Source organism: Styela clava, chromosome 12 (genome assembly GCF_964204865.1).
Source record: "Styela clava chromosome 12, kaStyClav1.hap1.2, whole genome shotgun sequence".
In the NCBI taxonomy this organism is placed as follows: Eukaryota; Metazoa; Chordata; class Ascidiacea; order Stolidobranchia; family Styelidae; genus Styela; species Styela clava.
This window is the reverse complement of record NC_135261.1, coordinates 18,434,070-18,494,790: the sequence shown is the minus strand read 5'-3', so window position 1 is coordinate 18,494,790 and position 60,721 is coordinate 18,434,070. Positions and strand designations below refer to the sequence as shown.

Below are 60,721 nucleotides of genomic sequence, written 5' to 3'. Positions count from 1 at the left end.
CAAAAGGTAGTCAGAGGTGTGGTGGCGAGCGTATCCCTAACGCTTAGCACGATGAGCCACACCGCCGCGCCAACAAATTCACTGTGTGTGTGTGTGTGGCCACGATATTTACGACGTGGCCATCACAGAACATATCCTGCATTACCGCAAAATAGAGTAGATAGAACAGAACACCGCTTCGAGAGTACATTTTAGATGCTGCCTTCTCAAAATTGTTATTTGAATAGAACCATCTATCATGAAAATGACGACACAGTTCCTTTGGTTTTCTCTTTTCTTCTGCCACTTCATCTCTGACATATAACATATTACAAAGAAAAAGAGGCGTTTATTATTCACAGACAATCTTCTCCAACCAAGAATATTTTTTAAATCTTGCTTATCCCAAAAGTTTATAGTAATTTCTCATAGACATGGTCAGTTTTTATAGCCTGGTAAAATATCTTTATCTTCCTTCAGATATCTTAAAAAGATTACAATGGGACCCAATCCGATCGGCCTTGATCTCGATGATTGATGGAATTATTGTTGAAGTACTCAAACTGAGTGGAAAAAAATTGAAGAAAGTTCCGCATTTTATTGAAATTAGGTAAATATGCGTACAATAAACGAATTAACTAGTAACTATGAAAATATTAAGACAAAAACTGAACATCCTGAAGTCTACCAAAATGAGTTTGTATTTACAGACCATACTCTGGAAGCTGGACTTAAGCGACAACAACATTGGAACCCTTACCTCGGAATCATTCATTGGACTGGATAGATTGCAATTCTTATGGCTCGACAACAGCGGACTATCCGATATTACTGGTGTTTTATGAGGTACGTTACTATAAATTTAATGATATTTTGATTCGGTCTCTAGCAGTGTAGTATTTTTGATCTATTGGTATTGCTCTTTATAATGGACGACAATGACTGTCATTGATAACGTCAACTGCGCAATGGGGCACTAATCACAATGAGCGGGGGAAAAATTTATCCTTAGTTATGTTTCACCCACCTGTGCCGTGAACGTACTGAGCCCTCTTGAATTTGTATTGTATTCAGAATTTGGATTTGTATTGTATTCAGGGCTCAGTACGTTCATGATCTCACTTGCTGTTTGACTTATTGCAGTAAATTTCCAGGAAAATGCCAAAACTTTCAGTAACTTTCAGTATTTGACGGAAAATAATTTGACTACTCTTAAGGAAATTGATGTTGGACGGAGCTAGCGATTATTTGACAACATTGAAATTATACGAAAATCTTCTCAGATGTGACTGCAATATGGCTTGGTTTAAGAAATACATAGTTCAGGTAAAAAAGGTTAAGTAGGGGACAAAACAGTATCTTACAAATAAAAAAAATTTACTTTTCATTTACTCGTCAGTTTATGGTATTTTAAATTGTTTATTTCCAGGTTAGCCCCATGTGGGTTGAAGGTTTAAGTTTGCAAAAAATAAAATACACTGAAGTACATCAAGCTGTGGATCAGCTCTATTCTTTTTAATGAGAAAATGGTCTATTTCTCTTCTGAGCTTATAAAAACGAGACAGGACTTTGCCACAGCTGAGCCATCTCACGACTGTGTAGTAAAGTAGGTCACTGAAATCAGAATCAATGTCTTCAAGGAATGCCTGGAACTGGCGATGGTTAAGACTTTGACTTCGAATAAAGTTGACCACCGCTGTGACAGGTTCCAGCACACAAGAAATATCGAGATCTTTTCCACAAAGTGCTTGTTGATGTATTATGCAGTGTATAAACAGAGCTTTAGGAAGCTGAAGATCTTCCAACTGTTTGTGAATCTGCCCTACCAAACCCTTTTTCACTCCTGCCACGTTTTCCTCCATCAACTGTAACACATCGAAGTTGGTTCCACTGAAAATCATAGTCTTGTAAAGTTTTCTGCACCTCCTTGAAAATGTCTTCTCCAGTCGTTGTGCCATGCATGCTACAAACGGATGCCACCTCTTCTGTGATATTGAGCTTGGTATCAATACCGCGGATGAATATTAACAGCTGCGATGTACTTGAGACATCTGTCGACTCGTCCAGTGCTAAGGAATACGACAAAAAGTTCTTTGCTTTGTCATGGATCTGTTGCTCTACATTTGCTCCGAGTTCTTCTACTTTCCTAACAACTGAAGACGGTGATAAGCTTATACTTGTGAATAGATTGACTTTCTCAGGACACAAATAATTTACTGCTTCCAATATGCAGTCTTTAATGAAGGCCCCATCAGTAAATGGTTTTCCCCGCTCTACCAACTTTGTTACTATTTTGTAACTTGCGTGATTTACCGTTTCATTTTCCGCAAACTTCTTTGTGAATAGTTTCCTCTGAGATTCTAAACTACGTCTCATGGACTCATATTTATCACTGCGCATCTTCCCAGTATATTTAGAATACATTGAAAGATGTTTAGTCTCATAGTGACGACGAACATTATATTCCCTTTTCACGGCAACAATGCCATTACATATTAGGCATATAGCATTTTGATCATTTGATTCTATAAAGAAATATTTCTCTCCCCATTCTTTATTGAAAATACAACATTCTACATCTATCTTTCTCTGCTTTAGTGGCCATGATGACTGGTGAGGAAAAAATATATGTTATTGAGCAGTACGTGATATATTACAGTAACCTACTATTTGCGCAACGTGCACGTTAGACGTTCATTTTAGCCCGAGAAACATACACAGCAACAGTTTCGCCGAAAGCACGCGCCACGCGTGTAAGAGTGCATCCTTCGCAGAGAACGTTGCGTACCGGTAGGGAATTTTAGACTATTTTACCACAGCTATTTCTGGACTAATTTTTGATTACTGCACTTAAACTAAAACTCCTATGCAGGCAAAATGATGATTGGCTTACAAAATAAACAATGAAGTGGAAGCTCGAGGAAACATCCTTTGGAAAAAAAGTCGCAAAAACGAGGTATTGTTAACAACCACGACTGAAAATCTGTCCGAGTGACAAAAGTGTTTGAACGGTTTCGAAATGGCCTATAAGTACGTCACTTTTTGCATCTTGCTGATTGGCAAATGTTACAAAATAAACAATGAAGTGGAAGCTCGAGGAAACATCCTTTGGAAAAAAAATTGTTTTGCCATTTTTTCGTGTCGTCGCGGGCCGGATGAAAGGTCGCCGCGGGCCGAATCCGGCCCGCGGGCCGTAGTTTGGTGACCCCTGATTTAATGAAACGTTCCATCGAAAATAATGTTACGAGAAAACATTTAAGAACGCATTCAGTCCCAGTGTTCACACTAAAGGGCGCTAGTTAGTCGTGTAACGAGTTAACACTAAGTGGCGACACAGACAACAAAAGATTCGTCTGACAACGTCAATCATTGTTATGAGGTGTAAATAATTGGTGAAGTTTAAGGCTGGTGATTCAAATAAGTCACCGTATAATGGTTGTGCAGCAATGTTTTTTCACTATACTCGGCAATATTCATATTAATTTTATATCACTTTTTTTTTTCTATGGGCATCTGAACGCTTTGCCAACACTTACGGAATAGGCAGATACCGTGTTTTCCCGAAAATAAGACCCACCCTGAAAATAAGACCTAGCCTCAATTTTAAAATGATTTCAATATAAGCCTTTTCCTTAAAATAAGACCAATGCAATAACGCGATTTTTTTTTTACTTAGTCGATAGCAAGAAATCTCTCCTAGATGTTTTTGATTAATAATCGGTTCTCTATGTTTTGCAGTTATTTTGAATAAAAGCAGGTTATTTATAAGTAAATGGATATCGGTTTTTTTATTTTGTATATTTGAAAATCTCGTAATTTTCTACTTTGTAATTTTGTTTTTGATAAAATGAAAATATAAGACATTCCCGAATTTTTCGAAAGAAAATTAAAATAAGGCCCTGTCTTATTTTCGGGGGTACACGGTAGAACACGATGATTAAAATTTGGCCAACAGCACCCTCGATTATCTCTTTTTCTTATCTCCATATGAGTGAATTCGTTTATACGTATCCAGATTGACACTGCTAGTATAAACATGAATCCAGTTACATTCTTTATATATTTCTGTATATGCTGTAAAGTAATTTGAATTGAATTAGGATGTGAGTATAGATTTGGATGCGTCAAAACGTAAATTCAAATCCAGAAAATTATGTTCACATTATTTGTGACGTAATGTGATTACTCAAATGATGAGTAGCGCGACAACTCTTAATTGTTTGCGGCGCAATGCATCTCGTCTATCTACTCGTCTGGCTCGCCAGTCGATATACAGTTGTGTTAACTTGTAGACGTTTGTTTATGATTGCTGTTTTGTTGCAATGTTTAAGTTGTGCCGCTGTTCTCAATAAACGGAGTTCAGTTGTATACGAGTTTCTATTCTGAGCAGATAGCAATTAAGAAACGAACCATGGTGTCAGAAGTGGTTCTATTCTAAATATCTACAATATGAATGTAAGAGAGAAAAAAATTATTTTGCAAAAAATAGCCGTATAAAGATAAATAATAGAATGCATTGTTATTTTTCGATATATCCTCCACTGCACGCCTCGATCTCATTGTTACTTGAAAGTAGTAAAACCTGTAGTAAACAAGTAGTGATACTGACGATTTGACTATTGCAGTGTGTTGAACCAAACCCCCCCTTTCAAACGAGCGAATGACAATTTAGATACAAACAAGTCTCTAGTTATGGGTCTGTGTTAGAGCTAAGATCTGAAGCCCGAGCCCGACCCGGAATTTGGGCCGAGTCGGGCCTGAAATGTCAATCATTACGTTCGGGTCGGGTCGGGTTTCTCTACCACGGCCCTTTTTTTTATGAAGCGTTTCGGCCGTGTTTTGGCCACGAGAGACCGTGGTCTGCAAAAAAACAGAAGTTGCCTCATCAACACGATACATACTGTACTAAACTCTTGCAATGAGAATTCAATGAACTCCTAAAGAAAATGTGAAATTTCGGGCTTGCTTTGGGCTAATCCCTGCATATCCAGTTAATTAGTCGGGCTCAGGTCGGGTCTGGTTTAATACCCACGGGCCTGGGTCAGGCCGGAATTTTCGGGCCCGATCTTACCACTAGTCCTAGTTCTCGAAGTTAAGAAAACATAGCTGGGTATTTACTAAGATATAGGACGTCATATAAAGTCTGCTGTTTACGCTAAAAACACTAGTTAGGTGCCATTTGGAAGGAATGTTGATGAAAATGGGGAAAAAATTTTTGATAACTTTTATTTTTCGTCGTTCAATGTGCATTGCGTGGTTATAGTTAACCATGGTTCAGTTAGAATGCTCTTCTTGCAACTTAAACGCCATTTTCTTGTGCAAAGATAAACCGTGACACTTGCGACTTCTATCCATCATGACAGTCTACTCTATTCAATACTGATAAACTTCATCTAAATCCCATTAAAGCCATCGAAATCCAAGACCCCGACAACCATCTTTCTTGTTATCACGTGGTCTCTCGTTCAAAAGAAGCAATGACCAATTATTACTAGATCAAACTTATAGTGAGCATAAATAATGATTGCCAAGACTGTGTGGTCAGCACTGGTTCAAACATGTAAACAAGCCTCGAAGTTTCAGCTTTAAAGATAAATATTGAATGCTGACGTATTTAGACTGTGTAATTAACATTTAGAAACATGCAATTACCAGTCTTGGACCCTCTTATGACCATACGTCAAGGTCGACGAATAATATTCACCAAAGGGTGTTGATGTTTATTGCTTAGCAATCATCTGGGTAGCAAATGAACCGACAAAAAATGTAGTATGGCCAAAACATACAGGAAAGAAAAGACGTGCGGCTCGCAGTACGTTTGGCAATCTTTCATAATGGTTTATTTCACGCATTATAACGGAACCACACAAACACCCACGTTCAACACGAAGTCGAATGTTATCACAACATTCTCTCTATATACGTATATATGACGCACGATGAAGTAACAAATAATAATTCATAATGTGACTAAATTGCATTACCTACAATGCTGACAAAGAAGAATGACAGAAGAGCGTTCAGATTACAGAAATAGTGTTGTGAAACTATGGACAGTGCTTTTGGGAATTCTGAATTTTTGTGTCCGAATAAAATTAACTTTAATATTTTAAGCAAAAGCCTATTTTTAGTAATTTCTGATAAACTTAAAATGAAATCGTTTAGCTGTAGCCAACCACAATCGCACAGTGTCTCATATTGCTATTTGCAACATTCTAAATTGGGAAACGTACCAGCTATTAAAATATGACACGCGTACAATGGAATTATATGCATTTACAGTTCAGTATTAAATTCAAATTGAAAAGTCTGCCTCTATAGCCTACTCTATATTCATGTTTGATTGACGTCATACTTGGGGATTATATCTTTAGAGTTACTAAATAATTGATTGGACATTCCACATCTTTCAACTGCCAAATGAAGTGCAGTTTGAGAATATTTTCTATTTTCATCTGGTTCTTGCCTGTTGCTCAGTCAACAACGCAACGTGAGTAGAATACGTACAATTGGATTTGTTACGCATATATATATTTATATTTGTATATCATTTTATTCATCTAACTATTGCCAACACGAAATATTAAGAACAATTCTTGCTGATGATCGAATGTTTCAAAAAAGTTTTCAACATATGCAATTTCAAGCAGAAGGCAGCCTTTGTGTTATGATTGAAAACTATATTTAGGCTATTATTTATTCTAATTTCTCCATTATAAATTGTTAACAATTTAGCGTGATATTTCTTAGATTTCGTATAGTAATTGACAGAATGACATGTTAAAACTGATGGTGCCCCAGAAGTATTCTTAATAGGACATTTTCCCTCTAGGATACTTTTCTTTACTTTGCCTTACTTAATTCCCACATTGGTACGAATACTTCTGGATCAACGTATTCGCACCAATGTGGGGATTAAGTAAGGCAACATGTCCTTATACGAATACTACGGAAACACCAAACTGCACTTTGGTGTGTTGATGGACAGATCTGAAGCCGAGATGCGTAACCTGTAATGGAAATGCCAGCGCTTTTTTAGTGTCGAACGGAGTTGACACTAGTGAATACGGATATGAAATTGAAGTTACATTTTCGTGCAGTATTATACTCTTAGTTTCTTTGAGGTAATTTTCAACTCTAATGAACACTATTCATGGGACAATAATTCCAGACCACAAGCAGTGTCCCTATCGTGAAAGAATGAATATGTTTTTGTATTTTTTTTTTCATTGGCCTTAACCTTATAATTCCATTTCGTATGAATAGGGTAATGCGCATTCCGAATCGAATCGAATAGTAAATTATTCGAATCTGTTCAGACAAAAATTCGAATCGTCGTCATCTTGTTTTTTCGAGGACGTGGTGAATCCATCAATTTTTATTGGACACATATTTTTAAATTGCGATTCTGACATTTGTCTCTTTTTCTTAGTGAGTTATTGATGAAATCTGTTTTTTATTGTGTGTGAACTGTAGGTGGTGAAGGATTCTAAGTTTTCACATACACATACAGTCACATACAATTAAATATTTTCCAAATATTCGATTCGATTCCAAAAAATTTTGATGCCTGTCCTTCATTTTATGATCCAATATCAAATTTATCACGAAGAAATTACATATTGCATATAACAATTTGGGATTTCGATTTTTACACAGAATAACTAACATAAATGAAGATAAAATCTTCTACAAAATTTCGACCTTTACAACTGGCATATGTAATAAAAATTTGTATTAAATATCATGTACATCAGGACTCAGACAAAATTTGAAAAAATAAAGTAAAAAAGTAGTTTTCGAGCAACTTCTTCCAACTTTGAGTTTGGAATCGATTGCTCCATTAGTTGTGAAGAAACCCATTTTTTACAACGAAACGATTAGGTTAAACTTTGTTTCGAATATTTCTTTAATTTTGGTAGGATTTTAAAAAAATTACAATGAGAAAAGAGAAGGGGAATTAAGAGAAAAACAACAAACTGGAAATCAAGATATTGATTTCTATTAAATTTCTACTCACCATACAGAATTATTTTATTTTTGGCATCGTTGAAATTTATTTTTTATTCCGGGTTTTTTATGTTTGCGTTAATAACACGGGTATTTCTATTCATTCAGATGGAGAATTATGTGTGACTAAATGGAAGAACGGTCATTTTGTAACCGAAGGTTCTTGTCAAAGTCCATCTACCAATGGTAAAATATAAAATAGAACGCTGTCGCAAAAATAGCTAATTTAATTCCAGTTTTACAAGAGCAAATACTGGAAAAATGAATTCAAGATGTTTACCTTCCAAGTATCTGCGATAATTACTAGCAGGACATTCTTGTTCAATGCTTAGCATAATAACAACTTCAAATATTTATAAAAATTCAAAATGGTGATGTTATTTTTTAGAAAAAACAGATTCACTTGCTGAACTCACATGTTCGTGTTTCTCTAACAGATATCGTCAAACAACTAAAACAAAGAGTATACAAAAATACTTGGTATGTGGCAACCAATAATTTTTCCTATAAACTGTTCCACGATAAGGTGTCGTATGAAACTGCCCAATACGAATGTCAGAAAAGGGGTGCCAACCTCGCTGCCGCTGGTATCCGTGATCCTGCAGTGCGCAGGTAATGGTTTAAAATATCTACCAAATTTATTTTTTTGTACAAATAGTACTATAGGTAGTCTATATGCTAGTGATTTGTTGTATAATATTGGCGTGCAAAACATTTAGTTTAGTAGATTAGGCAATTCCATAGGTAGGAGATTTCATATTTTAGTTTAACCTTCATTGAACGATTTCATGTTGGACGTAGTAGTCTATGTGTGAAAAGTAATAATAGCTTTGTATTTCAAAGTGTAATTGTTTACAACATCTTGAACAGTTTCACTTCTCTGTTTGGGTTTTGAGTAGGGGCGTGTCGAACATTTATGCTGGATAAATGAATTATAGATGCAATTATACATGGGAATGAATAACTTGAAGATTAAGTAAGAATGAAATGTTTGTACTATTTTTATTCAAACCATCAAACTAAGTAACAAACTCCATGGTGTGCTGCCCCGACGGATGTCTATGTCTATGCCCCGCTCTAGACACGCCTCTGGAGCTAAGTGAGGGCTCCAATGAAAATATCTGTGTCCCCTGGCTGGTAAAAAGTATTCTTGAATTTAAACGTTAATGATCTTAAATGCTTTCAAGTTAAATTACTAACCCCAACCTGAAAATATATATAGAGCACACCATACGCACGTTATAGTTGGTGAAATCACGGAATGAGACTGTACAATTTTCTCAAAACAAAATTTGTTTTAAACAGTGAATTAATGCCACTTATTAAAGAAGCGGCATTCGACACTTGGATTGGCTTGGATGACATTCAACAAGAAGGAAAGTTTGTTTGGAAAGACGGCGTCACTTCAACTAGGGAAAAAACTTATTGGTTTGTCAATCAACCGGATAATCAGGGCGGCATTGAAGATTGCGCGCATTTTCGACCACATTACGATTGGATGCTGAATGACGAACCTTGCTCAAAACACCTTAAATTTTTCTGCGAAAGAAGAAATTAATTGTTTAGTCTTCAACCAACCACAACTGTGTATGTCCACGTATTTACTTCCAATAAACTGAATATGGACATGGTGGTAATTTCCACAATCGACATATATTCGCAAGTTAGTTCGCAAGAATCTAGGAAGCTGTAATAACACATATAATTGAACAGATAAGTGAGACACCAATTCTTCAAAATTTCACGACCCCCAAATGTATTATTCTTTACATTCGATCTTCGTTTACTGTCGTATTAGAACCAGTAAGCGAATCTCAAAGTCAACTGTTCACACTTAATCGTTAAGTAATATAGGTGTATATGCATTTAATTTGTATATCGAATATTAAATTTGATTTATGGGTAAAATCAAAAAATGTTGTTAAACAATTTTGATCATTTTTTCTGTGCTTCCCATGGATAATTCTTACTCCCCAAATTTTGCTGAAAAATTAGAAGCTTTCGGTCAACGAACGTTGTAGGTTTACGTTAAGATATTTGTGGAATGATTTTCAAAATATGATGGTCGTGAATATTTTACCAAACACTAGGAATTTTGCGGCATGATGTCTTTCTGTAAAAAATCAGACCAAACCAGATTGATAGGTCTGTAGAGATTTCAAGCATACGCATGTGCTAACTAGAACGGGATCAATTTTTTATATGGTTATGTTCACAACCATTCTCAAACTACAAACATTACTACGTAAGATATAGAAATTATCCAACTGTGGTGCAAACGAGTCATTTATGACTTAAAATTAAATACCCAACAGGGTGGAACACCTGTCGTCATAGTTAAACGCGTCCAAAGATCATTGCAGTTTTAAAATTAGATAATGAATAAATATGGTGAATGTTCCCTCATGAATTCTTTCTCGTAATTCTTGTTTGTATTTTGCTTCACGTTGTTATGAAGAAATTGCTTTCCTCATTAACTACTGGACCCATTGCTTCCAAATTTTCGCCAGACGGCTATTACTTCATTTATTTTGAAATTTTCTGTGAGCTTTATGTGATTCGTTTTGCACTTCGAAATTGTGTGTGATGACATCTTCAAAATTAGGAAAAATTAATCTGTAGCGATTCTGCGACGTCTCTCGTGCCACTCCCATGCTACGGGAAAGTCGAAAATATTTTGACCGTACAGTAGAATAGGTACGGTAAGTTACTATATAGCAGGGGTGGCCAACACGTCGATCGCGATCGACCGGTCGATCGCCACGTCTCAAGTAGTCGATCGCGTCTGATGTTGAGTGAATTTTATTGAAATACCGCCGAAAATTTTCTCGAACCAGTTGTGTTGTTTACAACAAGAAGATCACAGTATTTTACATGCGCAAGATACAATATGCACATACAGTATTTAAGTCTGGGCAACCCGGTAAAGCATATATATTATTACATATCAAACGCTAGTTTTTTCCTCTGCCTATGTTCAAAAATGAAGTGCCGAATATCGCGTGTCTAGACTGACAAACGATCCAACAATAAGTTATTGTCTCACTCCAAGAGTAGTGTGATAAATTTCATTCGCAATGGTAGCAGTGGCACCAAAATGCCCAACTTGTTCTAATTCTAAGCAAGCGAAGAATCGCGTTCTGAGAAAATTGTAAATTAGATACTGAAGTTTGAGCAGTCATGTAACATCCATGATTTAAGAATATTTATTTTTCGGTATTCAGATAATACATGAATACTTGGCAAGGTCTCTTGAGGAATTTTTAATACTTACGACTAAAAATTAGGCAGGCCATATATCTGAATTGTATGATTTGAATAAATCTTAAATAAATGATGAAACATTCACTCCGGGTACAATTGAAAAATCAAATTAACAACTTTAATGGAATAAAAATTTTGTGTAGATTTCATTACAAAAAATGCGCCCACAAAGCCGAGTTTATTGGTAATGGTGAAATTTTTCGTATGTGTGTGTGCAGTTATCTGCGTATTCAATATCCATTCGTTTTCGTGCAAGCTATTTTTCGAAGATTTTAGTCGATCGCGATAGGCATGAGACGTTTTTAATAGTAATAAAGTTACGGTGAAATGCCATTCAAACGTTTCATGACTGACGCTTCATAACAGTATTACAAGTATAAATCGACAGTCGTGTGACATTTAAATGACATTTCATTTCACTATTCGCAGAATTTTTATAGCCGAGTTTTCATTAGTGCATGAATGGTCAATGAAATGATTAATCAGACGATTCAGACATCAATATGGTCCCGGTTGAAATAAATTTCGGCTTATTTTCTTCCTCAAGTATCATCTTACCTCTTATAACTGTTTGTAGGTATGAGAACTATTTTTATATGTTTAAATGCCATCGAAATTCATGACCCAGACAACAATAATTTTTTTATCACGTGGACTCTCGTTTAAATAAAGCAATAGCCAATGATCAATAGATCAAGCTTATGGAGGGCATAAGTAATGATGGCACAGACTGTGTGTTCAGCCCTGGTTCAAACATGTAAACAAGCCTCGAAGATTCACCTCTGAAGAGAAATATTGAAATGCTGACATATTTGGACTTTTTGACTCCTAAATGTGTATTTAACAATTTGGGAACGTGCAATTAGCAGTATTGGACCCTCTTATGACCATGTGTCAAGTTCGACGAATAATATTCACCTTCCGGGACTCAAAGGGTGTTGATGATATTTACTGCTTAGCGATCAGCAAATGAGAGTAGCAAATGAACCGACAAGAAACTTCTGTACACCCGAAGTATCTGAACTAATAGGGCCGACACCGGGGCGTAGTATGTTTTAACGTGTTAGGGTTAGGCTATAATTTTATTCCAATTTTCCTTATTTTAGTTCTATTACGAGGTCGGAGATTAGCCTAGTGATTCCCGTAGTATTAGAACCTAAAATTATGGCCTAACCCTAACCTGGTACACATACTACATCCCGGTGTCCGCCGTCTTGGTTCACATACTTCAGGAGTACCGAAAATTTAGCGTGGCCAAAACACACAGGGAAAGACGTGCGGTACGTTTGGCAAACGTTTATAAATGGTTTATTTTTCACGCATTATAACGGAACCGCACAAACACCCGCATTTAATACGAAGGCGAATTTTGTAACAACATTCTCTGTATATATTATACGTATATATGACGCACGATGAAGCAACAAATAATAATTCATAATGTAACTAAAAGGCATTACTTACGATCCTGACAAAGAAGAATGACAGAAAAAATTTCAGATTACAGAAATAGTGTTGTAACACTATGGGCAGTGCTTTTGGGAATACTAAATTCTTGTGTCCGAATAAAATTAACTTTATTATTTTAGGCAAAAACATATTTTTAGTGATTTATGAGAAACTTAAACTTAAATCGTTTATCTCAAAATACAATCTGTAGTCGGCCACAATTGCGCAGTGTTTCATATTGCTATTTGCAACATTCTTCCAACCAATACTTCTGGAGCGCCATATTCGCACTAATGTGGGGATTAAGTAAGGCATAGTGGAGCAAAGTATCCTAAGGCAACATGCCATGGTACGAATACTACGTGAGCACCAAACTGATAATTACGGCACTTTGGTATGTTGATGGTCAGGTCTGAAGCCCAGATGCATAACCTGTAATGTCAATGCCGGTGCTTTTTTAGTGTCGAAGCGATGTGACACTAGTGGATACGGATATGAAATTGAAGTTGCATTTTCGTGCAATATTATACTCTTATTATCTATATATCTACATTATAGTTTATTTGAGGCATTTCTCAACTCTAATGAACACTATTCATGGGAAAATAATTCCAGACCACAAGCTTCTCTTAGTGTCCCTATCGTGAAAGAATGAATATGTTTTTATATATTTTTTTCATTGGCCTTAACCTTATAATTCCATTTCGTGCGAATAGGTTGATCGCACACATCATTGTTCACGACACTAATGACAAAACTGCGCATTTCGAATCGAATGGTAAATGATTCGGTTCAGACAAACATTTCAAATAGTCGTCATCTTGTTTTTTCGAGGACGGGGTGAATCCATCAATTTTTTTATTGAAGCCATATTTTTAAAATGTAATTCTGACATTTTTCTCTTTTTCCTTATAGTGAGTTATTGATGGAACATGTTTTTTATTGTGTGTAAACACTCAGCGAAATGCAAGACTGATGGATACTAAGTTTTCATTATGTTATGTTCCTTGAGGACCCATCAGAATACAAAAAGTCACATACAATTAAAAATTTTCCAAATATTCGATTCGATTTAAAAAAAAATTTGGTTCGATTCTGAAATCATCAGGTATTTGAAAATGACCGGCTTACGTAAAGACATAGAAAAATATTATTGATAGCTGGTATTGCAATCGATGCCGATCTATCATTTTATGATCCAATATCAAATTTAGCTCGAAGAAGTTACATATTGCATGTAACAATTTGGAATTTTGATTTTTACACAAAATAACAAACATAAAAGGAGATGAAATATCGACCTATACAACTGGCCAGTGAATAAAAATGTGTATTGAATATCATGCCCATTAGGACTCCATTGGGAATTTGAAAAAATAAATAAAAAAAAAGTAAATGGTTTATTTCATGCATTATAAAGAAACCACACAATTACCCACATTTAACACGATGGCAAATGTTGTCACAACATTCTCTGTATATACGAATATATGTCGCCCGATAAAGAAACAAATAATTTATATGTCACTAAATTGCATTACCTACAATGCAAACAAAGAAGAATGGCCGAAGAGAAGTCAGATTACAGATATAGTGTTGTGAAACTATGGACAATGCTTTGGGGAATACCAAATTATTGTGTCCGAATAAAATTAACATTCTAAACTGGGAATCGTACCAGCTATTAAAAGATGACACGCGTATAATGGAATTGTATGCATTTACATTTCAGTATTAAACTCAAATTAAAGAGGCTGCCTCTATAATCTATTCTATATGCATGTTTGATTGTATTTGTGGATTATATCTTTAGAGTAACTAAATAATTGATTGAACATTCCACAGCTTTCAACTGCCAAATGAAGTGCAGTTTGAAAATATTTTCAATTTTCATTTGGTTCTTGCCTGCTGCTCAGTCAACAACGCAACGTGAGTAGAATACGTACAGTCTAATTTGTTACATATATATACGAGTATATTTATATGTGTATATCATTTTATTTATCGAACTATTGCAAACACGAAATATCAAGAACAATTCTTGCTGATGGAAAAATGTTCCAAAATAATTTTCGGTTTTCATCATGTGCCATTTCAAGCAGAAGGCAGCCTTTGTATCACGGTTGGAAAATATATTTGAGACTAATATTTATTCTAATCCTTCCATTCTCAATTGTTAACAACTCAACGTGATTTTTCTTAGACAGAGCAACCACAGATATTCCGCTTTCCCTGACTGTTAGCGGTTGTAATATAGCGAAGTAATATGATATTGCAGCCTGCGATACTGGCAGAAGAGGGTAACGAACCGGTAATGTAACAACTAAAGTATTGTTGAAGTAAGAAAGCGCTCTCACCAGTGGCGGCGCGTCAATAGGGCCAACCGGGGCAATGCCCCGGTTGTTTTTTCGGTATAATAAAAAATATTCGAAAAATACCTCAATATCGGTTGCACAGACTGTCTACACTAGCCATATTCTCCCGACACGGTTCATTTTTCGCTCGCAAAGCCTTCGCCGAACGTCGACGGGGCGACGCCGATTTTGCCCCGGTTGCTCATTGTATATCGTATTCTCTCTTTTATCTTCCACTCGCCGCGTTTGTCTCGTTTGTTTTCTGTTTCTTTTACTAAATCATCGGGGCCGATCGGGGCTAGCCCCGAAATTATGACGACACAATGCCGACGTTTCTTACAACAACGTGTTGACATATTCACGCATTCCTTCTCGTTTGTTGGTTGCTTGAAGAGTTGATAGTTTCCTCGCCTTCGTTTTTGTCGCTTGTTTCGCTATTTGAATCAGTTAGAGACCCTTAGTCCATTTGCTTTCAATTTTCCACATTCCTTTTGAGCTCCTCACTTCTTTCCGGCTTCGCATTTCTTAGCCTTAGACCTCATAATGAATAAGGTTGATGCACTACTTCGCACTCCGTTTTCGCAGCTGCCGCTGGAACAAAAATTAGAGGTACAACGTCTTGGGTCTTATCAACCAAAAAATTGTTCACTGGAACAATTCCATGACGGAGGAAAGCGTCGGCGTACATTCTGCGCAGAAACTTGGTATAAAAAACACGAATGGTTGTGTTACAGCGAGGACAAAAATGCACTTTTTTGTTTTTATTGCCTACTTTTTGCTACCGCCCGTGACTCACGTTGGTGTAAATTTGTTTTTAGAGATCTTAAACATCTTTCCGACCGTGCCAGGGATCATCAATCTTCTATGGAGCATCTGGACAATGCGGTAAAATACCGAACATTCGGAAATGTTAATATTGCAGCACAGTTGGATGAAGGACGCGCGGTTTCTATTCGTCGGCACAACCAAAACGTCGAGAAAAACCGCCATGTTCTCGGTCGATTGATGTTTTGAAGTTCATTGGTTGTCACGAGCTGTCCCTCCGTGAGCACGATGAACGGGCTGGCTCTTCTAATAGAGGGGTATTTTTGGATATGGTGGAATACACCGCATCCCTAGATACAGTATTGAGAGATCATCTTGATGCCGCAACTGTTTCGAAAGGGACATCTAAGGATATCCAAAATGATTTGCACGACTCAATGTATAAAATTTATTTACAACATTTGGCGCTGGAAATTGAGAATTGCCAGTTCCTTTCGATTCAGTCTGACGAGACAACTGACATCACGTGCGTTTCCCAACTGGCTGTGATTTTTCGGTTTGTGAAAGATGGTAAACCTACCGAGAGATTTCACAGCTTTGTACCAATCGTTGATCGCACGGCTTGAGGGATATCGGCTGTACTGAAAGAAGTGTTACAGCCTTACAACGCGAAGTCAAAATTGATAGCTCAAACTTATGACGGCGCGGCAGTCATGAGTGGGTCGAAACATGGTGTTCAAGTTTATATAAAAGAAGATTTTCCTCATGCGCATTTTTTAGATTGTTATGCACACCAATTTAACCTCGTTATTATTAAAATATGTGTCTTGATACCCCTCTCGTCCGTATATTTTTTGCAAACGTTTCGGGGTTTTCTTCATTTTTTTTCCGTTTCGCCGAAGCGCTTTGACCTCCTTCGCCAGATATGTAGCCGCCGTCTCCCAGCTTGTGCACCAACACGTTGGAACTTCCAATCACGCGTGGTGCAGGGCGTGTCCGAAATTAGGTCTGAGCTCATTGAGTGTTTCAATGGCATTCAGAGCTCTCCGGTTTGGGACGAACGCTCTGTGAGGGAGGCGGCAGGTCTAAAGCGTCTGCTAGAAGAGTTTTCATTTTTTCTCGCTTTTTTCTCCACAATATTCTATCACGTGGATGTATTATACGGCGCATTGCAGTCAAGGCTAATGGATGAAGCGTCTGTGCAGTCGTGTATTTCAGACTTCTGCGATGCTGTATCTCGTATCCGGGAAACAATAAAATACGACGACACATGGAGTGCTTCTTTACGCCGCGGGCAAACAACGAAGCGTTTGATTCAGATTCAGATATTTATTTTCGTCATGCAAAAAACAATGCGCGATATGAAAAATGAATAAATAATATAATGTAACAAAATGTCAAATGGATATCGGCTTGTTGCAGTTGCCGCGGAGTCGCGAAAAGACTCATAGAGTCATCTAGTCAGCGACACCTTGTAGCTGAAATTAAGCAGCAATTATAAGAAACGGGACACTCAATATTACACATTAACTTAATAAATTAACACGATCATACAAAAAGACAAAAAAAATAAATAGAACTCAATATTACACATTGGCTTAATTGGACACAATCATTCGAATAATGAAAAACAACAAAAAAAAACCTGAGTAACTACGGGATGCCACAATCCCTGTGGAATGATTAACAAACATGAAATAGGCTATAATCATACAAGAAAGAGAGCGGCAAAACATGCGAAATAAACCACGGAATGCCACAATGACTTTGGAATAAAAAATGATTACTTTTAAATAAAACACAAGACAGATAAAAAACATCAACAAATCGAAAATACACCACGGAATGTCATGACGGACGCAACAGCGACATCTATAAAATGGTTATGCCTCGTTGAGTACGGAGCACAGCGAAATAGCGTTATGACCCAGCGTTCAGTCTACACCAAGATGGCGTACCCAGCAACGGGAGTTTGCTGCTAGGGTTGAATTTGTGGCTATTTTCTGTTAAAGCGATTGCTAGTAAATTATTGGCTCTACAGATTAGTGCAGAATGAATTATGAGATCTGCATACTTCGTGTCGATTGCACTGGGCTGAAACTAGTAAGGAAATACCAGGACACAATACATGTATGCAGACAGAAGAAAATGGCAAGTTTCAAAAAGATGGATGGATATTCTGTAATTCTGACGCATTCATGCGTGACCAACGGTTACCAGGCGACGAAAACTGCAGGTATACGCGCTAACCGGGACTACAGGTTTGTTACATTATTTTTGTCTACTGCATGACGTACCGGTGCAAGATACCTATATGTTGTATCGCTTTTGGATGCAGGAACAAAGCGAATATCAATAAGGATATTTCAGGATAGGAAGGAAGGGCGACAAAGGTGTGCAGCGTGTCGCAGAAATAACAGCGATGGAACGAATACTAAATGAGTATTCAACTATATAGACTAACATGTGTAAATAGTTTGCAGGGTAACTTACTATGACCATATCAATGCGCAACGTTTTTAAATATTCATTTAATGGCATATTTTTGTTTTGTTCTCTCTGTGTGTATACTGTTTTAACAATGCTGGCCTCGTCAATATATCAATTATAGGCTACAGAATTGTTCACATGTGATCAGTGTTTTTCTTGATAATTGTTTTTATGAGTGTCCGCACACCGAGTTTACCGTCATGGTTTTGCGTTTGTTTGTATTTTAAACCACTTATCACCTTTTCCGCAATGCCCCATCTAGCGATCAGTGTAGTTTTTCATGGCTTGGTTCTTCTTAAAGCTTTCATGAGTATGACTATCTTTGCCAATTTATTACATTCCACTCCCCACAATATCTTTGCATGAGATTATATTGGTTTTGCTTGCTCTCCAGAATTCTCCATCTTTAATTTATGTCTGTTATGAAGTTTTCAAATCGAACTATCTATCTAACGTGTGGAATCCAACGGGCCCAAATGTCCACATTAGCGCGGTAAGCACTTTATCAGTGATAAATATCCATGTTTGCCAATAGTTTTTTTTATTTCTGGAATTGCTCCATTTTTGATATGTATTTAAACTCTTGTAATGCTCTTTATTGTGTTTTTTTTTCCTGACTTACACTTATGCACTGTACCACTGCACTTCTTCATTGGTGAAATAAACTGAAATATTTAATTTCTGAAAGTATCTGAGTTGTTGTCATGTCAAAAAAATTGCAAGAAATTTACTTTTTAGGCAAACCAGTTAGAGATCCCTGCCATCCAGACTATATTCCATCAATTTTTGTATATTCGGCCGCCTCAAGTAAATCCAATTTGAAAAACACTTTCCAGATACAGCAGTGCAAAAGATAGAAGTGTGCATATCAATCAATCGTATATTTGTCATCACAAAAACAAGTTCAAATAAAAACGGATACAATGAATAAATATACAGTACAGATTGCATAAAAAAGCGAAAAGTCCTAAAATATAACTATTCAATAGATATCCAGAACCAGTCGATACTGCAGCTTCATCTCATAGTGAGTCAAATGCAACCTCCAAAGAAAATCAATTGGAGTTACTCGAGGAGTAAAATTTACGAATCAGAAAAGAGAAAGATGAAGCTTTAGACAAATTAGTTAATTTAGAAAACTTTGAGGCAGAACTTTTGCAGCTTAGAATTGAGAGAAATGAGGCAGTGGAAAAACTAGAAAATTTCAACATTTTTAGTTACAAGAACTTGAGCAAATAGCCAAAAAAATTCATTTACTATACTGTTTTACCAGTAGAAACATTTGATGTTATGTTCAATTTCCTCTGCACCTGTTTGACAGATCCGTGCTGTTATAAAATGCCCATGACCTTCATGAAACTACGCTTAAACGAACATTTTGATACGTTAGCAGACATATTCAATTTGTCTACATCAAATCTCGACATCGCATTCTGGCGCTGGATTGATTTAATCTAAAACAAAATGTTTGTTTCTGATTTGTTGGACTGTGAAGCAAATATTAAAACACACCACTTTTTCGACAATACTTCCCAAGATTGGCATCATAGACTGCTGTGAAATATTTATCAATAGACCGAAACGATTACTTGCCCGAGCCCAAGTATACTCTGATTACAAAAAAACATTCCACTGTCAAATTTTTAATAGCTTGTACACCGAACGCTGGAACGGTTCAATTTTGTATGCTTCCAAACTTTTCCTGTTTTTCATGGCCTCTTTTGTGTATATTCCAGGTGTATTGATGAGATATTAATATACGTCAGGGTATTCAACCTTTGGCCATAGAGATGTTTCATCCGCTCATGCATCCTGTGGTGACATATAGCCTAGGTTCATTCTTCCAAGTGACACATCTTGAGCTTTTCAAAGTAGGCTAGCGTTTTTTTTTTTGTATAGAAATCTGGGGGGTGAATGCTATAGGCTATACAGAAGCTGACGACGCCATTATATGGATTAATGCACAACAATAAAATAGAGATTATTTATAGTCTATATACACGTTACGTACAGTACCATATGCTGTTAAAAATTTGGAAATGACCGACAAAAAAACTGTTACAGATCCAGGCAAACCAAAAATACTGCAGTGCTAACACCCTGTCTCATCGTATCATAAAGCCTAGTACTATTAAGCTACAGGAACAAACAAATGCCGTGCAAACATAGGCTATACCAACTAACGCTACAAAATAGATATACTTTCAAACACAACTGCAGGAAACGAACGCGCAAAACAGTTCACGGCAGACGACAGTCCAGCGAGATATACCTGCAGTTTTGGTCGAGCGACTTTGGCACGTGGTTATGACGTCACGCGAAATTTGAGAATAGAAAACAACAGAAGGTAATGTTTTCAGATCAATGACAACTAGGCCTATAGGCATCAAGATATAGGCTTTTCAGTGCATGTTTGTAAGAATTATAACTACTGGATCGAATGTTATTAGGGAGGTTATTCCACAATTTAACACCAATGAATTTGATCGAGTTTTGAGTTCGTTTGGTGCTGAAGCGATTTACATAATATGAGCACCCGACAGAGGAACGCGTTTCATAAGAGTGAACGTTGCTCTGTTTTAAAAAATAGTTGGTGAAAGCAGAAGGGAGTTTTTTGCAGTGATGTTGGTGCATTATTTTCAATACCTCAATTTCATAAATATCTGCTAATTTAATAATTTTAAGACTATGATAAATAGGACTAAGTCGTGAAATATAACTGGCAGCAGAAATTGCACGAATTGCTCGGTTCTGAATAATTTCAATGCGGTGTAATAAGGTTTTATCAGCTGAACCCCAAGCAATTATGCCATACTGGATATGGCTTTGAAATAAGGAATAGTAAATCATGCGTAAGGTGGTAAGCGATGTGTATCTTCTAAGCTTGTATAGCATTCCAACAGACTTGGATAATTTAACGGCCAGGTTGGACAAGTGAATATCCCACTTCATTTTACTATCAATGTATATACCAAGATATTTAAAGGAATGGACATTTTCCAATTTTTTATTATCAATTTGGATTTCCAAAACATTTTTCGATTTGCATTGGTATGGAGATATTAACATGGATTTTGATTTTTCAATGTTTAGTGTTAATTTATTGGCTTTCATCCAACTTGACACTTTTGCAATTTCAGTATTTACTCTCAACTGAAGAACTGCACAAGATTTGTCGCTGTCAAAGAGATTAGTATCGTCAGCGAACAATTTGGAAAATAATGAAGAGCAATAAGTTATGTCGTTAATATATACGAGAAAAAGGAGAGGGCCCAAACAGCTACCTTGAGGAACTCCGTGCGTCACCGGTAAGGGAGAAGAACAGTATGATCCCACTTGAACATATTGAGATCTATTATTCAAATAACTAGAAATGAGTTTGCTTGCAATTCCCCGTATACCATAATGCCTCAACTTAGAAATCAGGATGTCATGATTCACAGTATCGAAAGCTTTCTTTAGATCTAGAAAAGTTGCACTGACATACTCCTTTCTTTCCAATTTATCATAGATATGATATGATATGATACTGTATCTAAAATGGCATGTGATGTAGAATAATTGCTCTGAAAACCAAATTGATATTTATTTATTACATCATATTTAGTTAAAAAATTTGCGAGTCTTTTATGTAACAAACGCTCAAACATTTTATCAATTGCTGAGAGGATTGATATTGGTCTATAATTTGAAATTAATTTTTTATTTCCAGATTTGAAAAGAGGAATAACCCGGGCGGTTTTGAGAGATGAAGGAAAGATTCCAAGTAACAGCGAGGAATTGAAGAATCTTGAGAGACAAGGGGCAATTATATCCGCAACTAATTTGATGAAGCGCGCTGGGATGTTGTCTGGTCCTACAGCCTTCCTGTCGTTAAGATTTTGTATTTCGATTAAAATTTCATTCGCGGTGGATGAGCTCAAAAAGATGGATTGGCTCACACGATTGCGGAGAAAAGGTTCGAAGTTAGCTGTATCATTGGAAAACTTATCAGCCAGGCTGGACCCAATTGTTGAGAAGTATTTGTTAAATTCTGTTGCGATTAAAAGTTCATCTCTAGTTATACAACCGTTTTCAGTATTAATTTCATCAATTTTATGCTTCAATTTCTTTTTTGCATTTGTGATTTGGCCAACTATTTGCCATGTTGACCTGGGATTACCTTTGGTTGTAGCAATAAGATTTTGATAATAAATTTGTTTAGCTTTATCTATGGTTCTTGACAAAATATTTCTATATTGTTTAAAGTAAGATCTCTGGGAACTGTTACCTTTCAAGAAGTGAGTTTTAAACATTTTATTTTTGTGTCGAATACAAGCGTTTAGCCCTTTGGTTAACCATGGTTTTGATTGTAACCTTTTCTGACGCCGAGAAAGTGGTCGAAGTGGGGCATGGCGATCAATTAGGTGAACAAATGACTTTATAAAGTCGTCAAAAACACTATTAAAATTTTGGATATTTAAATTAATTCCAGCAAATTGATTAGCAAAAATGACCTCTGCATCACTACGAAAGCAATCGATTGAGAATGTTGACATGTCCCTTGACATTCTGCGATTGTATGTGTATGATGGTTTGATGCCTCTCAGACAGCACTCGATCGGAAAATGGTCTGTGATGTCTGACAGAACTATGTGGGAAGCAATATGCAATATGAGCGTTACTAGGTGTTAAAAGTAAGTTGATGTTAAAATCTCCAATTATCAAAAATTGTTTGTTTGCCAATTTAGCGAGAGAAGTTTCCAACATGTCAGTAAAATGAGGAACATCATTTCGAGGGTGTCTATATATCACACCAACGATTAATTTATTGTCAGTACTGGCCAAAGTGATTTTGAACCATACATTCTCACAGTTCGGGTAATTAAGATTATAAATTGAAATTTCATTATAGGTAAGGTCGTCACGGATAAAAGCACCAGCACCACAGGCTTTGGTGGTAGAAGGCATGTGTATGAAACTATACCCATCCATATTAATATTAGAAACATTGTCACTTGATAATTTTGACTCGCTTATTGCTACTATATGGGGAGGAGATGGAAAAATGTTTAAAAGAGTTATCAAGTCATCAATATTTTTTTGTAGGGATCGAATATTTACATGGAAAATTATTAAGTCGGATAAAGATTGGATAGATTTTAAATTATGAACTTCTATATTACTGCACATTGTGACATCACTGGAAAAAACTAATTGAGAGTTACTAGAATTGGCCATTTAAGATGACAAAAGATAATTGCAATGTGATATAAGACAAGTAGCCATATTTAGGAAAACATAAACTTTTCCAAGAATACATTGTCCAAGAATACATTGTAAAGTGTACAAATTATGTTTAAGTGACCTACTTGATTAATGAAAGGTCAGCATCACTCTCAATATGGATGGTAGCAGTCATTGTGTTCTTTCTTATTAGTACCTTTCCATTGTGCGTCCATAGATATTTGTATCCGCACTTATTTTTCAGATCTTTCGCCTTGAAGAATAGGTCCTTGTTGTAGTCGCTGAGGTTTTCGACAACGAAAATTTTGGTGGATCTTGAGAATTGTGGAAAATCTTCATGAAAGTTTGCTGATTTAAGATGGCGACGGTTTTTCAATATTTGATACCTGGTTTTCCTATTTACAAATTGGACAATAATTGGTGAAGGTTTTTTAGTGTTAGCTTTCGACATTCGGTGGCAATTTGAGATGTCTAAAGGTTGTAGCGATATATTGAGTCGAGCTGCTATTTTCATGATTTTATTTTCACAATCTTCTTTTTCTGTGTATGGTATATTATGGAACTCTAAGTTATTGAGTCTTGACCTTCGCTCTTGGTCGTTTTGTCGTTCTGTAAGAATATCAACCTCCTCTTCGAGATCTTCTACAATTCTTTCCAGTTAGCGAATTCTTTTGTTGTTTTTGGCTGTAATGGTATTGAGTTCATTGTAATTGGCACTCAATTCATCGATTTTTTTTTGCAATAAAGACTTGGCTTGATTTTATCTCCCCAACTTCTTCTTTGATAACACTGATCGAGGATAACTGGGTCTTAACTTGCCTCATTGACTCATCCAGAGATGATAGAGATTCCTGGATGCATTTACTAGTAGGTGTTGTTGATGAAATATCCATAGCTAATTTTTCGATATGTTGTTCAATTAATGCTGGTATTTCCAGTCGCAGGGTCTTAAGAATAGTGCTCTCGAGTACAGAGACTAGGTTGGAGATGTTTTGATCGGTTATGTTAGCCATTGTTGAAGAACTGGCAACTTGACGGTCGGTGGGACTTTTACGCTTTGGGGGGTTTGGAGGAACATCGCATGATTTTGTAGTAGACGACATCTCAGTTGTTCTTGAATCCACAACTCGAAAATGATGTTGAGCTTTCAGTTGACAGATTCCACCCCAAATGCTGAAGAGTTTCAATCATTCATAATCCAGCAATCAAGTGTCCAGTATCAAAATGTAGGCTATGATATTAATTTAACGCTACAGTACTATATCTGCAAGCTTAATACAACCAAATACTCCAATGATTTTGTCTGCAAAGGAATGCTGTGACATTCTGGTGAATCAAATAGGCGATCGTCTGCGCACTGAACACCTTGCCGCGTTCTCTTTGATGAACCCCAAAAATATTTCAAAATTTGCACGTCAATTTCCCATCCATTTGTTGGCTACTGTCTCCAAATTTTACCCCATGATAAACGTGGGTAAATTGGAAAATGAATTGCGATGTATATACACCAATCAAACTTTTTTGAACATCACATCAACTTGCGCGCTCTATGGGTTCCTCATAGATAACACTCTAGTAACTACCTTTGCGGCGTCTGCAAAATTTCTGACATCATTTTGACGACGCCTATTTCTTCCGCCGACGCAGAGCGAACATTCAGCACGCTGAAGCGTATTAAAACGTATCTCAGAAACACAATGAAGCAAGATAGATTAAATTCCTTGGCTGTTTTATCCATTCACAGAGACGTTATTTCTGGGATGCATGACTTTAATCAGCGCGTTATTGAGCATTTTGCTTCCAAGAAACCGCGGCGTGTTGCATATATGTTCAAGCAGTAGAAGTCTAGCAGCATATATATCTATGAGTGAGCGACGCATGTCCTTATCTTTGCATTAACTTTCCTTTCTTCATAGTAACGTTTTAAACCTTGTTTTAGGTTTTGTCTGCTTTCCCGAAGTTTCTGTTAATATGTCATTGTATTTATCTGGGTAAATATTGCCTTTCCTTTTGAAAGAGGTTTCAAAATAAATATGTCTATATTTATTAATCCCTTGACTTGGACCGGTTTTAAAGACACTTTCTTATCGTTAAAAATTGTCGCTTTTGCCGATTGGTTGTTACCGATGGAATGGTTTTTATACTCATAAAATGATGGGAGAACTTACAGCGCTCATCCTGTCCCCGTAGATGGGGGTGACTTGGTCCCGCAGTAGCTTGCCCCGGTCGTCAAAATGACCACGCGCCGCCACTGAATTTCGTCTGTCTAAAATCTGAGTTAATTTTTTTCATCATAAAGTAGGGAGGTGTAATGTAATACCCATGTTCTCAATGTGAAAACCATAGTTCTCTCGTTTGGCCGTATGGCGCTTTTACGTTGTTATGTAAATAACGTGCTTTTAATTGCCATTATATTCACTTCGTATATATTGCTTCACATGCAACACTTGCATCCGAGTCTGAATATGAGGAAAAGGTATGTTAGACGTTGGAGGAAACTGAACATTTGCAATATACGAGTACACAGCAGGAGTAATATTAATATTTCTGACTGCTTTCAGTCGTATACTGAGACAACAGAATAGCAGAGTATTATTGGCAGTATTCCAAAGTCGGTTCAATCGTTGTTTAGCGAGGAAGAAGTCTTTCTTGTAACGCCGTCACTCCAAAACTCTGCAAGTCATACTAATGCTTTATGGTCTAGTATTGGCGAAAGGAGCTCTCGGTAGTGGCTAAACCAAGACACAACATATCTACTTCTCGAAAGATTTCTTACACCAGTGGTGATAGGAAAATGCAAGTTTTTTGCGAACTGATTATTTACTATGGGTTTTGCTCAAATATGCAAATAAATTTATTTTCTCAGAAATAAATTCATTTCACATTAAAATGGTTCAAAATAAGCTACAGAGATATTAAATAGCTCTAGTTATAAAATTTCGAAACACAAATTTGGAATCATTAACGAATAGGCAATAAATCTACAGTCAATAAGTCTACAGACAAAAATGGTATCTGATAAGTGTCACAGATATTTCTCGACCAAATCCTGGCATGCTCGCCATTTCACAGTTAGGTCTTTTTACTGCGCAGTTGTAAGAGCAGTAGACCCAAGATTTCGGATTGGTATGCATTGCAAACTAGAGCAACTCGACACTTTAAATGCCAAAGGGGTTCATACTCTGATGGGTTCCTGCATTCCGTTTTATAACTACCGTAAATGTTTCACTTGCTTTCTTGCATATTGGTTGGTCTTGGATCAATAAGTTGAGCGCCTTTGATATTTCCACCTGATCGTTTCAGTTCGTCAAGTAATGCAGTAGCAGACATTTTTCTTGAAACAACAAGATATCTGATATCATCTTTGTTATATGATTTGCTACGGAGTCCATACCTATGAATTGATAAAAAAAAAACAGGGTGAAATCGATAAACTGAACAAGAAACAATAATTCCAACTGGAAATATAGTAATACTTGTTTACACCAAGTTTTAACACAATAATCATATGCCCAACATATCCAGATCCTGATGAGGGGGGCAATGCAGTAAAAAAAAACTCCAAATATGTTGATGTTCATTACTGGATAGTGGATATATATTATTTGAACTTGCAGTAAGATATATTTGACTTTGAGGAGAGACGAATACAACTCATGCAATATTAGTTTGGTATAAAATATTCAAACCGAGAGGATCAAGCTTATTTAAACATATCATAGGACACACCAATGACCTACATATTATCTTGCTAATTTGGGGTTGTCATTGGAAACTAATCAAATTTTGATGACCTTTGTGTTCATGTATTTAAGAAGTACTTCGTTTTTTTTATGATTCAAGCTCGATAAATCAAGTGGTAACTAAGAATCATAAAACATTATTTAATCAAAGTATACTTTTTAGCGAGTTTGTGGATCTTTGCTCGTTCTATGTTTGTAAGCTCAGGAGAAAATGTAAGATGATCTGTCCTTTGTGAAGAGGCATAATTTCTGGAAAAAAACATAAAATTGGAACAAAAATCCTGGTGGAAGTTGATTGTATACTAAACATACTAGGTATCAAATGTGAAAAGTCATCATACCAAAGATGGTAAAAAGTGATTATTTACTAGAAAATGCGAGGGAACTGATTTTTTTGCATGCATTTTTTGACAGTAAAATGGCCATATAAACACACAAACATATCGGTAAGTAAATATAGATCCCAAGCGCACCTGATAACATTGTCAGCTTCTCTAAACCTTATTATATTTTTTCCAATATCTTCTACACCAAGACCAAATCTGCCATATGTTTCTTTCACAGTTACTGGTGCAGATATTCCTGAACCTTTCATAAAAGTAAGCAAATAGCATAATTATAAGAAAGTCACAGAATTAAAAATTTTTACCAACCTGTTTTCCCAAGACCACCTTGACCTTTCCATCCCATCTTTCGTAGCAATTGATTTCCTAAATTTGTATCTGATATTTTCTGTCCAGCCGCAGAACCAGTCCTAAACATATAATATTTTGACTGTATGGATGTTCATAGAATTTAATAACAAAACAAATTGATGATTAATTGAACTAAAAGCTCTATAGAAAACAGATTATACACATTAGTGTTCTTCCAATAGTTGAAAAAAAACTTAGACTCCGGATCGAGGGAATTTTGCCTCCATCTCCAATTTTTGACAAAAAAAACTTTGATGTACGCAAGCCTTCCAAGTCTGCCTATAATGCCCAATGCTTTTTTGGTTTCAATTTTTGTGTTTCAGCCATTAGAAGTCTGAATTTCTGATTACATCGACTAACTATTTGAAAATCACATTTTGGACCCAAAAACTTGTGTATGCAAGTCTGGAACGCCTAATGGATATTTAGACTTTCGAGTTACGGCCATCAGAAGTTTGATGACAAATTTACATCATTCAATGACTTCATTGTGAAACTGGTAAAAAACCAATGATTAAGTATTACAATTTATCGACATACTTCGAAGCAATGTCATCCCTTGATATTGCACTGTCTAGATCCCCAGGTTGAGAAACTAATATAGTTGGTTGCGTTGTTTGTAATAATTCCAGTGCTGAAAAGGCAGCTGCATATTTTGCTGACTTCTTCTGATTAGCAAATGCCTTTCCTACTAAGACACCACCCAGATATAATGAACAACTGTGACTTTTAATAACCTGAACAAAAAGACAAGTCAATTTTTGAATGATTTTATTAATATCATATGTAAGGTTTGATTAAACCAAAATACAATCTTTGCTACGAACAATGCAAGAACTTATCAACTTATATAAACACCAGCAATACCCATAAACCATAAACAATTACGAACAAAGAATATCCGCAGACGGCTGATCGAAAACAGTTCAAATGTCGCCTATGTGCAAATTTAAACACTTTTCCGGAGCACATGAATCATAGTAATGATATAAATCAGATTTAATACGAAATATCTCTAACAAGTTAATTCAATTAGAGATGGCCGAAACCGAACAATTCACTAATTTAATTACATTCTGAAATACTAATTTTTAATACAGAATATATACTAAAATGAGTGCATGAAGCGCGATGCATTTAAAATATTTAAAGAAATTTAATTTGACAATAGGCCTACTCAACGGTCGCTATTCCCTTTTAAAGTCCAATAAGTTCATTTTTCGCCCAATAAATAATATCAAATGCTCATTATTATGAATTCTTCAAATGAAAGGATTCTAATTATTCTTTGAGTAAAGTATTAACTATACCAAAATATACTAAATTTCGAATACATACCAATTTATATTTAATTTGTTCTTCCCTGATATTGAAATTTGAAATACTAGATTCACTATTTTCACAATTACGTTCTTTGGGCATACTTTTCCTAGTTCAAGTTTCATAGATTATGACAGGCTAAGAAAACACAGATAAATATAATAAATATACAAAATTAACCTCATCATCGTATTGTTGTTCAAAAACATATTCTTCTGAGATGCGACAAAATGAAGTAGATGATTGTATAACAGATAAAGGAGATTCGTTCACTTTTTTGCGAATAATGAAATTTTTCAACTTTTCATACTCTTCTGAATTCAAATTAATTTTTACACACGTTGCATCCGTAGGCATTGTTGGTACTCTATTCATGATTAAAGTTGGCTGAGTAAAATTTTTATCAATGATTTCCTTTTGAGACTCTGGTTGACTTGTAATATTTCCATCAACTTTTGTTCGTTTTATTTCTATCACATCTTCAATTTCATCTTCATTTGGCCTTTTATTTACATTCACATTTTTTGTTTTACTTAATTGTTCATCAATTTGATCTGATGACAATTCATTGTCAGATATTTTTGTATTTCCTGTGCCTGATTTTACAAATCTCATTGGAAAAATAGTATGTGGTAATTTGGAAGTATCGTGCATGTTTTTCATTCTTGGTGTATCATCTGTAAAAGTAATTATAAAAATAATTTTCAGGTGTTATTTTAATTGTAAACAACAGGGCAATACTCAAATATATGAACATAAAGGCTGAATACTAATATAGAAACTGCAAGGCTAGCAAAAATTCAGGCTTACATTAAAGAATAATGCAGAATGTTACCAGTACATAAAAAGTGTGCCTGTGAATTAAAAAAAAATTAAGATCCGGTTTGAAATATCAAGCTCCATTAATAAGACCCAATTTGAATAAATAGCTGTCTAGCAGTCTAGTGACATTTCCCATTAATAGTTTGGTGATTTGGCAAAAGTTTTCAAAATGTATCTTATCAATAAAACAGCGCACCATACTGCATCACATGGTAGTCCAAGAACTGGATACTATGGTTTACGTTTTTATCAATAATCTCACCAACAATTCCAATCACCTGGATCTCTGCATCCCGGAGCATTTTATCTGGAGGTTCGAGTCCTTCTTCCATATCTTTCAATGTGTCCATCACTTCTTGGGGATATCTATAATAAAAGTGGCTAAATATTCATAATATGTTTGGCTTGAATTGTAATATTTCACAACATGGCCTTGCATACGAGTAAATCACATATTATAATGAAAACTGAGAAAATATAAAGAAAATATTGAAACAAATGTGATATGTTCAGTATATCAGAATGTGAAGTGTTTCTGCAAAATAGAACTTACAAACCTACCTATTTCCACAAAAATGAACATTGACCCATGCTTGAGAAAGACAAATTAAACGATCTTTATCCTTGAAGTCATCCCAGTTGTGAAGAAGAAATGTTTTTCTGACGTGCCAGTGAGTCTTGCTCTCCCAATAACATCGAAGTTTCTCAATATCATCAACAAAATCTCGAGATTTTGAAACTATATCCGAAATGTCCATGATGAAAATAACTCCCAGATATTTTTAATGTACTGTTGTACAGACAATAATTTGACTTTTGTCACTCTGAAACTATTCAAATCTTATAATTCTGTAATTTGAGTACCGGTAATTACTATATACCTATATATACTAATTATTAGGCTTAGGATAGGCTTCACATACTACTATATTACTAATTAGGCTATATCAATACCGCACTGATACAAAAAGAAATAGCCTAGGTGGTCAAAGGAAATGAACATACTGACATAGTCTACAACCTGACAACGCGGTAGTGATTACGACTGAGACTACTAGCTCCAAGTGCATCGGATAGACCCGACTTTCCATATTTCTTAGGTCACGCGTTTATGCAGTTATGCGCTTGTAAAAATTAGAATTAGAAGAATACCTCGTTTTAAACCTTTTTGTCGGTTTTCGAATCGTTTTATTCATCTTTAGGTAAGTAAGATAGGATTTACAGCGCACAGGCGATTTTCTCGCACCAGAAAAAGGCACGCTGTTCATAGTATACGCGACAAGGCGGCAAGGGCTATCGCGTCATTCTTGCGCTTTGATAGATAGTTTCGAAAAATCGATCGATAGATTTCGAAAACTCCATAACAAACATAGATTTAAAAATGGAGAATTCTGGAGGGGAAGCAAAGCCTATGAAAAAGTTTAAAACATGAAAAGTATCTCATGTGCCTGCCCACCAGCACGTATACAAAAACACAAGCCCAATTAAATGAGGCTTGGGCCAAACTTGACAAACAAAATACACGATAGTATTGAACTTTCGGGCTGTTGTACTTTCAACAATTACGTTGATAATGACCAATACCTACAACCTCATGCAAAGATAATGTGGGGAGTGGAATGTAATAAATTTACAATAATAGTCATACCCATGAAAGCTTTAAGAAAAACCAAGCCACGAAAAACTACACTGATATAACTCAACCTTAATCATTTGACGTTTTTTTGACGTCATTCAGCTGTAATGGTGTCGATGACACGATGACTTGATAGTCTTTCGCGGCTCCTCGTTAATTGCAGTCGAAACATTATGTGTCTGTTGTTTTCTTTTGCCTTGATTTACTATGCTTGTGTTGTTCATAATGTTTCTTGCACGACGAAAATAAATTATCTGAATCTGAATCTGCTAGATTGGGCATTGCGGAAAAGGTGATAAGTGGTTTAATCGTAAATATATACTACTACGCAGTGGCGGCGCGTCAATAGGGCCAACCGGGGCAATGCCCCGGTTGTTTTTTCGGTATAATAAAAAATATTCGAAAATATACCTAAATATCTCCCGACTGTCTACACTAGCCATATTCTCCCGACATGGTTCATTTTTCGCTCGCAAAGCCTTCGCCGAACGTCGACGGGGCGACGCCGATTTTGCCCCGGTTGCTCATTGTATATCGTATTCTCTCTTTTATCTTCCACTCGCCGCGTTTGTCTCGTTTGTTTTCTGTTTATTTTACTAAATCATCGGGACTAGCCCCGAAATTATGACGACACAATGCCGACGTTTCTTACAACAACGTGTTGACATATTCACGCATTCCTTCTCGTTCGTTGGTTGCTTGAAGAGTTGATAGTTTCCTCGCCTTCGTTTTTGTCGCTTGTTTCGCTATTTGAATCAGTTAGAGACCTTTAGTCCATTTGCTTTCGATAATCCACATTCCTTTTGAGCTCCTCACTTCCTTCCGGCTTCGCATTTCTTAGACCTCATAATGAATAAGGTTGATCAATGATATTAAACAACATGATGCGCAACTCCGGCATTTTTGTCCGAAGATCGTATTCGATAGCACGCTCCAATGCACATACTTGACGAGACGAAAACGAGCGGATGTGTGCTGCTTTCAAGGCGTAGCACGAATGGTGTTCGTGCCTGCTTTGACAGTTGTTGTCGATTTTAATGATATTTTTGAAAGTTGGGGTAAAAAGAAATCGGTAAAAGGTAAGGTGAATACTATTGTTGTATATCACACCCGGGCATCGCACTGTTAAGTACATGTGTGAAAGCCAGCCTTTGTCAAACACTACGAAGTTATTAATTCAGTACGGTACGTAGTTGCCCATTTGCCGAAATTACATATTTACTTACCCCTTATGGTTTCAAATAGTTCATGCACCTCCAGTTAGATTTTTTAACCAGTGAGGATATATACTCATTGTTGATTGCTGCTCATTGTAACATACTATTACGCATTCACTTTTATTTGCGTATTGAATCAAAGTGTTAACAAGTTCACCTAACATTTCACTCATACCGGTCTATATTGTATAGTCTGATTTCTCAAGTATTTGGAGCCACGAATGCTTGTAATTTTCTGACTAAAGCCTTTTATTAGTTGGTTTATATACCAAATTCAGTAAAATATTTTTTAAATAAAACATGAGATATTGGATTTATTAGCTTTTCCATTCTGAATCATATAGACTGCTTTATTTATTCTTAACGAAAATTAATAAATCTCCTCTCTTTCTTCAGATGTGAAAGTTGTGGACAAACCTGTCTAAGCATTGTGAGACTCTTGCAGCACAAGAGGCAATAGCAGAAATAGTAAGTATATCAATCAAGAAATTAAGCCGACATAAAGCAAAACTTTCAACTATTCGTCTAATCTCAATTTCCTATTATTTATTCACAGGACAACTATAGCAGACGGGGAGATATCAGAAGTCTGGCGACATATCAGTGACAGTGTGATTCCAAGAAATATAATGCATTTGAAAATAGAAAATTGCAATAGAAAAACAACCTATGGAGGCATGCAAAGACATTTGACCCTCCGGTAGAGTTGTGTATGGCCCCCACATCCTGCAGGGCTTGAGGAAAATAACTAAAAATTCCAAAGCGTAAGATTGCATAAGCGGTCTTATTTGTAAAAAGGCACAAAACACGCCAGACATACTTAAAACAGCTTTGGAAATGAGGATTACGGGTACCTCACTGCACCTGTGTTATATTTGGTTCATCAACTTTTGGTAGTACTATAGAAGAAATTCCGGAAGGGGTATAATCATCATTCATGATAAAATACTATCATATATTTTTTGAACAACTTCAATCTAGACCAGGGATCTCAAACTCGCGGCCCCAGAGAACTTCCAGTGCGGCCCTCGAACGTTTAACAATAATTGTAATAGTATTTTGGAAGTTTTTTTTTTTTTATCTAAATGTAATAGATTTTTCAAACCTTCTAAAGTGAAATTGATTATTCACACAGAAAACAATTTACTGAAAGTAGTTTTGGAATATTGATTTTTTTTGTCCACATTTTGACCCAATTAAGAATACACATCAAGCTAGCAAAAGAATACTTGAATAAAGCACTTGAGTAATTAAATTAAACGCAAAGTACATGAAGAAGGTGGCATTTTCGAAGAAAATGGGAGTTGTAACATTTCTGCTCTTCACAAAATTCTGAAGCACATTGTTTAATTTGTCATATTTCCATCAATACAATCAAAAAACACAATAAGCTCAGCAGTCAATATGACAAATTCGAAGACCAACTTCGAACAGAAAATTTCCATGTGTTTGTATATTAATATAATTATACAACGACTTAGTTACTAAAAATCAATATCAATAATAATTCAAGCAATCCTATGCCACGCAATGTAGTGCGAAATGTCTTGTCGAAAAAATCTGTCATTTGTTTTTTTACTGATCTATACATGAAATGATAAAAGTAACTTTTTTGCATTACTGGAATTGATTAAACATTCGTAAAGATCCAGATAAACCCATGATCATGTGGCCTCGTTAGTTAGAGTTGGTACTATAAAATCATTTCAGACTGGCCTTAGTATGCTGGTGACACAAAAAAGATGCCAAACGCCAGGACAAATGTAATTATTAAAACATTGAGTTTATACTGTAGTATTTTTGTTAATTTTAGGTTCATATATTTAGATTAAGTTATTTTTAGTGTATGTATTATTCTTTCCTTATTCAAAGCTTGTTCAAAAATGATTTTGATGGTTGTACATAGAATTTTACGATTTTTTATAATAAATACTGTAACTTGCAAATGTTGCAATAATAGTGGAATGCAAATATTAATATGTAATTGCATTTGAAATTGAAGAAAATAATAAAACTTAATCCAACTGTTTAGTTGCATCACAATATATGTCACAAACTAAAACTATCTTAAAAATATCTTTTAAGTATACATTATCAAAAACTGTTTGCGGCTCTTTTTACAATTTTCAAAATGCAATGCGGCTCTCGAAAACCCATGAGTTTGACACCACTGATCTATTCTAGACGATTCAAGCATTGCTTTGGGAAATTATATCACTTCAATTAAATTGAAATAATCTCGCTATATTAAATACAAAATCGTTGCTATCATAAAGGTAAACCAATTCAGCCACTCGAAATATACTGGCCTTCACAAAGCAATGGAGGCAAAATTGAGAGTTCCTGAGCTATGAACATTTGTTCTTTTCTTTGTCTTGAACTTTCCATACTCCACAGCCCCTATTAATTTTTTTTAATTTTAATTACCATGTGTTGGTCATACATATCTTTAACTTGTATTTTCTGTCATGATGTATTATCTCAATGTGCCAAACTATTAATTAGTGTGCATATTTTGCTTCCAGATGACATAAATGTATTGTCATGTTTATTACCTCAGCTTGGAGTATTGACAAGAAAAAGGTGCCAGTAAATTAGGTAAAAAAATTTTCAACTCATTGTTATAATCAGAATTCACAATCAATAGGAATTATAAACAGCCAACAATCAGTGAGAATTATATGCGAAATCCCTCAGAATAAATGTCTAAAATCGGAGGAAGGCAAAAAATATAGGTAGTTTCCATCCACACAAGCATTTCAAGAAGACTTGCTCGAGCCAAACTAAATGAGCATCGTCAGGTGATCGGTAAGGCTGCAAGTTGAATTCAGCCCTGCAACCTCCTGCATAGAAGATAATATTAATTAGTGGGCTATGAGCTAAATTCCTAAATTTAAACAAACCTATCTACGATGCATTATGTACCAGCAATGTTACCTACGATTAACAGAATATGTAATATGTCTAATAAATTCACCTACAAAAGCAAGTTTGATAGGTGCAAACTTTGTGTTATGGAATTGTATCGCAGCACAGTTTTGTATGACACCCTCTTTAAATGAAATTTCAATGAAACAAACATTAAAATTACTAACTTTGAACTTTGTAATTATCTGCAAAATGTTCCACACAAATCTTTCCGCTATCGCGTTTGTAATCTTCTCTGATAAAAAAAAACGTCTATGATGTTCAGAATTGCTCTTTACAGCTTGCCTGTTATTCCAGCTTTCCAAGTAAGCAAAACTTAGATATAGAGATTATTTTGTTTCGTTACAGGCGCAAAAAGGCAGGTACTATACGTAAAAAAGACGCCGAGTAGCAAGAGCGAGCGGAAAACGGACGCGAAAGGCGACGAGAAATATGTGCATTGGAGCGTATCATGAAATACAATGTTTTGCCTGTAGTCTTATGGAGTGACGTCAGAGTTGCCTATCATGTTGTTTAATGTCATTGGGTTGATGCACTACTTCGCACTCCGTTTTCGCAGCTGCCGCTGGAACAAAAATTAGAGGTACAACGTCTTGGGCCTTATCAACCAAAAAATTGTTCACTGGAACAATCCCATGACGGAGGAAAGCGTCGGCGTACATTCTGCGCAGAAACTTGGTATAAAAAACACGAATGGTTGTGTTACAGCGAGGATAATAACGCACTTTTTTGTTTTTATTGCCTACTTTTTGCTGCCGCCCGTGACTCACGTTGGTGTAAATTTGGTTTTAGAGATCTTAAACATCTTTCCGAGCGTGCTAGGGATCATCAATCTTCTATGGAGCATCTGGACAATGCAGTAAAATACCGAACATTCGGAAATGTTAATATTGCAGCACAGTTGGATGAAGGACGCGCGGTTTCTATTCGTCGGCACAACCAAAACGTCGAGAAAAACCGATGATGTTTTGAAGTTCATTGGTTGTCACGAGCTGTCCCTCCGTGGGCACGATGAACGGGCTGGCACTTCTAATAGAGGGGTATTTTTGGATATGGTGGAATACACCGCATCCCTAGATACAGTATTGCGAGATCATCTTGATGCCGCAACTGTTTCGAAAGGGACATCTGAGGATATCCAAAATGATTTGCTCGACTCAATGTATAAAATTTATTTACAACATTTGGCTCTGGAAATTGAGAATTGCCAGTTCCTTTCGATTCAGTCTGACGAGACAACTGACACCACGTGCGTTTCCCAACTGGCTGTGATTTTTCGGTTTGTGAAAGATGGTAAACCTACCTCGTGTTTATTTTGAGTCCCAATTCATTATTAGGTATAATCTGTTTACATTTATATTATTTTTTGTTCCCAAAGTTTGTAAAAATATTACTGGTCTAACTTTTTCATTAAGTCATCTTAAAATTTGAATCTTATTCATACAAGCGAAATAGGTGGGAGTTGACCTCGATGACCGCATGGTCGTATCGCTCCCTCCTGTCCATACCAAAACAATTTTATTGTTGCACCTTTTTTACTGTATTGATGACTGCAATTTTTTTGGTTGACACATTAATAAATCTCTCTCTCTCTACCGAGAGATTTCACAGCTTTGTACCAATCGTTGATCGCACGGCTTGCGGGATATCGGCTGTACTGGAAGAAGTGTTACAGCCTTACAACGCGAAGTCAAAATTGATAGCTCAAACTTATGACGGCGCGGCAGTCATGAGTGGGTCGAAACATGGTGTTCAAGTTTATATAAAAGAAGATTTTCCTCATGCGCATTTTTTACATTGTTATGCACACCAATTTAACCTCGTTATTAAAAATATGTGTCTTGATACCCCTCTCGACCGTATATTTTTTGCAAATGTTTCGGTATTTTCTTCATTTTTTTCCGTTTCGCCGAAGCGCTTTGACCTCCTTCGCCAGATATGTAGCCGCCGTCTCCCAGCTTGTGCACCAACACAATGGAACTTCCAATCACGCGCGGTGCAGGGCGTGTCCAAAATTAGGTCTGAGCTTATTGAGTGTTTCAATGGCATTCAGAGCTCTCTGGTTTGGGACGAACGCTCTTTGAGGGAGGCGGCAGGTCTAAAGCGTCAGCTAGAAGATGGTGAGTTTTCATTTTTTTTCGCTTTTTTCTCCACAATATTCTGTCACGTGGATGTATTATACGGCGCATTGCAGTCAAGGCTAATGGATGGAGCGTCTGTGCAGTCGTGTATTTCAGACTTCTGCGATGCTGTATCTCGTATCCGGGAAACAATAAAATACGACGACACATAGAGTGCTTCTTTACGCCGCGGGCAAACAACGCAGCGTTTGATTTTGTCTGCAAAGGAATGCTGTGACATTCTGGTGAATCAAATAGGCGATCGTCTCCGCACTGAACACCTTGCCGCGTTCTCTTTGATGAACCCCAAAAATTTTTCAAAATTTGCACGTCAATTTTCCATCCATTTGTTGGCTACGGTCTCCAAATTTTACCCCATGATAAACGTGGGTAAATTGGAAAATGAATTGCGATGTATATACACCAATCAAACTTTTTTGAACATCACATCAACTTGCGCGCTCTATGGGTTCCTCAGAGATAACACTCTAGTAACTACCTTTGCGGCGTCTGCAAAATTTCTGGACATCATTTTGACGACGCCTATTTCTTCCGCCGACGCAGAGTGAACATTCAGCACGCTGAAGCGTATTAAAACGTATCTCAGAACACAATGAAGCAAGATAGATTAAATTCCTTGGCTGTTTTATCCATTCACAGAGACCTTATTTCTGGGATGCATGACTTTAATCAGCGCGTTATTGAGAATTTTGCTTCCAAGAAACCGCGGCGTGTTGCATATATGTTCAAGCAGTAGAAGTCTAGCAGCATATACATCTATGAGTGAGCGACGCATGTCCTTTTCTTTGCATTATATTTCCTTTCTTCATAGTAACGTTTTAAACCTTATTTTAGGTTTTTTTCTGCTTTCCCGAAGTGTCTGTTAATATATCATTGTATTTATCTGGGTAAATATTGCCTTTCCTTTTGAAAGAGGTTTCAAAATAAACTATGTCTATATTTATTAATCCCTTGACTTGGACCAGTTTTAAAGACACTTTCTTATCGTTAAAAATTGTCGCTTTTGCCGATTGGTTGTTACCGATGGAATGATTTTTATACTCATAAAATGATGGGAGAACTTACAGCGCTCATCCTGTCCCCGTAGATGGGGGTGACTTGGTCCCGCAGTAGCTTGCCCCGGTTGTCCAAATGACCACGCGCCGCCACTGGCTCTCACCATCTTCGCTTCGCTTTTTTTGCAATTTTCTTGTAACTCACGACTCCTGGGTTAAAGGAACACTGATTAGGACAAAATATTTCGCTCGCTCTTTACGGTTATTTTAGTAAAATTTGGAATTTAGTCGCAATAGCCTACGCAGCATTTTGTTTTAAAATGTTCATCTGAATAATACAACATTCAAACCAAACCATATAAATCCTTAACCACTGTAAGACAATGACATCAGTATTGTAACTAACATTGTGTGCATACGTTCTTTGTGCCATTGTATTTTAAAATCATTCTTATTCAAACGTAACAGCTAGCTCAGCGGTTCTCAGCCTTTTTGTCATACCAAACTACCAAAAAAACAAAAAATTATTTCCGCAAAAATAAATACCTCCATTTTTTAATTAAAATTACCAATCAGTAGGATAAACCTTATTATTATTATTTATTATTGTTCTACCACCATCAAATTACCTGGTTTATCAATAATTCTAGCAATTTTTAATAGGTTTGTGGCCCACCTGACAATGTATCTGTAGCCCAGCAGTGGGTCATGACCCGTTGAGAACCGGTGAGCTAGCTAGTAGCCAAGATGATTCAGCAAACGGTCGTAATATTCAGGAGTGTGACCTGATTTTGCCGTTTATAAATACCTATTTCGTCTATGTAACTCTCATGTTCGGGTTTCTCTGACAGATATCGTCAAACAACTAAAACAAAGAGTATACAAAAATACTTGGTATTTGACAACCAATAATTTTTCTTATAAACTGTTCCACGATAAGGACATGGGGTGCCAACCTCGCTACCGCTGTTATCTGGGATCTTGCATTGCGCGAGTAATGGTTTAAAATATCTACCAAATTATTTTTTTTGTACAAATATTGTAATTAGCCTAGCCTGTGCTAGTGATTTGTTGTATAATAGTGGTGTGCAAAAGATTTAGTTTAGTAGATTAGACAATTCCATAGGTAGGAGGTTTCATATTTTAGTTTATTTCGACACCTTCATTGAACGATTACATGTTGCCCGTAGTAGTCTATGTGTAAAAAATAATAATAGTTTTGTATTTCAAAGTGTAATTGTTTACAACACCTTGAACAGTTTCACTTCTCTGTTTGGTTTCTGAGTAGGGGCGTGTCGAACATTTATGCTGCTCGGGGCGAGTTTCTGATATTAATGTTCCTTATAACTAACTTCAAAAATAATTCGGAGGATCAATGAATTATAGATGCAATTATACATGGGAGTAAATAACTTGAAGATCAAGTAAGAGGGAAATGTTTGTACTATTTTTGTTCAAACCATCAAACTAAGTAACAAACTCCATGGTGTGCTGCCCCGACGGATGTCTCTATGCGCCGCTCCTGACACGCCTCTGGAGCTAAGTGAGGGCTCCAATGAAAATATCTGTGTCTCCTGGCTGGTAAAAAGTATTCTTGAATTTAAACGTTAATGATCTTAAATGCTTTCAAGTTAAATTACTAACCCCAACTTGAAAATATATATAGAGCACACCATACGCACGTTATAGTTGGTGAAATGACGGAATGAGACTGTACAATCTTCTCAAAACAAAATTTGTTTTAAACAGTGAATTAATGCCACTCATTAAAGAAGCGACATTCGACACTTGGATTGGCTTGGATGACATTCAACAAGAAGGAAAGTTTGTTTGGAAAGACGGCGTCACTTCAACTAGGGAAAAAACTTATTGGTTTGTCAATCAACCGGATAATCAGGGCGGCATTGAAGATTGCGCGCATTTTCGACCACATTACGATTGGATGCTAAATGACGAACCTTGCTCAAAACACCTCAAATTTTTCTGCGAAAGAAGAAATTAATTGTTTAGTCTTCAACCAACCACAACTGTGTATGTCCACGTATTTACTTCCAAAAAACTGAATATGGACATGGTGGTAAATTCCACAATCGACATATATTCACAAGTTAGTTTGCAAGAATCTAGAAAGCTGTAATAACACATATAATTGAACAGATAAGTGAGATACCTATTCTTCAAAATTTCACGACCCCCAATTATATTATTCTTTACATTCAATCTTCGTTTACTGCCGTATTAGAACCAGTAAACGAATCTCAAAGTCAACTGTTCACACTCAATCGTAGTAATATAGGTGTATATGCAGTTAATTTGTATATCGAATATTAAATATTAAAGTTGATTTATGGGTAAAATCAAAAAATGTTGTTAAACAATTTTGATCATTTTTTCTGTGCTTCCCATGAATAATTCTTACTCCCCAAATTTTGCTGAAAAATTAGAAGCTTTCGGTCAACGAACGTTGTAGGTTTACGTGAAGATATTTGTGAAATGATTTTAAAAATATGATGGTCGTGAACATTTTACCGAGCACTAGGAATCTTGCGGCATGATGTCAATTAACCAAACCAGATTGATAGGCCTGTAGAGATTTCAAGCATACGCATGTGCTAACTAGAACGGGATCAATGTTTTATATGGTTATGTTCACAATCATTCACAAACTACAAACATCACTACGTAAGATATAGAAATTATCAACTGTGGTGCAAGCGAGTCATTTATGACTTAAAATTAAATACCTAACAGGGTGAAACACCTGTCGTCATAGTTAAATGCGTCCAAGGATTATCGCAGTTTAAAAATTAGATTATAAATATATAGTGAATGTTCCCTCATGAATTCTTTCTCGTAATTCTTGTTGGTATTTTTCTTCACGTTGTTATGAAAAAGTCGCTTTTCTCAATAACTACTGGACCAATTGCTTCCAAATTTTCGCCAGAAGGCTATTACTTTTACTTATTTTGAGAATTTCTGCTTTATGTGATTCGTTTTTCACTTCGAAATTGTGTGCGATGACATCTTCAAAATTAGGAAAAAGTAATCTGTGGTGATTCTGCGACGTCCCATGCTACGCGAAAGTCGAAAATATTTTGACCGTACAGTAGAATAGGTACGGTAAGTTACTATATAAGGTAAGGCAGAGGTAGACTACTGCTTCGTTTTGGCCTTTGTGTTGTGTTCCCTCTAAGAAAATTTCACACTGCGCAAATGTTGTTTTTACTGAGCAAGACTATTTTAGGGCTGAGCAGAATCCTAAATTATTTGCAAACTTTGTGGAATATAGTAATAGTACCTTATTATATATTATCGGAATGCGAACAAAGCACACATTTACCTAAATAGCTTCTCCTTATTTTCGGGCCTTTCCAACGTTTATACACTTTGTTCATGTTTGTTGTGTTTATTGCCGAGTTAATACATTACATAATACAATACTCATAGTTGTAAAATGCTTTCTGAAGAAGTCTGACCTCGGTCAGACGAAACGTTACAGAAATATATTTGTGTAAGTGTGCAGCAAGACTTTTGAATTGAACTTAATGTACAATCTCGACATTTTGGGTATGAAATTTTGCTTGTCTTATGCCCCGCATGATTTCTTCCCAAGCGACAAAGGATATGCTTATCAAAAATTCGAAGCCCTAATTTTTGATTCACCATGAATGTGGCAATTTAGTGTATTTTGACATGCGACTATTTATTAATTTGCGGGAAAATATTGACAAATTCAGCTCGATACGTGGTGGAACACTATCTATGTGAGGCTTCATTTCACTTGTAGGGGTTTTCAAAATTTCACTCTCTTCAGCGGTTGGTATTGAGGTGAAAAAGTTTGAACAGCCTCCTCTTGCTTCCACGTTTCGCTTCTGAGTTAATTAATTTAGTGCGTCAATGTTCTTATTATGATTTGAATGGCGTTTTAGATAGTCAACTTCTTATTCCCACCCATGATTTTCCTTTTCCAACTCACTATCAGGAGCCACTTCCCGACAAACTTTGTGGATTATCACATTCCTTGGCGTGGAATAGCAATACATTTTATTGATTTTGATTAATAAACCACTCATTCTAGTAATCTGTTGAATATGAAAACGCTTGAAACTTTTTTTAGTAATTTCTAGTGAAACAACATCGCTATATAACATCGGTATCATTCAGTATAAGCTCATGGCCACGGGTGTACCAATCTCGAGATTCAAGAGCTGACAGTGCTAGCACTCGCTTAAACTCAGCCCGTCTTCAAATTCCAACTAGTTTAGCCTAGTGGGCGCCAGCTTTGCAACATTTGATACTTATTAAAATTCTGAACCTTTCCACATCTTCATCTGTTTGATTACACTACGGACAATAACAAAATTTTGCCGGGTCGACAACACGAAATCCAGAGAGCGCCATGAAAATTTTTATAACAGGCCCACGCCACAGGCATACAGAAATCAAGGTATTCGTGACAGACACGGGTGTGACATCACAATGACTAGTGATCACCAAAATACGCGAAAAATATAAAACGAGCATTCTAATTGAGCGTTAATAAAAATGACATATGAGCCACGCTTTGAAAACAAAATGTTGCAACTGCGCGAGAATGAGATTGTACTGCGTAAATGTTCTGGTGGTCCTGGGCGATTGCGCATCTTAGAGGGAACCTTGGTGTTGATATATTTGAGCATCTCTTTTTTGATTAATTGCGATTTGTTTTGATGAAGTTCGGTAAAGAATTATATTTTTACCGATATAACATATATTTTTTATACCGATATGTGTCACCAACATATTTACAGTCTCGGGGTTAAAGTAAAACAAGTATTTACCGCAAAATTAAACGTATAGAAATAGTTTGAATTCATTAAACCTTTTTGAATATTTGTAGGCATGAGACGTTTTTTTAATAGTATTAAAGTTACAGTGAAATGCCATTCAAACGTTCCATGACTGACGCTTTATAACAGTATTACAATTAAAATCGCCAGTCGTGTGACCTTTGAATGACATTTCACCGTAACTTCATTATTCGATTTCGTACCAAGGAATAGGCGGCACCACAGAAATTTTTATAGCCGAGTTTTCATTAGTGCATGAGTGTTGAATGAAATGATTGATCAGACGATTCAGACATCAATATGGTTCCGGTTGAAATAAATTTTTGCTTATTTTCTTCCTCAGGTATCATCTTACCTCTTATAACTGTTTGAAGGTATGAGAACTATTTTTATATGATGTAAATCAATCATAATTTGGCCTTAAATCTGTAATGAATATGGAAACTAACTTCAATTCCAGATGATAACACGAAACACTAATTACATTCCTATTGCTTTTATTTGTATATTTGGAGCACCAAAGTAATAAGTGCTTGGGGCCTCTAAAGGCCATGATCCAGCTAATTTTCATTATATGTGTGAAATTAAAAAATTTAGCATTCTGCTTGATACGTTTCGTTTCTGGAACGTCGAAAAGAAATGCACTATAAGCGTTCGTGATGGTTGCACAGTAAAACAAAAAAAGCTCATTGCTTATTGAGACTGATGGCAACAGTTTTATGGTTTTATCTACATGTATAAATCAGTTCATGATTCATTAATTCACGTCATGATGTTATACAACTCTTCAGTTGTCTCGAAAAAGTATTGCAATTACATCAATTTATGAATATTCAGGTAAAGAAGGAACGATCGTCTGATATCGGAAGGATCCTGCCAGAATCCAAATAATGATGGAGCAGATAAACCGCGACTAACTCGCGACTTCTATCTATCATGACACTTTACTCAATACTGATAAACTTTATCGTCTAAATTAATATAGTCATCGAAATCCGAGACCCTTCTTTCGTTTTATCACGTGGTCCCTCGTTTAAAAGAAGCAATGGCCAATGATCAATAGATCAGGCTTATGGAGGGCATAAGTAATAATGGCAAAGACTGTGTGTCCAGCCCTGGTTCAAACATGTAAACAAGCCTCGAAGATTCACCTCTGAAGAGAAATATTGGAATGCTGATGTACTGGGGGCTTTTTGACGCCTAAAGACTGTGTATTTAACAATTTAGGAACGTGCAATTAGCAGTCTTGGACCCTCTTATGACCATGTGTCAAGGTCGACGAATAATATTCACCTTCCGGGACCCAAAGGGTGTTGATGATATTTACTGCTTAGCGATCAGCAAATGAGAGTAGCAAATGAACCGACAAGAAAATTTTGTACTCCCGAAGTATCTGAACTAATAGGGCCGACACCGGGGCGTAGTATGTTCTAGCGTGTTAAATTTAGGCTAGAATTTTATTCCAATTTTCCTTATTTTAGTTCTATTACGAGGTCGGGGATTCCCGTAGTATTAGTACCTAAAATTATGGCCTAACCCTAACCTGGTACACATACTACGTCCCGGTGTCCGCCATCTTGGTTCACATACTTCAGGAGTACCGAATATTTAGCGTGGCCAAAACATACAGGGAAAGACGTGCGGGTACGTTTGGCAAACGTTTATAAATGGTCTATTTTTCACGCATTATAACGGAACCTCACAAACACCCGCATTCAATACGAAGGCGAATGTTGTAACAACATTCTCTGTATATATATACGTATATATGACGCACGATGAAGCAACAAATAATAATTCATAATGTAACTAAATTGCATCACTTACAATGCTGACAAAGAAGAATGACAGATTACAGAAATTTCAGATTACAGAAAATAGTGTTGTGACACTATGGGCAGTGCTTTTGGGAATTCTAAATTCTTGTGTCCGAATAAAATTAACTTTATTATTTTAGGCAAAAACCTATTTTCAGTGATTTATGAAAAACTTAAAAGGAAATCGTTTATCTCAAAATACAATCTGTAGTCAGCCATAATTGCGCAGTGTTTCATATTGCTATTTGCAACATTCTTCCAACGGATATTTCTGGAGCGCCGTATTCGCACTAATGTGGGGATTAAGTAAGGCATAGAAAAACAAAGTATTCAAGCAACATGCCATGGTACGAATACTACGGGAGCACCAAACTGATCATTACGGCACTTTGGTGCGTTGATGGTCAGGTCTGAAGCCCAGATGCATAACCTGTAATGTCAATGCCGGTGCTTTTTTGGTGTCGAAGCGATGTGACACTAGTGGATACGGATATGAAATTGAAGTTGCATTTTCGTGCAATATTATACTCTTATTATCTATATCTCTATATTATAGTTTCATTGAGGCATTCCTCAACTCTAATGAACACTATACATGGGAAAATAATTCCAGACCACAAGCTTCTCTTAGTGTCCCTATCGTGAAAGAATGAATATGTTTTTATATATTTTTTTTTTTCATTGGCCTCAACCTTATAATTTAATTTTGTACGAATTGGTTGATCGCACACATCATTGTTCACGACAGTAATGACAGAACTGTGCATTTCGAATCGAATATCAAATTATTCGAATCGGTTCAGACAAAAAGCGAAATGCAAGAGTGATGGATACTAAGTTTTCATTATCTTATGTTTCTTGAGGACCCATCAGAATAAAAAAAAGTCACATACAATTAAAAATTTTCCAAATATTCGATTCGATTTAAAAAAAAAATTTGGTTTGATTCTGAAATCATCAGGTATTTGAAAATGACCAGCTTACGTAAAGACATAGAAAAATATTATTGATAGCTGGTATTGCAATCGATGCAGATCTATCATTTTATGATCCAATATCAAATTTAGCTCGAGGAAGTTACATATATATTGCATGTAACAATTTGGAATTTTGATTTTTACACAAAATAACAAACATAAATGGAGATGAAATATCGACCTATACAACTGGCCAATGAATAAAAATTTGTATTGAATATTATGCCCATTAGGACTCCATTGGGAATTTAAAAAAATAAATAAAAAAAAGTAAATGGTTCATTTCATGCATTATAGAGGAACCACACAAACACCCACATTTAACACGATGGCAAATGTTGTCACAACATTCTCTGTATATACAAATATATGTCGCCCGATAAAGAAACAAATAATTTATATGTCACTAAATTGCATTACCTACAATGCAAACAAAGAAGGATGGCAGAAGAGAAGTCAGATTACAGTGTTGTGAAACTATGGACAGTGCTTTGGGGAATACTAAATTCTTGTGTCCGAATAAAATTAACATTCTAAATTGGGAAACGTACCAGCTATTAAAAGATGACATGCGTATAATGGAATTGTATGCATTTACATTTCAGTATTAAACTCGAATTATAGAGGCTGCCTCTATAATCTACTCTATATGCATGTTTGATTGACGTCATACTTGTGGATTATATCTTTAGAGTTACTAAATAATTGATTGAACATTTCACAGCTTTCAACTTCCAAATGAAGTGCAGTTTGAAAATATTTTCGATTTTGAACTGGTTCTTTCGTGTTGCTCAGTCAACAACGCAACGTGAGTAGAATACGTACAGTTGAATTTGTTACACATATATATATTTATATTTGTATATCATTTTATTTATCTAACTATTGCAAACACGAAATATCAAGAACAATTCTTGCTGATTGAAAAATGTTCCAAAATAATTTCCGGTTTTCATCATGTGCCATTTCAAGCAGAAGGCAGCCTTTGTGTCATGGTTGGAAAATATATTTGAGTCTAGTATTTATTCTAATCTCTTCTTTCTCAATTGTTAACAATTCAACGTGATTTTTCCTAGATTTCTTAGACAGAGCAACCACAGGTATTCCGCTTTCCCAGACTGTTAGCGGTTGTAATATAGCGAAGTAATATGATATTGCAGCCTGTGATACTGGTAGCAGAGGGTAACGAACCAGTAATGTAACAAATAAAGTATTGTTGAAGTAAGAAAACGCTCTCACCATCTTCGCTTCGCTTTGTTTGCAATTTGCTTGTAACTCACGACTCCTGGGTTAAAGGAACACTGATTAGGACAAAATATTTCGCTCGCTCTTTACGGTTATTTTAGTAAAATTTGGAATTAGTCGCAGGAGTCTACGCAGCATTTTGTTTTAAAATGTTCATCTGAATAATACAACATTCAAACCAAACCACACTAACCGCTGTTGGACAATGACATCAGTATTGTAACTAACATTGTGTGCATACGTTCTTTGTGCCATTGTATCTTAAAATCATTCTTATTCAAACGTAACAGCTAGCTCAGCGGTTCTCAGCCTTTTTGTCATACCAAACTACCAAAAAAAAAAAAAATTATTTCCTCAAAAATAAATACCTCCATTTTTTAATTAAAATTACCAATTAGTAGGATAAACCATATTATTATTATTTAATATTGTTCTACCACCATCAAATTACCTGGTTTATCAATAATTCTAGCAATTTTTAATAGGTTTGTGGCCCACCTGACAATGTATCTGTAGCCCAGCAGTGGGTCATGACCCGTTGAGAACCGGTGAGCTAGCTAGTAGCCAAGATGATTCAGCAAACGGTCGTAATATTCAGGAGTGTGACCTGATTTTGCCGTTTAAAAATACCTATTTCGTCTATGTAACTCTCATGTTCGGGTTTCTCTGACAGATATCGTCAAACAACTAAAACAAAGAGTATACAAAAATACTTGGTATGTGGCAACCAATAATTTTTCTTATAAACTGTTCCACGATAAAGTGCCGTAAGACAAGGGGTGCCCACCTCGCTGCCGCTGTTATCTGGGATCCTGCATTGCGCGAGTATTGGTTTAAAATATCTACCAAATTATTTTTTTTGTACAAATATTGTAATTAGCCTATATGTGCTAGTGATTTGTTGTATAATAGTGGTGTGCAAAACATTTAGTTTAGTAGATTAGACAATTCCATAGGTAGGAGGTTTCATATTTTAGTTTATTTCGACACCTTCATTGAACGATTACATGTTGCCCGTAGTAGTCTATGTGTAGAAAATAATAATAGTTTTGTATTTCAAAGTGTAATTGTTTACAACACCTTGAACAGTTTCACTTCTCTGTTTGGTTTCTGAGTAGGGGCGTGTCAAACATTTATGCTGCTCGGGGCGAGTTTCTGATATTAATGTTCCTTATAACTAACTTCAAAAATATTTTGGAGGATAAATGAATTATAGATGCATTTATACATGGGAATGAATAAGTTGAAGATCAAGTAAGAGCGAAATGTTTGTACTATTTTTATTCAAACCATCAAATTAAGTAACAAACTCCATGGTGTGCTGCCCCGACGGATGTCTCTATGCCCCCCTCTAGAGACGCCTCTAGAGCTAAGTGAGGTCTCGAATGAAAATATCTGTGTCTCCTGGCTGGTAAAAAGTATTCTTGAATTTAAACGTTAATGATCTTAAATGCTTTCAAGTTGAATTACTAACCCCAACCTGAAAATATATATAGAGCACACCATACGCACGGTATTGTTGGTGACGGAATGAGACTGTACAATCTTCTCGAAACAAATATTTGTTTTAAACAGTGAATTAATGCCACTTATTAAAGAAGCGGGCGGGATTCGACACTTGAATTGACTTGGATGACATTCAACAAAAAGGCAAGCTTGTTTTAAAGACGGCGTCACTTCAACTAAGGAAAATATTGGGACGAACACATACGTCCGGTCTATTTGATTGATCCATACACCAACCGTTGACCAAATACAAATCATGACTAAAAATTTGCTTTGTGACCGACCATCATCTCGCAATTGCGATCAGATTTCACAAGAATATTATTCCTTACACTCATTCTTCGTTTACTGTCGTACTAGAACTAGTAAACGAATCTCAAAGTCAACTTTCCACATTTATTCGTTAAGTAATATAGGCGTATTTTTGTACATTTTGTCTGTGCTTCTCATGGGTAAATCTTTCTCCCCAAACTTTGCTGATAAAATTAGAACCTATTGATCAACGAAGGTTGTTGGTTTACATAAAGATATTCGTGGAATGATTTTTGAAATGTTGGTCGTGAATATTTTACCAAACACTAGGAATCATATGGCAAATTAACAAAAACATATTGATATCTCTGTAGAGATTTTAAACATACATATATGCTAATTAGAATTGGGTCGATTTTTTTATTATGTTCACAAATATTCGCAAAATACAGATTACTACGTATGTTCTAGAAAGTGCAAACGAGTTGTTTATGACACAAAGCTCGATATATGTCAGGGTGAAACACCCATCCTTCAAGTTCAACGCGTCAAAAAATGATCACAGTTAGAAATGACATAAGAAGAAGATTAAATATTATTACTTCTTATCGTGATATACCCATATATATATATATATATACCCATATATATATATATCACTATGTGTCCCTAACATAGGTACAGTCTACATATCTACAGATATTTTTTAATAAATGAAACATCTCGAAGGATTGTGGGTGTTGAATGATTTAATAAACATTCCAATTTTAATAATTCAGTAACTAGGTTTTTAATTCATAAATTCACAATTTATAAACCAGTTTATTAATTTACAGGTGAAAAATTTATCACACTTTAAACTGCACATCACACAACTAGGAACAGGTAAATGGATTGCAATATTAATACATGTCTTCTTTTCATCTGGTTATTTTCTCTTGCTCCAGAGTTAGTGAAAGGTGAGTGAAATTAATATTGAGTCGTTTTCAGGATTGACATTCAGCAAACTTTCTACTGATAAAAGTTTGTCCTATTGAAAGTTTGTAAAAGGGATAGAATATTCTCCTTGAACTATATATGCGTATAAATAATTTAGCCTTTTTATTGACAAGTTTTGTTTTTAAAACGTTTGAACTGGACTATGAGTGTTCTCGTTTGCACAGTAAAACAGAGAATGCTCTATGGTGGTGTTTCTCAGAAGGTAGAAGGGGGCGTAGACAATTTATTGAAGGGATGTGAAGCTAAATGTTTGTTATATTTGGTCTGGCCCACCATATTTTGTATATTCACATTTCTTTATTTTGGTTATTTACGCTCCATCCACGTATTTTCAACGTGTTTTTTGAATAAAACATACTTTCGCCTTACTATGTGTTATTTTTGGCTATTGTTAGCTAGTTTTTTCAAGGTGGGGCGCAAGATTTGACATATTCTAAAAATGGGGGCGCGGCTTAATAAGTTTGAGAACCGCTGCTCTATTGTTTCCGTAATTGCTTATTGCGACCGATGGAACGGAGCCGATGGAGTTTACGCACTTTTAGCTTCATTCATCAATTTACGTCATCATGTTTTACAACTCTTTCCTTGCCTCGGAAAGAAGTATTGCAAATACAGCAATTTATATATATCCAGGTGAAGAACCATGTGTGCGTAAGTTGAGGAACGGTCGTCTGATATCGGAAAGATCCTGCCAGAATCCAAATGCGGATGGTAATATATAAAAATATTATAATATTGGTAACTTGTTTATCAACAAAGTTATCCTCATCTATCGTTCGTTTCTCTTCAAAAGATAGCTAGCTACTAGCTGGCGGCCCAAAATCATATTTTGTTAAACTGAAAAATCTGTCTAATTTTACTATATTGCTTGATAACTATCTCGTCTGTTAAATATTTAACCTACCAATATGATTAGCAGTTGTAGTATGCTTTGTGCCTGCAGGTTCAGTTTTGCCAATTTGTCGATTGATTTTTAAAAATCTCACGTTGCCCAATCCCGTTGTGGTATTTTCAACATAAATCATTTGGACAGAAAATGCATTATGTTTAATTCAGCGTATATACGTAAATTAATTAACTGTGAACATACATTTAAACCACTGCAATCAAGTATCGATGCTCAAAAATCTGGTTTAAAAGCTGAATTTTGAGCGCCTTTGGTGAGTAAATAACTAAAATACTTGCGTCGTTATCATCAGATATCATCAATCAACTGAGACAAAATGTATACAAAAAAACAACTTGGTATCCAGCAAGCAATGGCTTTTCATATAAGCTGTTCGATGAAAAAGTGAATTACGCAACAGCCCAATTGGAGTGTGAAAAACATGGTGCAAGTCTCGCTTCGGCTGGAATCCGGAATCCTACAGTGCGCAGGTAAATATTTAATGAACTGCTAAAAAATTGTTCAGACCATAGGTTCTCAATATGCTCCATACGGAGCCCAAGCTCTCCGCGAGAGTAACATATGGGCTCCGGGATCTATCCGTGCACTTGAATAATTTTGTAACTTTTCAAAGAACCAACAAAGGCTTTAATAAATTTTGACAACGGTAGCGTTAATTCAAATATGACATTATCTATAAGTTCCAATATAGATAATGCCATGTTTTAGTTACTGCCTTGTTGCCACATTCCGACACTACTGCCAAGTGTCATAATTTGTGGGGCTCTTTAAATTGTAGTCAACCTCTTAACGGGCTACATATCGCCAAAACTTTGAGGTAGGCCAGGTTTAGACTACATCAATTTGATGTAGAGTAGGGCCCAGAGATCTAGCGATTTTAAAGATCAGGGACATGCTATGAAAATTGAAACCAAAATTCCTATGGACGTACAAGAAAGGGTATAGTGAAATGGAAACAGGAAAGTAAGTCTGAAACAAATGATTACGACAAGTAAATTTTTCCAAACGGTTATTGATTACATTAACAGTGGCCACTTACGAGTTGTGTGGGGATTTGGATTGTGCGCGACACATCGTGGCCACAGCAGCCGAGGGCCTCGCTTTTTATTGAAGGTCATCATATATTATTCTGGGTAATTAACATTTTACAATTGGTGTAATATTTAAAAACTTTTTAGAAAACTAGCTTCTCAGGATACTGCATCAACGCGTGACCTTTGTGTTCATATATTCGATCATTACTCTCATGTCACATGTAAAATCGAGTTAGATTACCGGTTATTTTTTGCACTGATATTTCATTTATTGAAACATGAAAACATCTGCAGATCGTTTCCTCATATACTTAATCGTTTATTGACGTAAATGCTTGAACGACTAACGCTAAAATAGTGTTTATGTCGATTACTTACTATTGAACTAGGAAATGATCCCGCACTCGGGAGCTAGAAATATCATTGATCAAAACTGCATTATGAAACGTAGCATTTTGCTATTGTTTCGGATTCAATGACACGGAAGTTAGCAGATGGCGGCACTTTTTAGTTTCCTCCTTAAAGACAGCACAATGTAAAAACTGGGGTCATTATGACTTTATTTGATAAATCGGTTATTCAAAGAGAATAAATGATGCGCACCCCTGTCATTACGAATGAAATTAATGTAACTTGGGATTTAGAAGGCGAGTAATATTTAATTAATTTTATTTTATATTCAAAATCGGACTGAAAGTTCTGATAGCAACAGTCGTCGCGATTAAGCCATTTGTTAAAATTGCAACTTTTTCACCGATACTATGGGAACTTGAATATTGTAGTAGTAGTGGTAGTAATATTTCGCTGAAAGAGATCATGTTATTTTTACTTATCACTTTTTCACCGATGATGACTTTTCTGTTGCCATATTAGTTTAAGCATTGAGAATTATACTCTGGCAATTGCTGTGCTTGACAAAAGTAAAGAACATTTGTTTGGCATTTCACGACCGCATCAAAACATTTCCAGGCCCAAATGCTCATAAATCAAGAGCTGAAGTTTTTGAACGCTAGAGATAATTCGTATGGATGGTTTTGCACATTATATTCAGTGCTGATAATACGTGGGGAATGACGGTATTTACTTTAGCCGACGATCCGTTATTTCATCCGTATTTTCAACGGAAATTTATATTCATAAAACTATAGTCATAATTTCAGCAGGCACAAGTGGACCGGATGAAATATTCCGGTGGGCGGGATCCGGCCCGCGGGTCGTAATCTGCCCTCCCCTGGTTTACCATTTCCACGGTACCTCGATAAATAGACAAAATGTAATTCTCTAATCACAAACACAGGGCTATGCATGTTAATAAAATCGACTGGTTATCTTGTCGATAGGGGTGAATAGGGTAAGCCGCCCCAGGCAGCACATTATAGGGTGAGTTTGTTGCTAGTTGACGATGATTTAAATAATAATAATACAAATATTTTACTCTTACTTCACCTTCAATTTATTTATTCTCATGTATAACAACATCTATAATTTGTTGATTCCCCAAATTATTTTTGATATTGAGTATAAGGGGCATCATTATCAGAAACTCGCCCTGGGCAGCAGAAATGTTTGACACGCCCTTGATTGTAGGCTATACATAAGTGAAATGGCTGTATATGTATATTTATGGCGTATGTGCACATCAAGTTAACGCCACCAGTCATTGACATAAGTAGCATGTTTCATATTTCAGTCTATTTTGACACATCAAACTATTTCACGTTGGACTATGATGTATATGTTTATAATGGTGACCATGTATCTTTAGCCTGGAACCATTTACAACTGCTTCGACAACGTCTGCTTCCATCCAACTCTCCCAACAAAATTCATGTTACTTGGCTAGTAAAAGCATCTGATCTTAGATTTTAAGCAATTCTTCCAAGTTGAATTAATCACCTCCAGCTTAGATGCCCCATTAGTAAAGAAAGAATTGCGATTGTATAATCTTCATACAATATTTTCTTAACAGTGAAATAATGCAACTGATCAAAGAATCGGAACTCGGCACTTGGATTGGTTTGGATGACATTCAACAAGAAGGCAAGTTTGTTTGGAAAGACGGGGTCACTTCAACTAAAAATAATACTTATTGGGACAAGAATCAACCGGACAACTATGGGAACGAGGATTGCGTACATTTACGACCAAACGCTCCATGGAAGCTAAATGACTTTCCTTGTTCCACACGCCTGCAGTTTTTCTGCGAAAAGTGAAACGAGAATATCGGTCAGAGACCGATGACTCATCGATCGAAAGTTAGGGGATTCCCAAAACAGCGCTCTTACTCCATAATGACACCTTGTGTCCCATCACTAATTAATTAATAGCTCGCTAATTATACGACATAATGCGCCCAAAATCAATAGGCTTCTGGTCCGAGATGAGATGAATGCACATGCAATCTGGAGCAGATTCATCCTCGCTTTCGTGAGATATCGCGTGCAGCTAACAGACAAACAGACATACAGACCGACATACAGACAGACAAATAACTATCAACATACTTACCGATTAAAATCGATAAGTAATAATTGTTATAGTCTTCAATCACAACTGTCTTTGTCCACAAATTTACTTTCAACAACAGAATAAGGCGGCAATTTTCACAGTCGACATATATTCACAAGTTAGTTTGCATGAATCTAGGAAGCTGTAATGACTCATATAATTGAACATATACATGAGATAACAATTCTTCAAAATTTCACGACCAATACACATGCATTGTGGTGCATTTTTTGCCCGACATAATTTCGAACTCGACTAAGAAGTGGTTATATTTAGTAATGCAGTATCGAACCGTTTTGCTTCTGTTTATGTTTGCTGTGATGAGTGTAATTAACTCAACTTTGCACAGTGTCTATTCTTTATTTCTCCGTGAATCACTTCCAACATGACGTTATTCGAAATATGAAGCTATATTTCCATAATTGATACATTGCTTTGTCTTTGATGGTGATTAGCCTACATATGTGCGTGTATCTACTTGTTTTTAATCTTCCCCGCTTCTGTTCGTTGCACTGTTTATATGAGGTTATGTGAATTGTAGCATCTAATTAATGTATAAAATAAAATGAAAACCATGCTAAACTTTTTCCGGCTTTTTTGTTATATTGTGACTTGTGATAGGATTCTTTTGTTTATATCGGACAGACGAAAAATGACCAAACCATGTTACAGATCAATCGGATTAGTAGATTACCAACTCGGGAATATTCTTAATATTAATTTTATATCACTGTTTTTCTAGTGAGTCCTCTGAACGCTTCGCTGTTAGGATAGGCACATAGAACATATATTGATTACAAATTGACTAACAACACTCTCCACCGTATATGGTATTTTGTTCAAACCCTATTTCCAGACGAAGGAATCAGTTCACGAAACCAATTGGACGCCACATATAAATACTGTAACTCTCTCCTCTGACTACGTATGCCTGTGGTTCTCAAACTTTTTTGTGTCGCGACGCCCAATGAAAAATATGCTCAGGTTGCGACTTTGCACGAAAAAGGTCCTGATAGTTTTCAATAAAAAACAATGCAAGGAGTTTTATTTAAACGAACAAACAAAACATATCGAAAGTCAGTGAAATTGCATTTGATGATATGAGTGTAATTGCTTCTTTTTACAAATGCCATTGATTTGTGCGGTGAATTGTGAAAATCTGCACGAATTTTCCTTATAACATTTATTCGACATCGATATTTCGTCTTGATTACGGCCATGGTAGAAAAACTACATACATGCTTCACATAAATACGAAGGCGCAAAGGGGATGAGAGTGCGCAACCCTTTTGTTTAACCAAGGAAGGATAATTTTTATCCTACGCTGTAATTTTATTAGGGACTCCAAGTACATTTTGCCCTTTTCTGCAAGGATAGCTTCCATTTATTAAGCTTTTGTGAATATCGTAAGTACCGCAGCTTTAGTACAAATTCGTTTGTGCGATGCAGTCGGCAAGTGCATTTTATTCATGCAGTGGAAATGCTTGAAGTTCTCCAATGAGTCTCTTTGAACACTTGTTCGAACGATTTACCCAGCGCAAGTCACCACAATGTAAGTAAAAAGTAAGTAAAACAGTACACAGAGTAAAACAACAAACTTCGATGTTCTGCATTCATTACCGTGCACAATTTCTCAAATCAACGAAATATGATTCTAATCGAGCATTTGATGGTAATTTTGTGAAGTTGGAAAAGTGGATACTTGACGATTGAGTTCGTTCAATTTGAGAGTCAAAAATCTCCATCTTTTTTGTGCAACCGGGGATGAATTGTTACTGAATGCCGTTTAAACTTATGCTCTCACAGCCCAAAATCCTATTACGAGCAATACATTACGGCTTTTCTTCGTCATTTTGTTGAACGAGCGTGAATCCGAAGTCCAAATAAATTTCACCACAATTGCGAATCTTGTTTTTAGATCTTTCTTATTAAGTATTATTTTTACGCTTGTGCAATTCTGTAATTTATTATCTAAGACTTCTTCTACGCACCGCGTAACATGTTCAGTTTCACAAAATAATAAAAGTTTTGCGACGCCCTAGCAAAATTGAAACGACGCACTTTTGCGTCGCGACGCCCACTTTGAGAACCACGGACGTATACAATATTTTGATGATTGGCGTATTTCAGAGGCCACGAGTCATTAATAACTGGTTTATACGTGAGCAGTACAATAGACATTGGTAACGCTATTTTTTATCAACACGACATTTCTATAGAAATTAGGGTTATTAGCAATTGAATGAAATTTTGAATGCCTGTTGCCCTTAGATTAACATTGAGAATGTGGCCGACTCATTTAGTCCCACGTGTAGCTAGTACATACACGAAGAAAGATATAGTTCATAACACATTGCTACTATACATTGCCAGTGATAAACTTTTTAGTGTGTAAATTTACAGACTATAAGGGCCTTTAAATGCAAGCAAAACCCAAGTATATCTCAGTGTTTCTTTGTGACCTCGTCCGGTCTATTTGATTGATCCATACACCAACCGTTGAACTAATAGAAATCATGACTAAAAATTTGCGTTGTGACCGACCCATCATCTTGCAATTGCGATCAGATTTTCTGAGAATATTATTCATTCGTTCATTCTTCGTTTACTGTCGTATTAGAACTAGTAAGCGATTCTCAAAGTCAACTTTCCACATTTAATCGTTAAGTAATATAGGCGTATATGCAGTTGATTTGTAAATCGAAGATTGAAGTTGATTTATGGGACCTCCTGAAGTATGCGCACCAAGATGGCGTACATCCTGAACTCAGGTTGTGTACCAGGTTAGGATTCAGGGTATGCGACATCTTGGTGCGCATACTTCAGGAGTACCGTTTTATGAGTAAAATCAAAGAATGTTGTTATACGATTTTTGTACATTTTGTCTGTGCTTCTCATGGTTAATTCTTTCTCCGCAAACTTTGCTGATAAAATTAAGAGCTATGGATCAACGAAGGTTGTTGGTTTACATGAAGATATTCGTGGAATGATTTTTAAAATGTTGGTCGTGAATATTTTACTGAACACTAGGAATCATATGGCAAATCAACAAAAACATATTGATAGATCTGTAGAGATTTTGAACATATATATATGCTAATTAGAATTGGGTCGATTTTTAGATTATGTTCACAAATATTTGCAAAATGCAGATTACTAAGTATGTACTAGAAAGTGCAAACGAGTTGTTTATGACACAGAACTTGATATATGTCAGGGTGAAACACCCATCCTTCAAGTTCAACGCCTCAAAAAATGATCACAGTTAGGAAATGACATAATAACTATATATATATAGCAAATGTTCCATCGGTCATTTACTTCCTTGATCATTCTGGGAACAATTACTAAAGGGAAAAAACCTAACGTGAACGCTCAATGCACATTATTATCCAGGCGCACAAACTTTTTAAATTCGGATATATTACATGCGCTGGTGAATATCGACTCATTTTATTTTTGGCTGTCCTTGTTTCTACGCCTGTGTGATTTAAATATAATTCACATCATATAATATTCGTTTTGCTTTGCTGAAATTTCGCGAAGAAGATTAAATATTATTACTTCTTATCGTGAGGTCTATCCCCATATATATATATATATATATATATATATATATATCACTATGTGTCCCTAACATAGGTACAGTCTTGAGGTTAAGTCAAATAAGGTGTTTACTGCTAAAACGTATAGAGATAGTTTATATTCATTCAAGAATGCAGCAATAGACACCAAGCTTAATCAATAATTTGAGATCTCGCTATGATTTAGTATTCCCCACGCCATGGTAGCACCAGAATATTTAGAATAAATTGAAATATTTAGATGAAAGTTGCTAAAAGGGAAATTCTTAAAATATCGTAAGCTATCGGAATTTAAATTGTAATTCGTAGACAGATATTTTTTAATAAATGAAACATCTCGAAGGATTGTGGATGTTGAATGATTTAATAAACATTCCAATTTTAATAATTCAGTAACTAGGTTTTTAATTCATAAATTCACAATTTATAAACCAGTTTATTAATTTACAGGTGAAAAATTTATCACACTTTAAACTGCACATCACACAACTAGAAACAGGTAAATGGATTGCAATATTAAAACCTGTCTTCTTTTCATCTGGTTATTTTCTCTTGCTCCAGAGTTACTGAAAGGTGAGTGAAATTAATATTGAGTCGTTTTCAGGATTGACATTCAGCAAACTTTCTACTGATAAAAGTTTGCGCTATTGAAAGTTTGTAAAAATGATAGAATATTGTCCTTGAACTATATATGCGTATAAATAATTTAACCTTTTTATTGACAAGTTTTGTTTTTAAAACGTTTGAACTGGACTATAAGTGTTCTCGTTTGCGCTGTAAAACAGAGAATGCTCTATGGCAGTGTTTCTCAGAAGGTAGAAGGGGGCGTAGACAATTTATTAAATGGATGTGAAGCTAAATATTTGGTCTGGCCCACCATATTTTGCATATTCACATTTCTTTATTTTGGATATTTACGCTCCATCCACGTATTTTTATTGTGTTTTTTGAATAAAACATACTTTCGCCTTGCTATGTGTTATTTCTAGCTATTGTTAGCTATTTTTTTTTCTGGCGCAAGATTTGACATATTCTAAAAATGGGGGCGCGGCTTAATAAGTGTGAGAACCGCTGCTCTATTGTTTTTGTAATTGCTTATTGCGACCGATGGAAACAGTTTACGCAGTTTTAGCTTCATTCATTAATTTACGTCATCATGTTTTACAACTCTTTCCTTGCCTCGAAAAAGTATTGTAAATACAGCAATTTATATATATTCAGGTGAAGAACCGTGTGTGCGTAAGTTGAGAGACGGTCGTCTGATATCGGAAGGATCCTGCCAGAATCCAAATGCGGATGGTAATATATAAAAATATTATAATATTGTTAACTTGTTTATCAACAAAGTCATCCTCATCTATCGTTCGTTTCTCTTCAAAAGATAGCTAGTTACTAGCTGGCCGCCCAAAATCATATTTTGTTAAACTGAAAAATTTGTCTAATTTTACTATATTGCATGATGACTATCTCGTCTGGTAAATATCTAACCTACCAATATGATTAGCAGTTGTAGTATGCTTTGTGTCTGCAGGTTCAGATTTGCCAATTTGTCGATTGATTTTAAAAAATCTCACGTTGCCCAATCCCGTTGTGGTATTTTCAACATAAATCATTTGGACAGAAAATGCATTATGTTTAATTCATCTATATACTTAAATCAACTGTATATAGACATTTAAAACACTATAATCAAATATCAATGCTTAACTGGTTAAAAAGCTGAATTTTGAGCGCCTTTGGTGAGTAAATGACTAAAAAACTTGTGTCATTGTCATCAGATATCATCAAACAACTACGACAAGATGTATACAAAAAAACAACTTGGTATCCAGCAATCAATGGCTTTTCATATAAGCTGTTCCGTGAGGGAGTGACATACGGAAATGCCCAATTGGAGTGCAAGAAACATGGCGCAGGTCTCGCTTCGGCTGGAATCCGGAATCGTACAGTTTTCAGGTAAATATATAATAAACAGCCAAAAATTGTTCAGGACAAAGGTTCTCAAAATGCTCCATACGGGCTCGGGCTC

General features: G+C 35.9%; 5 protein-coding genes and 2 long non-coding RNA genes across 8 annotated transcripts in view; 5 read left to right on the top strand and 2 right to left on the bottom strand.

Moving 5' to 3' along the window:
- Nucleotides 1-1,761: 1,761 nt before the first annotated feature.
- Nucleotides 1,762-2,379, bottom strand: LOC144430618 (general transcription factor II-I repeat domain-containing protein 2-like). Its single transcript, XM_078118628.1, has one exon. The coding sequence runs from the start codon at nucleotides 2,377-2,379 to the stop codon at nucleotides 1,762-1,764; it is 618 nt and encodes a 205-aa protein (XP_077974754.1).
- A 3,676-nt stretch (nucleotides 2,380-6,055) lies between these two features.
- LOC120329391 (lectin-like) lies at nucleotides 6,056-12,564 on the top strand. The gene is made up of 4 exons (XM_078118640.1): nucleotides 6,056-6,469; nucleotides 8,098-8,175; nucleotides 8,427-8,601; nucleotides 9,295-12,564. The coding sequence occupies exons 1-4, from the start codon at nucleotides 6,400-6,402 to the stop codon at nucleotides 9,545-9,547; spliced, it is 576 nt and encodes a 191-aa protein (XP_077974766.1). The 5' UTR covers nucleotides 6,056-6,399; the 3' UTR covers nucleotides 9,548-12,564.
- Nucleotides 12,565-14,499: 1,935 nt separating this feature from the next.
- LOC120329393 (lectin-like) lies at nucleotides 14,500-55,661 on the top strand. 2 transcript variants are annotated; one of them, XM_078118728.1, is made up of 5 exons: nucleotides 14,500-14,631; nucleotides 50,497-50,619; nucleotides 51,293-51,370; nucleotides 51,859-52,036; nucleotides 54,570-55,661. In XM_078118728.1, exons 2-5 carry the CDS (start codon nucleotides 50,550-50,552, stop codon nucleotides 54,811-54,813), a joined length of 570 nt encoding a protein of 189 aa, XP_077974854.1. In that variant the 5' UTR covers nucleotides 14,500-14,631; nucleotides 50,497-50,549; the 3' UTR covers nucleotides 54,814-55,661. The 2 variants fall into 2 exon arrangements, with proteins under 2 accessions (XP_077974854.1, XP_077974855.1); XM_078118729.1 differs by lacking the exon at nucleotides 14,500-14,631 and adding an exon at nucleotides 47,193-47,465.
- LOC144430649 (uncharacterized) lies at nucleotides 20,643-22,508 on the top strand. The gene is made up of 3 exons (XR_013479648.1): nucleotides 20,643-20,658; nucleotides 21,452-21,619; nucleotides 22,024-22,508. It is a non-coding gene; the product is annotated as an uncharacterized LOC144430649 (long non-coding RNA).
- On the bottom strand, nucleotides 25,843-31,213 carry LOC120329356 (uncharacterized). The gene is made up of 8 exons (XM_039395960.2): nucleotides 30,679-31,213; nucleotides 30,380-30,483; nucleotides 29,476-29,972; nucleotides 28,516-28,712; nucleotides 27,934-28,034; nucleotides 27,754-27,868; nucleotides 27,437-27,529; nucleotides 25,843-26,931 (listed from the first exon to the last, which is right to left on the bottom strand). Exons 1-8 carry the CDS (start codon nucleotides 30,873-30,875, stop codon nucleotides 26,763-26,765), a joined length of 1,473 nt encoding a protein of 490 aa, XP_039251894.2. The 5' UTR covers nucleotides 30,876-31,213; the 3' UTR covers nucleotides 25,843-26,762.
- LOC144430578 (uncharacterized) lies at nucleotides 32,631-35,325 on the top strand. Its single transcript, XR_013479617.1, has 3 exons — nucleotides 32,631-32,832; nucleotides 33,367-33,438; nucleotides 33,527-35,325. It is a non-coding gene; the product is annotated as an uncharacterized LOC144430578 (long non-coding RNA).
- A 3,216-nt stretch (nucleotides 55,662-58,877) lies between the features above and the next one.
- LOC120329392 (alpha-N-acetylgalactosamine-specific lectin-like) overlaps nucleotides 58,878-60,721 on the top strand; it is a 4,693-nt gene continuing 2,849 nt past the window's right edge. Inside the window, exons 1-3 of the mRNA XM_039396001.2 lie at nucleotides 58,878-59,265; nucleotides 59,914-59,991; nucleotides 60,471-60,648. Coding sequence (XP_039251935.2) covers nucleotides 59,196-59,265; nucleotides 59,914-59,991; nucleotides 60,471-60,648 — 326 coding nt within the window. The 5' untranslated portion in view covers nucleotides 58,878-59,195. The remainder of the gene's footprint in view (nucleotides 59,266-59,913; nucleotides 59,992-60,470; nucleotides 60,649-60,721) is intronic.

What these genes read in the sequence shown, in the direction of transcription:
- LOC120329356 (XM_039395960.2), bottom strand. Translation starts at nt 30,875, where the DNA reads ATGGACATTTCGGATATAGTTTCAAAATCTCGAGATTTTGTTGATGAT. An exon ending in CCAGGTGATTGGAATTGTTG is followed by an intron (nt 29,973 to 30,379) that starts GTGAGATTATTG and finishes TTACTTTTACAG; the next exon opens with ATGATACACCAAGAATGAAA. An exon ending in AGGTGGTCTTGGGAAAACAG is followed by an intron (nt 27,869 to 27,933) that starts GTTGGTAAAAAT and finishes CTTTTATGAAAG; the next exon opens with GTTCAGGAATATCTGCACCA.
- LOC120329391 (XM_078118640.1), top strand. Translation starts at nt 6,400, where the DNA reads ATGAAGTGCAGTTTGAGAATATTTTCTATTTTCATCTGGTTCTTGCCT. An exon ending in TCAAAGTCCATCTACCAATG is followed by an intron (nt 8,176 to 8,426) that starts GTAAAATATAAA and finishes TTTCTCTAACAG; the next exon opens with ATATCGTCAAACAACTAAAA. An exon ending in CGTGATCCTGCAGTGCGCAG is followed by an intron (nt 8,602 to 9,294) that starts GTAATGGTTTAA and finishes TGTTTTAAACAG; the next exon opens with TGAATTAATGCCACTTATTA.
- LOC144430618 (XM_078118628.1), bottom strand. Translation starts at nt 2,379, where the DNA reads ATGCGCAGTGATAAATATGAGTCCATGAGACGTAGTTTAGAATCTCAG.
- LOC120329393 (XM_078118728.1), top strand. Translation starts at nt 50,550, where the DNA reads ATGGATTGCAATATTAATACATGTCTTCTTTTCATCTGGTTATTTTCT. An exon ending in TGCTCCAGAGTTAGTGAAAG is followed by an intron (nt 50,620 to 51,292) that starts GTGAGTGAAATT and finishes ATATATATCCAG; the next exon opens with GTGAAGAACCATGTGTGCGT. An exon ending in CCAGAATCCAAATGCGGATG is followed by an intron (nt 51,371 to 51,858) that starts GTAATATATAAA and finishes CGTTATCATCAG; the next exon opens with ATATCATCAATCAACTGAGA.